The sequence below is a fragment of the Engystomops pustulosus genome, chromosome 6 (assembly GCF_040894005.1).
Source record: "Engystomops pustulosus chromosome 6, aEngPut4.maternal, whole genome shotgun sequence".
In the NCBI taxonomy this organism is placed as follows: Eukaryota; Metazoa; Chordata; class Amphibia; order Anura; family Leptodactylidae; genus Engystomops; species Engystomops pustulosus.
Genome location: NC_092416.1, coordinates 83,119,797 through 83,183,439, shown reverse-complemented (window position 1 = coordinate 83,183,439; position 63,643 = coordinate 83,119,797). Strand labels below are relative to the sequence as shown.

General features: G+C 41.6%; 1 protein-coding gene across 10 annotated transcripts; it reads right to left on the bottom strand.

Moving 5' to 3' along the window:
- Nucleotides 1-6,007: 6,007 nt before the first annotated feature.
- CNOT3 (CCR4-NOT transcription complex subunit 3) lies at nucleotides 6,008-56,771 on the bottom strand. 10 transcript variants are annotated; one of them, XM_072156816.1, is made up of 22 exons: nucleotides 56,451-56,771; nucleotides 47,270-47,332; nucleotides 41,776-41,806; nucleotides 41,600-41,666; nucleotides 41,336-41,410; nucleotides 38,410-38,477; nucleotides 35,885-35,959; nucleotides 35,569-35,658; nucleotides 32,825-32,953; nucleotides 31,636-31,731; nucleotides 31,193-31,415; nucleotides 28,658-28,791; nucleotides 28,514-28,573; nucleotides 25,201-25,480; nucleotides 23,008-23,113; nucleotides 21,005-21,185; nucleotides 19,178-19,277; nucleotides 17,852-17,914; nucleotides 16,480-16,678; nucleotides 16,145-16,277; nucleotides 9,128-9,253; nucleotides 6,008-6,848 (listed from the first exon to the last, which is right to left on the bottom strand). In XM_072156816.1, the coding sequence occupies exons 5-22, from the start codon at nucleotides 41,358-41,360 to the stop codon at nucleotides 6,750-6,752; spliced, it is 2,187 nt and encodes a 728-aa protein (XP_072012917.1). In that variant the 5' UTR covers nucleotides 41,361-41,410; nucleotides 41,600-41,666; nucleotides 41,776-41,806; nucleotides 47,270-47,332; nucleotides 56,451-56,771; the 3' UTR covers nucleotides 6,008-6,749. The 10 variants fall into 10 exon arrangements, with proteins under 10 accessions (XP_072012917.1, XP_072012916.1, XP_072012918.1 ...); XM_072156815.1 differs by having other exon boundaries at nucleotides 25,201-25,531; nucleotides 28,523-28,573; XM_072156817.1 differs by having other exon boundaries at nucleotides 28,523-28,573.
- Between the last annotated feature and the right edge of the window lie 6,872 nt (nucleotides 56,772-63,643).

Here is a 63,643-nt window from a genome sequence, read left to right as displayed (position 1 = left end):
TAAAGAACAACTCTTTTCGCTAAAAATAAGCCCTCAACCAGGTCTGACAACAGAAAAATACAGAAGTTATGGCCCTAAAAAGTTGTCAAAAGTAAAAACCATGCGATATTCTCCAATATTGGTTTTGCTCAGGAAAGATAAGAAAAACTATATAAATGAGGTATCACCGCAATCGTAGTGAACCAGAGAATAAAGATAAAATATTATTTTTATGTTACGGTGAGCGGGGGAAAAAAATGCTAAAAATCCAAAATAAAAATTGATGATTTTGTTTGTGTCCCCCTTGAAATAGTTAATAAAATCTCATGAATAAGCTATAGACTCCCAAAATGAATTATCTATACATTGTATCTCATCCCAGAAAAAATAAGCCCTCATATGTTTGCATTACCAAAAAAATAAAAATGTATAGGTTGTACAATGTGACAATACAAATCTGCTGTGATTGGCGCCTCCATTCATTCTATGCCCGGCCGTGCGCCCGTACAGCAGGACACCACCACATATGGGGTATCGCTACACTCGGGAGGAATTGGGCATCAAGCGTTGCAGTGCATTTCATCATTTAATTTATTCTGAAACTGTCAGTTTGGCCTAAATGAATGTATTTTCCCAAAAAATTCCATAGTTTCTAAATCGCAGGTCCATATTGTTTTAACCCATGTGAAACACTTAAAGGGTTAATGGACTTAATAGAAGTTGTTTTACATACGTTGAGTGGGGTAATTACATAAGTTTCTATAGTGGGGTAATTTATGGAGTTTTACTATTATTTAGGCCTTACAGCGGAGTTTTCCCTCAAAATGTGAGTTTTGACAATTTTCATGAAAATGAGAAAAATCGCACCTAAAGTTCTGCACCTCATAACATCCTAGAAAAATGACCGGAAGCATAAAATATCATCCCAACATAAAGCAGACATTCCGTAAATGTAATTTATCAAGCTTTTTGGGTAGTTTTACTTCCTGTCTGGAAACCAGAACATTTCAAACTTGGAAAATGAAGAATTTTTACAAACTTTTGCCAAATTTTCTCTTTTTTTCAGAACGAATCGCAAAACGTATCACTTAAATTTTATAACTAACATGAAGTACAATGTATCACGAGAAAACATTCTCAAAATCACCGGGATATGTTAAAGCGTTCCGAAGTTATAACCAATTATCGTGAGACTTGTCAGATTTGAAAAATCGAGTCTGGTCATTAGGCTGAAAACTAGTGTCGGTGATAAGGGGTTAAAAACTATAACCCAATACAATTAAAGAGACAGAAAAATAAAGTTGTAACTTGTGCAAGGCATTGACAAAAAAAAATAAAAACTAAGAAACCTGGTCATTGATGTGGAAAAGTTTAACTCTAATGCTCTGCATCGTACATTGTGAATGGTGTATATATTGCAGCAAATACCCACCACTAATACCACGGATCGCGGGCATTGACTCTTCCGATGCTGCTAGCTGAATTGGCGCACCGCCATCTTTGTCCCGAATTCGCTCCCTGGGACGTCATTGGGAAGTGGCGATCGGTTGCCATGAAACAAAGAACCTGGGCTGCATGGCATCTGCAGTTTCGTTACAATGAGCCAATGACACATTGTAATGAAAACGGTGTAAAATCGCCATATATACTGCAATACAGTAGTAGTGCAGTATATGGTAGGAACGATCAGGCCATTTACGGATAAAATACCCTAGAGGGTCTAAAATAGTAAAAATAAAAAAAAAAATTAAACTAAAAACTTTCCCTAGAATGAATAAAAAAAACTTAATAAATAGTAGAAATGACAAACATGTTAGATATCACGTCTCAAAATGCACGATCAAAATATAAAAATTGGTTATTGCCGGCAGTGTACCCCATAAAGCCCAAATGTCCAAAACGCAACTTTTACATCATATAAAAAATGGTAGCACTAAAACATTAGCTCATTTCACAAAAAAATGACACCTCACACAGCTCCGTACACCGAAGTATGAAAAAGTGATTAGCGCCAGAAGACGGCAAAACTTAGTATCCCTGTGATCGTACCGATCCAAAGAATAAAGCACAGGTGTTATTTGGAGCCCACAGCTAAAGTCGTAAAAATAGCCCACAAGAAAGTGATGCAAATGAATTTTGCATCCAATTTCAACACATTTGGAATTTTTTCCAATTTCCCTGTACACAGCATGGAATAATAAATGAGGTCACTGAAGTAAAATTTGTTACGCAGAAAATAAGCCTTCATGCAGCTCTGTACACGGAAAATTAAATAAGTTAAGATTTTTGAAGATGGAGAGCGAAAAATGAAAGAAAAAATCCTGCGTCCTTAAGGGTTTAAGCAGCTGTGAAAATGTTAATGTAGGATTCAAACCAGCCAAACACATGGTGAACATGCAAAAAGTGTGCAACAGAACCCTGAGGGGGTTTCCAAACGCAGCGCTAGGGTAGGGGGCGGGCCTCAGCCCATTCGTGTATGCATATCTATGGAAACTCAAGTGATTGGTATCAAGGCCCCACTGTTCTGGTTACCAATCACATGCATTTCCATATAAAACATATGCAATCAGGCTAAGGCCCACGCCCGTAGCTTTGCATTTGCAAACGCAGCGCTAGCTGTATGTGTGACCACGCCCTGAAGCTAAAGATTAACTCTTTCTATAGCTAAAGACTATACCCCTGGATAATTCAGCTCTGTATGATAAGTCATCAGAAACTTCATCCACTTTCCTTCCCTTTCATTCAGGCAAGTATAATACAAAGGTTACTACTATCTACACAATTCATTTATACAATTCAACTACAGGCAGTCCCCGGGTTACGTACAAGATAGGTTATGAAGGATTGTTCTTAAGTTGAATTTGTATGCAAGTCGGACCTGCATATTTTATTGTAACCGCAGTCAAAGTTTTTTTGGTCTCTGTGACAATTGGATTTTAACCGGTTCGGTTTCACGGCGGCGGTCGGGTCGCGCTGCATGGAGAGGGCTCACAGGCTGAGCCCTCTCCATAGCCGGTAAGTCTTTGCTGCATATTGCTAGCACCGATCGAGGGTGTTTTAGCAGCGATGGCTGCCGGCAAAGCCTCCATGGTAGCCTCGGGTCTTCCGAAGACCCGAGGCTATTTCGTTTTAACCCCTTCATTACAATGTGCTGATAGGACATAGATTACATATGTACATAGGCCCAATACGGTTGTGCATGCGTACGAAGGAATACCAGGCAACAGACATCTTGTATGAAAAGGGAAGCTGGGTCTAAGGTAATGTAGATACTATAAAAGTAGTGCTGATCAGAGGTGAGACAATCAAGGATCTGCCACTTCAGCATTACTAGTGTAAAGAAAATTACACAAACCTAAGGATCCAGATCACCACGTTTCCTTGAATGCACATACATGAAATCATATACATCAGTAAATAAAATCCAAACAAACGCTCAGGTAATTGATTAACCCCTTTGTAATCATATTGTATTCACTCTTTCTTGGTGGTGGTTAAAGAATTTACTCTTGATATTAGGTTTTTAGCATTTTTTTACGGTCGCTCACCATACCATAAAAATAATGTTATATTTATTCTGTGGGTCATCACGATTACAGCGATACCCCATTTATATGGCTTTTTTTTATGGTCAACTTGTTTTGCAGAATATAGAACTCATTTTGTGATAAATGTGCTTGTTTTTGCATTGCCATATAACAATGGGCATAACATTTATATATTTTTTGTTTACAGAGCTGTGTTAGAGCTTATTCTTTGCGAGACAAGCAGTACTTTTATTTGGTATCATGTCGGGTAAACGTTATTTTTTGAACACTTTTTTAAAGCATTCACCGTATGGGTTCAGTGACAATTTTATTTTATTGTACGGGTTGTTACAGACGTGGCGATTCCCTATATGGTTGTGTTGCTTTGGTGATTTTCACTTTGTTTTATTTGATTATTGCATGGGATGGGACTTCAGCGGACTTTTAATTTTTTTTAATAGCACTTTTTTTTTTTTTTTTTTTTTTTTTAACGGTTTTATTTTGTGCCAGGGTGGGACATGAACAAGTGATCTTTTGATCACTTGTTCATTGTAATATACTGCAATACTAATGTATGTTACTGCGGGTTCCCAGCTACCGGGTACCGCTGGGATCCCGCACCAATCACATGGGCTCAGCTTCAGAGCCCGGGCGATCGCCATGACGTGATACTACGTCAAGGTGCGGGAACGACCCGCATCCTAGGACGTAGAATCATGTCAAGGTGTGGAGAAGGGTTATAGTGACAATCTTTATTGCGACTAAATACATGTGACTTTTCGAATATATGCCTTTATGAAAGATGGTCACTGTAAGGAGAGATGAGAAAAGGACATGCCTCTCCTACCGCATCGCTTTCATGTACATTAAAGATTGTCAATTTGCATCAATTACCTTGGTGTGCTTGAAATTTTACTCGGCAGTATCCCTTTTCATAGAACCCACCACTAAAGAAGACTGCTACAAGGGCCAGATCCCAACTGCGTTTTGGCTTCTGGCTTAAGAAAAAAAAACGTTTTGCTGTTATTGTATCCAGCCAAAGTATCAGTTATTTTGCTTTGTTGGTGACCGTTTCCAGTTTTTATAGCCATCTTATTTTTTTATTCCAACTATCCACTCAAAATAACACAAGATGTAAAAACAGATATGAACGGACACCATTGCAGGTCTATTGAAATCAATTTGGAAACCACAAAACAGAAATCTGAGCGCAGATGGGAACTGGCCCCAAGATGATTTGCTTGAAATTATAGAAGTGTTCTGTATCACAAGATGTAAAAACAGCAGTGTATGAATATATTTTAGAGGTTTTGTTTTTTTTATAACAATCCTATGTGGTGAATGTCTTTATTGAAGAAAAAAAAAATTCTTAAAAAGTGATCAAAAAAGTTTGTAGTGTTATGAATATCATATGCAAAAGTCAGATTCTCTGAATGTTACACAGCTCTATGGGATCATATAATCTTGCATTTTTCAGAATTGTAATCTCTGTAAGGTTCCATGTGTTTCTCTAACAAATATCCACAACCCAGTAATCTCTTCAGCTCTACTGTATCCAACCTACATCATTATTGTACCCAAGATTCAAATTTTTACCACCTGTCCACTGCAGTGAAAGGATTAGCTCCAAGCTTTGTTATGTGAGGCAGAGAAATTGCACGGATAAGTCATAATGAAATGACCCACATCTGTCGTACGTTTTCAACAACTGCTGGTTCTGGGTCACAATAGATGATAAAATAAGTATGGCAGAGACCGTTTAGATCTCAGGGCTAAAATACACAACTATCCTCTGCATGCAAATCATGGACAGCATGGAGGACGGATTTGAAAAGATTGATCTTAAAGTAGCATAGTCATTTCCCTTTCTTCCCACAAAACAACTGCTCCAAAGTGTAATGATAACAGTATGGAGCTGGTGTCCAGAGGTTGGGTAGTGGCTCCTTGCATCATAAATAACCATGATGCTTGGAGCCCTGTCCTTAAAATACAGCCATCAGTGTTATATACATATTGCACAGTTGGAGAAAGGGCCAGGCTCCCCAGTTCTGGTGAGGGTCTAACTTCAGGCATCTCTAATTTAATATTTTTCACCTTGTTAAGAAAGGTTTCTAGATGGAGTACCCCTTTATTCCTGTATTAAAGTGCCACAAAGCCTCCGAGCATGAGCATCTAGGTTCAGAGTGAAGTTTCTACCATTGAAGCATTTTTCCACACATTAAGGATTAGATTAGAATTTCAGATTGGGTGCATTTTGGGTTTCTTTATCTAGCAGAATCTATCGTACACTTATGTATGGCATGGCATATTCAGTATTCTCAAATTTAGGGCAACCTTGCACACAACCTCCCCATTTTATTTGAGCGCAGCCCTAGATGTAACATGAGATATGGCAGAGAACACATTTACTTTTTTTGTGACCATGTTATAAACTCATTCCACATCAGTTTTGGTGCAGAACCTATATATTAAAAAGTACAGAAAGAACTGGAGCCATATAATTATTCTTGCATGAGAAGACATCATATAAAACTATTTATTCATAAATATTTTCCAAAATGAAAATAGGTTACGAAAAATATTTTAAACCAGCTTTCCATACCATTAATTCCATCGGTACAGATACGTGTATCGAGGATGGGAGGGGGAGGGGTATGTGGCAAAGGGGAGAGAGAAAAAAAATAAAAAATAAAACACTTTAAACTTTGATGCACTTGTTATCAAAACAAAAAGATCCAGTATCTGCCAAAAAGGACAAATGATAGAAAAACAAAAGAGTTTTTGTTTAAAGAGGAAAACAAAAACAAAATGGCAGCCAGTAGAGACCCGTCTGGGTAGAGAGACAAGTACTTCCCACCTGCAGCATTCTCCAGGAGGGGGTAGAATAGCTTTTCCTTCCTCTTGTAAAGACTTTTATGCACTTTGTTCATTTTGTTCAATTTTAACCAAATACATTAAAAACTGACTCTGCTTCGTGTCCTTGAATTCTTCCAAAAAGTCAAGAGGGTGTAGTGAGATGTTGGGTGTTGATCACGCTCTCATCCTCTCTCCACCACCACGCACAATCTAATTCCATGTTAACAGATTTTTTGTAACTGCATGCATTAAAGTGTTTGTCCGAATTTCCCCTCCTCCCAACTCTTCTTGGGAAGGAGACTGAAGTCATCTTCTGCCCCTCCCCTCTTTTTCCCCAGTTGCTGTTTGCCCATTTGAAACTGGAAGGCTGAACGTGTAGCAGAGAGGTCACTGTAGGTCACGATCCTCAAGATAACGGTATTCAAATGTGAAACCTTCCTTCTTCCTCTGGCCCCATTTTTCATAGTCAAAGTAAATATATGTCCCCTGCAAAAATATATAAAAATTTTTTAAAACCACATAATATTTCTGCCAAGAATTTGAGTCTGCATCACTTCTCTAATATTACACTCTTCTAAATTCAAGATTTCTTCACTTACAGGAAACTCATAGAAAATACAAACACAGACAAAACAAACCGAAAAATGGGACCGAGCTAGAAGAAACTGGTGCCAATGCCCTGTGATGTGAAAGAGGTGATTATTGGTCACCCAGAGAGGGTTTCATGTGGCCAACCTGCTAGACTGTTGCCGTGTGTCTGACGCAACCATCCTATGTTTACCCCTGATATACACGGTTGTGGAAATAACACTAACTGTTGATGTGTCACCTAAGGGAATGGGCAATATACCCTATAATGTTATGTGTTTTTGTCTTATCGGACTTATTGTTTGGAATTCCTCTGTTTCATTAATTATTTCATGACAATACAATTAAGCGTTGTTTTATGTATTAAAGATATTGATTTTTTTGTTTTACTAAAGAACGCTGTAACTCTGTTTTTTGTGGTAGTATATCCTTTTACATGCTGATGTGCACCGCCATGTTGGATGACCCCACCAAGATGTGGGGTAGGGGCTATGGCTTTAAAAAATTGGACAAGCCTTTTGAGGAAGTTCTCAAAATACAACGCGATACTTGAGAAGCACTGCCTTGAAACAGCTGCACACGATCAGATCCCACAGAGCAAACACTGCATCCTACAAAAATATGATGCATGAAGTCCCTGCCTGCCCGCTGAACCAAAGCACCAACACTTAGCAGTGTCAGCACTGTAACACACTGTTGTGTTTCTTGGGTGTGTTTATTGAAGACTTTTTTTGTGTGTGTAATTACTTTGTCCTGCAAGGGGACACCGACAGGTGATCACTTGTATAACACACTGCACTACTGGCAGTATTCTACTGACAGGCATTCTTTTAAAGGGAAATAACAAATCTTTGGTATATGCAACCGTGTGTAAATATTAGGAATGCATGGATTTGGAACCTCCCAATTCCAGAAAAATTAACCATGCAGACAAAAACTTTCTTATTCCTTAGTGAAAAATTACAAAATAAAAGAATCTTTACTTTATACATTTTCCATAGACTCATGGTCTTGCCTGGTGTAACATCTCCACCCGCTAGCCACTTTGAGCCATAATACAGAAGATGCAGGAGGACTGTGATATATTCAGAAAGTGAAAGGAAATGAAGGGATTTACCTATACAAACACAGTTGCAAAGCATTTTCCTCCAGAAGGTATGACTCAAAGAATAGTGGTCTGCTATTATACCATTTACTAAATACACTCAATATTATTAATTGAATATGAGATACAAATATGGAGAATTAATAAAATAAATAATCTTGTATTTTGTCATTTTTCACTAAAGAAGAAAAAGTTGCTTTGTCTGCATGGTTATTTTCTTTGGAATTCTTTTAAAGGGAGCCTGTCATCACAAAGGTCACCCTGCCTTTACCTCTCACCGCACATGACAGGGCTCATCTCACACGCATGAGATTTGCTTGCTGCAGTGAGCTGACACGAGAGACGAGGAGGGATAGTGCAGCAGATGGGCATTCACTTTTGAAAAGCTTTACCCCGAGACTCCGTACATAATTCTGGCAGTGAGCCAGATTATAAAGAAAAATAATTCAAAGACAAGACTAAGGCAACTTTTTAATGACTGCAGAATGGGATTTTGGAAGTGGTCATCATTGAAAAATGACCTTTGTGATGACAGGTTCCCTTTAAGCCTATGTGACCAAATAGAAATATGCTACATGCAGATCTGGAGTCATTCCGTGGCCTCAGAGTGATACCCCCATGATCAATGCTGCTGGGTGCCAATGGATACAGAGGAAACCTCTCCCCTCTGAAGACAAACACCATGGTCTGTGGAGGACCATGGTGTCTTTGGGGTTGAACACCCAGGATTGGAACCAATAATTCTTGGTGTTCTAGCTGGGTACTGGGCTGTGATACAGGTTGCAAACAGTTCCAAAGTCCTGCAAACTTCTGAGGAAAGGAAAAAGTGATGAGGGTCATTATGTGGTTCTGTGAATATGCAGAGTATAACCATCCAGAGGAATAGTGCTCTGTTAAGCGCTTCTGTACTTTAGCATCTCCGGACCATTCACTCAGCACCTCACCATGCAAAGTCAATAGTTATACTAACTGACAAACACATTTAAATGCCTGACCATACATTTCCCTTTAGTGGGTAGAGTAAGGAAACATGTAATAATAATTAAAAAAAAAAAAACTGAATTTCACAAACCTGCTCAAACTCATCTGTTATCGTCTTGGGCTCCTCGTGCCTCTGGAACCACATCATGTATTTGGTGTGAAACCTCCAAGACTGCTTTTTCAAAGCTTTAGCAGCTAAATACTGTGCTTTAGTGCCCTAGCAAACGGAAAATAAACATTAGAATCCAATCGTACATTTAGTTTAACCCCTCTGGGTCTAAGCCATTTTAGGGCTTTTGGACCAAGCCTGATTTTTTAGATCTGCCCTGTGTTAACATTATGAGGGGTTATAATTTTGTAACACTAACATATTTACGGTATATTGGGATTGTACCTCAAAGTAGTTTAAAAATTTGGATGATAATATATATATATATATATATATATATATATATATATATATATATATATATATATATATATATATATTTTTTTTTTTTATAAAAAACAAAAAAAAAAAATTACAAAATTTTTGCCAAATTTTTATGAAAACCTGCATTTAGAGGCACCTGCTCAGCTTTAAGTGACTGAGTGTTTTAAATAACAGTAAAACCCCGTAAATAATGGCACTTTAAAAAACGACAGCCCTCAATGTATGAATAAAATCAACTTCAAGAAGTTAGTTAACCCTTTAGGTGTTCCACAGGGGTTAAAACAAAATGGAGGTGTACAAGCTGTAATACAAGCTGTGATTTAAGTCATCAGTAGTGAACTTACTACATACTAAAGTAGCAGTGTGAATGACATTTATACAAACCTCATCCACATGCTGTAGTTACAGTTTTAAATGTATGGTTTTTGACCACTAGGTCCTCCACCAGCCAGGAGAATGAAGTCATGAAATCAATAGGACATGTTTATCTCCATTTGTCTCTGCATCAGGTGAATATTTTTTTTCAAACAGTAAATACATTTTTGAAAAGAAATAAAACTGCCATATACACAGATAAAGGATAAGCTTTTGGACAGATCGTCTGCTGTTAAATTATTCAGCCATAAAATAGAGGATCCATCACCAGGAATGTGACTTTTACTGGTGACAGATTGTGATAGTGTATGCTAAGCTCATTTTAAAAATGGCTGTTGGCATTCTGAATTATTTCAGAAGTTTATATAAGCTTAAGGAGGAACCTGTCACCACACTAACCCTCCCCCCCTTTTCCACCAAGGCCCACTAACAGTACCTCCTTCGGTAATGTGTCCATCCCATCAGAGGCGGACTGGCCATTAACTCCACCGGGAGAAATCCCGGTGGGCCGACCTGCCTGAGTGATCTGGGGCCGGTCCGTGCAGGAGAATGTGACAGACTTTCAGCCTGCACTGCACTATTAGAGAGAGAGCAGCCTCACCTACACTACAGGCCGCCCCTGCACTGTCCTAGGGTCAGCAGCAGAAAGTCCCATACACGCTGCTGCCCCTGTGTGACAGCTGATCAGCAACTACACAGAGCTCTGCAGGCTCCAGGACAGCACTGAGGTCAGGCACAGGGCACTGCTCCGGCCCCTCCTCCCATAACCAGGAAGCAAGAGGCTGCTAGACGGGACGGAGAAGGCTGGGGAGGAACACAAGTGCCATGTACATCTCAGCCCTGCCAGGCACCTGCTTCCCTGCTGATTGATTCTCCCCACAAAGAACCTAGTTCTCTCTCTCCATAAATAGTAAGTGCAGGAATGTGTAAAGTGCTTACATGTTATTGACATACATATATATGAGTTCATATATATGTGATGTATGTGTATCAGTATGTACTAGTATTTCTGCTGGGGTTGTATGGAGAAAGCTCCCAGCCTGAGATCTCTCCATACAATAGAGATCAGCTGTAAAAGTAGTTAAAATTGCCCCCCTTTTTCTAGACCATAAAAATAAATAAACAGCAAAAATCATAAACATGCTAGGTATTGCCACGTCCCAAAATGTCCAATCTATCAAAACAAAGAATGGAAAATAGCGCCCATATGTCCGAATCACCACTTTTTAACAATTTTTCCATCAATAAATATTTGAATATAGGTCCCATATTGATATAAATAAAAAGCTAAGCGCATCCCGGAAAAATGGCACATTACACAAGTGCTAATATGAAAAGTTATTGGCCTCAGAATGTGGCAAAATGCATTTCTTTTTTGTACAAAAGATTTACATTGTTTAAAATCTACTAAAACCTACCTTATATACTCGAGTATAAGCCTAGTTTTTCAGCACGAAAAATGTGCAGAAAAACCCAAACTCGGCTTATACTCGAGTCAAAAAAATAAATATATCTAAACTCACCTTTCCGGTGACCCCTGTATATCTTCTATGTGATCTGTCCGGCAGCGGCGGCAGGCTATATACACTGGGGCAGGGGCTGGCTGGCTATATACACTGGGGCAGGGGCTGGCTGGCTATATACACTGGGGCAGGGGCTGGCTGGCTATATACACTGGGGCAGGGGCTGGCTGGCTATATACACTGGGGCAGGGGCTGGCTGGCTATATACACTGGGGCAGGGGCTGGCTGGCTATATACACTGGGGCAGGGGCTGGCTGGCTATATACACTGGGGCAGGGGCTGGCTGGCTATATACACTGGGGCAGGGGCTGGCTGGCTATATACACTGGGGCAGGGGCTGGCTGGCTATATACACTGGGGCAGGGGCTGGCTGGCTATATACACTGGGGCAGGGGCTGGCTGGCTATATACACTGGGGCAGGGGCTGGCTGGCTATATACACTGGGGCAGGGGCTGGCTGGCTATATACACTGGGGCAGGGGCTGGCTGGCTATATACACTGGGGCAGGGGCTGGCTGGCTATATACACTGGGGCAGGGGCTGGCTGGCTATATACACTGGGGCAGGGGCTGGCTGGCTATATACACTGGGGCAGGGGCTGGCTGGCTATATACTGGGAGGCTGTGACCAATGCATTTCCCACCCTCGGCTTATACTCGAGTCAATAGGTTTTCCCAGTATTTTGTGGTAAAATTAGGGGCCTCGGCTTATACTCGGGTCGGCTTATACGGTAATAAAACCTATAAAAATGTATCCATTTCATCGTACCGACCCAAGAATAAAGGGCAAGTGTCATTCGGAGCACACAGTGAAGGACGTAAAAACAGAACCCACAGAAAAAGCCGCAACGGTGTTTTTTTGTCACTTTCACTGCACTTGAAATATTTTACCAGCTTTCTAGTAGATTGCATGGAATATTAAATTGTGCCACTAAAAAGTACAATTTGATCCACAGATAACTAGCCCATATACATGGGAATGTAATGTTAATGGAAAAATTTTTGGAAAAGCTTTTGGAATGAGGGGAGTAAAAACAGAATGCAAAAACGAACGGGTTTGTATACTGCTCCTGTGCACACTACTGTAGATTAATATTTTTCATGGACATATTTTGTACTTAGGGGCAGTATTATAGCAGTTATATTCTTGTACATAGGGGGCAGTATTATAGTATTTATATTCTTGTACATAGGGGCCAGTATTATAGTAGTTATATTCTTGTACAAAGGGGCAGTATTATAGTAGTTATATTCTTGTACATAGGGGGCAGTATTATAGTAGTTATATACTTGTACATAGGGGGCAGTATTATAGTAGTTATATACTTGTACATAGGGGGCAGTATTATAGTAGCTATATTCTTGTACATCGGGGGCAGTATTAAAGTAGTTATATACTTGTACATAGGGGGCAGTATTATAGTAGTTATATTCCTGTACATAATGGGCAGTATTACAGTAGTTATATTCCTGTACATAATGGGCAGTATTACAGTAGTTATATTCTTGTACCGTATTTTAGTAGAAAGCGCCTTATATATGGAAAAATGTATATACTTGTACATAATGGGCAGTATTATAGTAGTTATATTCTTGTACATAGGGGGCAGTATTATAGTAGTTATATTCTTGTACATAGGGGGCAGTATTATAGTAGTTATATTCTTGTACATAGGGGGCAGTATTATAGTAGTTATATTCTTGTACATAGGGGCAGTATTATAGTAGTTATATTCTTGTACATAGGGGGCAGTATTATAGTAGTTATATTCTTGTACATAGGGGGCAGTATTATAGTAGTTATATACTTGTACATAGGGGTCAGTATTATAGTAGTTATATACTTGTACATAGGGGTCAGTATTATAGTAGTTATATACTTGTACATAGGGGTCAGTATTATAGTAGTTATATTCTTGTACATAGGGGGCAGTATTATAGTAGTTATATTCTTGTACATAGGGGGCAGTATTATAGTAGTTATATACTTGTACATAGGGGGCAGTATTATAGTAGTTATATCCTTGTACATAGGGGGCAGTATTATAGTAGTTATATCCTTGTACATAGGGGGCAGTATTATAGTAGTTACATTCTTGTACATAGGGACCAGTATTATAGTAGTTACATTCTTGTACATAGGGACCAGTATTATAGTAGTTACATTCTTGTACATAGGGACCAGTATTATAGTAGTTATATTCTTGTACATAGGGGGCAGTATTAAAGTAGTTATATTCCTGTACATAATGGGCAGTATTACAGTAGTTATATTCTTTTACCGTATTTTAGTAGAAAGCGCCTTATATATGGAAAAATTCCATATATAAGGCGCACCGGACTATAAGGCGCAGGGTGGCTGGGGCCTGGCGGAGGTCCGGGGGCGTGGCAGAAAATGGAGCGGAGGTGAGAGTGGCAAGAGGTGAGCGGTCTCTGGGGAAGGGGTTCCGGTCCGTTCAGGTAGAGAAGGGCAGCTGACCCTACTTACATAGATCCCCGCTACCGGAGACAGCAGATCTCCAGCGGGAACTGCAGACCGACATGGCAGAAGTTGTTCGTGCCGCGTGGTCTGCAGTTCGCGCTGGAGATCTGCTGTCTACGGTCTACGGTAGCGGGGACCTATGTAAGTAGGGTCCACTGCCCTCCTCCATACATAGGGCGCACTGGACTATAAGGCGCACTTTGGATTTCTAAGGAAATCCTAGGCTTTTATGTGCGCCTTATAGTCCGGAAAATACGGTACATAGGGGCAGTATTATAGTAGTTATATTCTTGTACATAATGGGCAGTATTATAGTAGTTATATTCTTGTACATAGGGGGCAGTATTAAAGTAGTTATATTCTTGTACATAGGGACCAGTATTATAGTAGTTATATACTTGTACATAGGGGGCAGTATTATAGTAGTTATATTCTTGTACATAGGGGGCAGTATTATAGTAGTTATATTCTTGTACATAGGGGGCAGTATTATAGTAGTTATATTCTTGTACATAGGGGGCAGTATTATAGCAGTTATATTTGATGAAAGGGCATACTTTTAGAATATTCAATATTAAATTTTGTTCTTGTAATAGTGGTACAGTAGCTAGGAGTACATGGGAGACAGTATCCAACTCTGTTTTCTCTGTGTTAGGCTACATGCACACTGCGGTATGGCGGGCACACGGCACCGTACGGGGAGAGGAGGAGGAGGTGAGTGCTGCTCACCCCCGCCCCCTCTCCATAGGAGACATGTCCTATCTTTTCCCGGGCTACGGAGCGGTACGGTGCCGCAGGTGTGCATAGAAGTGCATGGGGGACGTATATCGCCCGTATATACGCGGCCATATATACGTCCTCCATACATGTGTGTGAATGCAGCCTTATACTTATATGAAACTGAAGAAAGGTAATTAAAACTTTCTTGTTATGTGGCTCTGAGTGACATTTTGCGAACTACACCCATATTACATGACCCCGCCTACTACATTTGACTCCACCCACAACAAAGGGCCACTCTTACAAATTTTTCCAGGGCCTCTTTAATTTCCCAGTCCGCCCCTGCATCCCATGGAGGTGTTTTTAGATTGCAGAATGAATTCAAAGTCATCTTTTATAAGAAAAAGTCATAGTCGGGTAACCCCACTTTCTGCAGTCAGTTTGTGGACTGCAGTACGCCCTCTCCATGCATCTGGCCCAGCCCTGCCTCCTAATTGTGATGTCGTTATCTGGAGATAAAGTATGTAGGGTTGGGCCAGATGCATTGAGTGGGCAGAACAAGCTGACTGCAGGGTGTTCTTCGACTTCAGGAGGTGGGGTTGCCCAAATGTGACCGCTTCCTACAAAAAAAAAAAAATAGATAAGATTTTTAATACATGCTACTACATAAAAAATATGCCAAAATGATAACCATGCGTCATACATACTACAGAAGGAGGTACATTTTGTAGGCTTAGGTGGGGGGCAGGTGTGGCGACAGAGTCATTTTAATTCACAGTACCTCGTTTTTTATCACCAGCGTGTGGAGAGTACCGGGGGAAGGGCAGCTGCGCGCGTGCCTGTGTCTCCTCATGCATTCTTGCTCCCCTTTTCCCATCATGCACACACAGTCTACAGTTGCCACTCTGGGACTTGCCAAATGCTGTTGGCAGGGAGCCAGGAAAAGTATTATAAACTACTGAAATGCTTCAAAATGCTGAGAAATTTTTTTTTTTTTAAATCAGCATTGTATCGGCCAGTGGTGGCGAACCTATGGCACGGGTGCCAGAGGCGGCACTCCAAGCTCTATCTGTGGGCACCCGGGTCATCTCCCCAGCACACCAGACAGGACTCAAAGAATTTTCCTGCAGTTCCTAGCAACTTAAAAGATGCTGCTTTTAGTGATAGTTACTTGGCTACTTGGGACTGTAGGAAGAGGGAGAATTTGTAGGCAGGGCCAAATTATCTTTGGAGGAACTGCTGCTGGCCCCATGATTCTCTGTGTACACTGGGAAAGAAGCTACAATAATGCAAATTTTCCCTCCTTTCTACTGTGTTGGTGTCCTGAGGAGGCCAATATGATTGAACTTTGTTGAAGAACAGGGATCAATAAGTTACTGCTTTAATTTTTGGTTGGCACCTCACGATAAATGAGGGGGGTTTGGGCACTCCGTCGCTAAAAGGTTCGCCATCACTGGTATAGGCTATTGGAACCTGCCACTAGCTAAAAGTCACATTCCTGGTTCCCTTTAATAATAAATACATGAAATAATCAACATGCAATAATGAAAGCAAGCAGACTGTAGCTGCATCATACCTCAAGATAGTAAAAGATAAAGAAGAGCGTTTCTGTTGAAAGCCGCTGGTAGAATTCTACTGTGTCCGAGTGAGGCGGGGGCATCTGGTGGTGATACTGGGGTGTTGGGCAAGGATTTCTTGGGAGGTATTGCCTTTTAGAGAATCGAATACACAAACAATTCAATACATGACAAAACAAGCAATGGAGTGGAATATATATGCACTGAGATCATAACTACAATCTACTTTGGAAAAAATGGTCACTAAACTCCCATACAAAAGAAAGCGTACAGAATACATGGGGCCGATGCTTACTGCTTAAAGAGAACACAAAAGTCCAACAGTAAGACGCACCGTATCCTCTCTGAATCTGACGGGTGAGGCATATGATGCCAAGCTGCATCTTCCATTGCTTGCTGGTAAAGCTGATCTGTTGTGAGAGGAACAGGACCCAAAGGACACACGCCCAGTGACAGAGGGATGTTCACTTCTGAGAGCTGAGTAGGGGGTTGAGTGGCAGGAGGCTGCGTTGTCGCCGTAGTGATGAGTATTTCTAAAAGCACATACATAGATACATATAAAAATCAAAAAGGGATGTTTCTGGTAACAACTCATATGCTGTAGAGAGTACAGATAAAATTCACTGGAAAGAGGTCCCGAATGTTGTGTAATAAATACAGGAATCATTGATTTCTTCTCATGGCAGAGACCACCAAGAATGATGACAATTGATGAAAATTGAAGACAGGTAACATTGTCCGAAAGCAGTCACATGCGTAAGACCAGACACCTAGCACAGGAGACTGCTAGATCTTATTCAATGCATCAAATAGCGGCAAAAAAGGAAGAAGCACATGAAAATTCTTCCACTGCGGCTAAGGCTGCATTTACACTGACGTATGCCCGCACAACATAGGTCAGCCGCGATGGAGAGGAGGAGTGGTGAGCCCACACTTCTCCATTGCAATGCATTACGTACAGCCTGTAACAAGGGAAGAGCTAGGACAAGTCCCATCTTTTTCCCTTTACCGTATCACTGTGTGTAGCCATTGCCGGTCTAAGTGGAACCTATGTACGGCTGCAAACGTGCTGAACTTTTTAAAAAATGTTTTTAAAGGGATATGGCGATTATGGTTGTCGCTGGACTTCTGAGACCATCAGAATATTATCAAAATAATAATATAAAAAATTTTTAATTTTTATAGCCCCATCAAATTCTGTAGCGCTTTTCAAATCATAGGGGACATTGTGTGGTTATTTTATATTTGTATGAGATCGTCCTTTGGGTTTATGCTCATAAATTTATCTAAATAACCTTTGGACTGTGGAAGTTCTGAAATAAAACATTTGCTGCCATCTCTTTCCCACTCACCAGATATGATTGGTGATACAATCAAGAACAGACCACTCCCAGCGCAGGGAGGCCTTATCCTCCCATTTCTCAGCATTGTAAGCGCTGGGAGATCGTGACCCCTAGTTACAAACGGACCTATGGATGTTTGTAATTTATTGTACTTTAGTTCTAGGTTACAATGAACACTTGTAACAGTTATCAAAAGGAGTCTGCATTTAAGAACCAGGATTATCAAAAAACTTATGACAACCCAAATTTCTTAAAATCCAGTTGTCACAGAGACCAAAAAGAATTTTGGCTGGGGTTCCGGCTCACATACAAATTCAACTTAAAGGAAATCAACCACTAACAAGAACTGCTACAAATACACACCTCCACTCATCTTCACCTTGATCCCAGCGATGTCCGTAGCTAGTCTTGACACAACAGGAACTCCTAGAAAAGAAAGTTATAATTAGCAGCACGGAGCGCGGGGACAAGGTGTACGGCGCTCCAGGCTGCCAATTATGCAAGCCGCCGCACCTCCCTTCAGGCCTCTCGCCTGAAGTCACATACCTCCCCCCCTGCTCCCAGCATGGCAAAGGGAGGTGGCAAGGGTGTGAATAATTAGCAGACCAGAGCGCTAGACATCTTGTCCCCGCACTCTGTGCTACTAATTATAAGTTTCTTTTCTAGGTGATCCCATAAAGACAGCGATGAACAGGGATCAAGGTGAAGAAGTGAGTGTTTGCAGCCATTTTTTTTTTTTTTTTTAATTGCTTGAATTCCATTAAAAACAATCCTACAGAACCCAGGGTCTTCCTATATTTGGGACTCTGGAAGCTTCTCATATAAAGGCAATGATTAGGGAATCCAGCAGCAGGGATAGGGATAAAAACCATGTTGGAGCACATATAGGAACTTTAGCTGCACAACCATTTTGATCAGATAAAATGGGTTGTCCCAGGGTTAAGAAATATGGCTTCTTTCTTCAATAGCTGCTCCTCTCCTGCCCATGGGTAGTGTGTGGTGTTGAACCAGGCTTCGTAAACCTGTACACAGTTGAACTGCAATACCAGCAAAAGCCATAGTTAAAAAAGTGCTGCTTTCTTAACATATTGGTAGTAGCTTATTAGGTCAATTTCTGCTGACAGATTCCCTTTAAATATGCCCTAGATTGCTTCATTTGAAAAAAGTATATTAGAGGCCTCTATCAAGTGAATGGCCTGCATATTGCCAAATTTCATACACCGTATGACACTGTCCAATCCCTGGACTTGGGTCCAGACTGAGCAAGCTATAGCAAATGCGTCTGTCCAGGGCATCCATGCCCACTCCACCTTAGCGCGAGGGTGGCGTAGGGGGGAATAAAAGTGTCGCTTGGACAGGAATTGCAACCTTTTCATGGCTTATATTCATCCAGCTAAGTGGCATACAAGCCATGATAAATTGCCCATACGGTGGCTGGGATGGAACTCCTTGCATTATTAGTCAGTGGTTGTTCTGTGAAATCTAGCCCCCAGGCTGGGCTGTGCATCCAGGTATTTACAGTATGTTCCTTTACTATAGCCAAAGACCACAAAATAAATAACTGCATTCTTAAAATAAAGCAAGTGACTTGGCAGAGAAATGACATGACAAAAGTTTGAAAAAACAAACAAAATGTTTTGTAAAAAAAAAAAAAAAAAAAAAAAGATTGATGAATCAATGAAGTAGTACCTCTCTCAGCCAGATGAATAGAAGGTACTGGATCTTCTAAGTTGGTTCCGATAGCTGCACGTTCTGCCATGGATTTCAGTGTACTCAAAGGCTCAGGTGCCTAAAGATAGGAGAAAAATTTTTCAGACAATCACACGTCACCCAATTTATGCTGACCTATTAAAAACAAAAAAGTAAATGATGTGCAGAGTTCATACATGCAACTTATGAACAAATCTCCAGACCTGAAGGCAATTTAGAGAAAGCTGTACAAGAGGAGAAAAGGTCTGTGATCTTTTCAGTCATTTGCTGCTGCCAGTTATCATCATTCTAACAGAAAGCAGATTACAAGTTATATTCTGCAATTTGTGTGTAAAGATTTTGAGTACGACACTGATGCTAGTAGCAGATGAACCTGCATGTTGAACACATGATGTTCCTTTTAAAATGCCAAACTATATAGCAAGATGTGTTTGGTCAGTTTAAAGAAGATTTTTACTTGTGCTGCCTCTTTACAAATACCAGGGCAGAAGTGCCAATTAGTGGCAGTGCTAGTGTTTAATATAAATTACTGTGGAAGTGCACTGTATATAAAAATTACAATGGTGCTGTATAACGATTAAGATCGATATACAAATGAATTATTGTCCCTCCTTATAAGATCACATACACCATTCCTCTACCCTGCCGGAAAACCGGTTATCACCAAGGTAGCTTTAAGAGGTGAGGCAAAGGGCTTCATTGCAATCACTTGTGGTATCAGGAGTAGAATATATTTAGAAGTGACTGCATCTTTGGGGGAAGGTGGGAGGGAGTAGTAATATAGAGAGGTATTATTTAAACAACGCTCAAATCAGATAACATAGGATTAAAGCTTTGATGAGGGGGATGTTATGGCCAGATACAAGAGATAAAAGGATAAAAATGTAAAGTTTAATATACTTGGATAAGGTATCCGCTTAGTGATATGTAAAAAGCCTGATATGGAAATACAATTAAACATTGTTTAGATTATTTAAATAAAGGAAAATTATTATATTAAAAAAAAAAAAAAAAAGAAGTGACTGCATCTTTAGGAACACAGTTCTAAAATGCTTTGAGTATTAGGCTGATCGTCTTACCACACAAATCTCCTTCCGAACCTGTGAATTCACCATCACATTCCTATATATGGGGATTAAGTTACTGAATTCCCCCAAGTAGATTCTGGACAAGAGGCCCACCGGTGTGAGGGCATCTCACACACTGATGACCATAAAAATGTCCAAGACACAAAACGTAAGATATAGGACCTTCTCGGAGTTTTCTGGCTTTTGGCAGTCAGCTCCAAAACACAGGACAGTAAAAAGTAGAGAAAAGTCGCAGCACTCACCGATAACAATATCTTCTTTATTTCGTCAGAGCCTAAAATAGGTCTGGCATGGTGGCCAAATCAGGGTAGCTCCTATCCCTGTTCCTAGCTCTGCCCTGATTTGGCTACCATGCCGGACCTATTTTACCCTGTGATGAAATAAAAATATTTTTATGGGTGAATGCCGCAATCTTTCTTTACTTTTTGCATGCTCACAGTACCTATTTCTATGAACGCTGAGCACCACCTGAATGTTCTTAAACAATGACAGGACAATTTAAAAAAAAAAAAAAAAAAGCCCGTGTGAAAGCCCACAGGAATACATAGACATGGAAACTATGCCTAATACTGTGGATGTCATCAAGCATAGGGACAGAAAGCTCTGTTGCATTAAGAAGGGCAGAATATTACAAGGAATCAAACATACTTTGCATCTTTCTAAACATTTAAAAAAAAAATCACTTTGAATATGAACCTGAAGCAGCAGATTTACTCACCTTGATCTCTGGTGTGGTGCTGAACTGAGGTGGTCCGTTTAGTAGTGGCTGGCTGGGTTTAGGGTCGCTGAAGCTGGGCGTTGGTGAACTAGGAGGATTTACATTTAAGGGTAATAGTAAGCTGGGCCCAGTGCTGGTACTACTGCTGCTGGCTGGCTGAGATACACTGTTTGTCTCTTTTCTACAACAAAAATGAATGTAAATATATGGGATAGTGAAAAACACTAAGATGCAAACAGCATAATTTTACATTTTCTCTGTGGCTAAAACTATATATGCAGTGTCAATGTGTGACAAGGTTAGATGAAACATGATTGAGGCTAGATGCAGGTTCTGACATACATCAACATATAGACATCCTTCATATTATTCTGCCACTTTTCTTGACAGCGAAACAAGAAAAAAAATAAAGTTACTGTAAACCACACTTGTGCAGGTAATTGGAAAAGAGGAGCTGAGCACACAAATGTTAAAACGAATTATACACATTTATTTCGTTTCTCAAGCTCAAATTTTTTGACCCTCCTTTTGACACTTAGAGGATTTAGAGGATGAGACCGAGCAGAAAAGCAGCCAAATAAAAATAAAATGTTATGTTTGTGGACTTCGTTCACATCTGCAAAATGGCCACAGTCAACAAGAAAAGCAGGACAGAAGGCCCTCAAGGGGATGGTGCAGGGAACCCGTCACCACAGACAACCCCCCCCCCCTCCCCATAAACCACAAACAGTACCTAGTGGAGTGTAAGAGTGTTCCTACCCAGTCCACCACATCAGCCCCCACTGTGGCTTGTTCCTGTGATGCACTGAAGTGGCGCATGCCCAGTACGTACATGCTGACTGAGCTCAACCGCAACTTTGTGCCAGTGCAAAACAGGAGCAAGTCAGAGAGAGGACACTCGGTCCCGTGATACACTGAAGTTGCACATGCTCAGTCGCATGTGTAGATGGCTAGTGCCAGTCTCACACATCCCGGGATGGCGCCATGTGCAGGATCTCCCAAGTAGATGATGGTGTGGCCAGAGTGGGATTGTATGCAGCCCAAGAGGAAGCAGGTTGACAGTATGGGGGACCACTCTCCACTTGGATGACTGTCTTCAGAATGCAATGAGATGGAATACATTTTTTTTCTTTTTTATGAATGATGGCAGCAATAGTATTCATAAATGCATCATTGGAACACCATTACACTGCACTTACAGGTAGTGGTTAAAGGGAACCTCAGATTTTCAGAAACCTTGGGGAGCCAGGGCAAGTAGGTGGTGTGTGTAACATGACCGATAAATATGAAATTGCCATAAAAACCTTGCAAGTGTATTCACCCAACATGCTACCATAGCTAGGAGATAAAACAATGATGTGCAAGTGCCTCTTTAACCCTTTCCCTGCCAAGGAAGTATCTGATTGGCTTAGCAGAAGCCACCCTATGATGTATGTGATAACTCCTAACTTCCGAGGTTTGTAACAACGGCTCTGTGGCACCTTAAAACACATTTTCCTATGAAAAAGGAGACTCTGTTTCAAATGAATCTAGAATTGGCTGATAAATAGTGTGACAAAATTTGCAGAAATGCCTGGCAGCGAGAGGGTTAAGCTGAGAAACAATGCACAGTATGAGGCGATAAGAGATAGTGAAACAGATAAACTATAAACCAAAATTCTCACTTTAAACTATAAAAACACACTATAGTTTTTGGTCATCAGTTGCTGCAAACAGATATCACTAAGCGTGTACTCCAGAAAACTAACACCTGGAAAGGCCCATTCATACCACATTTGTTTATACGTTGAAAATACTGTATAAAACTATTGTCAAGTCCAATATTTCTATTTATTCATTCAAGTTTTAGCACAAAGAAAGTTAGAAAATATACATATAAAAAATATGGATTGAATGTGGCCAAAGTGCACTCAAAATGTATCCACAGACTACACTTTACAATTTCACTTGGACCAGAATTAACCAGAGCTATAGACAAACAAATCCTGCAGTTTGGTACTCACGCAGTGCTGGTTGGTGGGTTGTGGATCACAGACTGGCTCAATTGTGATTGACTGCTGTTAATAAGTGCAGTATCGGTTGAATTTTCTGCTACTACAGAGCTATAACCTGGAGGAAAAACAAACAGGAAACCTATGAAGTGGCAAGATTGCATTCTCTTCCACTAGTTCACACAGAGGTTACATTTTGCCTCCTACTATCAGGAGAGCTGGGTGCCAAGACCATGAACACAATGACAAGCTCCCAGGAATCTCTGCTCATCAAGCTGACTAGATCAACCTGTGATTGAAGGGTGTGGTAACACATCACATGATCACATCTGACCCTCCTAAGCAGATATCAGATTGCATGTGTGGAACAAATTGTCTGGAGCTGGTTTTCAGACTAGCAGCAAATTTTGAGAGCGCGTTCACACGTTCTTCTAGCGCACAGGGGGCGGAGTTTGGGGCGATCGCATATGCGTTTCCCGAGAAACGCATGCGATCGGGTTATTAATCGCATGCGTTTCCCGGGAAACGCATATGCGATCGGCCCGAGCCCCGCCCACTGTGCGCTAGAGTCGCGTTATGAACGCGACGATAGCGGAACGTGTGAACGCGCCCTCACACGATGCGCTCAGTCACATTTTTTGATGCATTCAAAAAGCTTCAGCCTTGATCACATGCTGAGGTCACATTGCGTTTTAGCATATGCAGTGTAAACGCAATGTGACCTCAGCATGTTATAAAGGCTGAAGCCGCTGAATGCGTAAAAAAATGCATCAAAAACCATGAATCAATGCATCGTGTGAAAGTGCCCCCTGAGGCAGTGTTCAAATGTGGCATTCAGTTGCGTCCAAACACATGCGTTGTCAAATGTTCATATGCGTTTGGCTGCTTTGAAAGCTATTTTTTTTTTCATTGCTCTAAGTGGTCACACGTACCGCTAGGCGTCCGTTCCTAACGCAACGCTAGCGCACAGGGGAAAGTCCGCGGCCCGAACGTACATGCGTTTCCAGAGAAACGCATGCGATCGGCTTAACAATCGCATACGTTTCCCTGGAAACGCATGTGTGTTCGGCCCGAGGACCTCCCCCTGTGCGCTAGCGTCACGTTATGAACGAACGTCTAGCGGTACGTGTGACCGCGGCCTAAGCGGCTTTGAAAATGTTTACACAGCTGCATGCAATATGCAGCAAGGGCGCTGTCCCAAGTTGCGTTTTGGCTGCGTTCGCAAACACAAACCATACCCACCGGGGCGGGCCGCGCCCCAAACGCATCAGCGTTATAGCGAACGAGCTGCCAGTGTTTTGCGTTGCTTTAATGCAAAACACCGGCGTCTCTTTCCTGCTCACAGGCATTTCCATAGAAACACTGATGCGATCGGGCTGTGGCCCTACCCCGGTGGCGTTTTGAACCTGTTTTGGGCAGTTTTCAAGCAGTCCTTTAAAAAAAAAAAATTGCATGTGGTTTTGACCGGTGTTACCAATTATCTTAATTCGAACGGGTCAAAAACTGACTTCTTAAAAATGGCCCAAAAATGTGTTCAAACCGCCACGCGTGCCGCCAGCCTTGCCGGCTATGGAGATGGCTCAGCCCATTAGCCCTCTTCATGCACCGGGACCCGACAAGGCAGTCGAGCGTGAAACTGTTAACCTAAGGGTGAAGACACACATGGCGTTTTTGGGCCGTTTTTACTAAGTGCGTTTTCAGATCGTTAAAAACGCATGCGTTAAAAAATGCATCCGTTTTTTTAAAAACGCGTGCGTTTTTGTCCGTTTTTCATTGCGCAATTTCGGAAAAACTGACAAAAACGGATGCGTTTTTTAACGCATGCGTTTTTAACGATCTGAAAACAGCCCAAAAAAGCCATGTGTGTCTTCACCCTAAGGGGTTAAGATCAAAACGCATATGGTATCAGGATTAGCTGCTTTATTGCATTTGAACAAGGTTTCAAAATGCAATGTGTGAATGTGGCTTTACACAGCAGAGTATTCCCAAAGATCATCTTAGAATCCACAGCTTGTAAGTTACTGCTGCAAGTATGGAAGTACTTTTGTGTGGGAAGATTGTATGGCAAAGGCTACATCCAAGTGTGCATTAAATTTTTTGAAAAGAAAATAAGTATCCACGTAAAGCAATAATGTTCATTTTCGAATGTACCAAGGTATACCACAAATCGACATGGTAAAGAAATAAATGGAACTGTAGACGTACTTGTAGCTCCGTTTTGCTTGCTTGTATTTTGCTGGGCACTTGGGGGCCTTGGCTGCGATGTATTTGTACTAGATGGAGGAGGCGCCACTGCTTGTGCGTACGGCGTAGGTGTACCAGACGTGTGTCCACTGGACGGGTTGTTTTTGCTGTTGGTGCTGCTGTTGCTGCTTGTACTGCTGCTGTTCGATACTGCTCCATTGCTGTTTGTACCCGGCCCATTTCCGAGAGATGACGTGCTGGAACTGCTTCCTATTTGGTAACTGGGCGTCACTGCAGGGGACTGCGGATGATGGTTGTTATGGATACTTTTAGAACCGTTCTTTGCTGGTGACTAAAAAAGGAAAAATCCTGCTACACTTTAAGGAAACATACACATACGTTGCAATGCTAGGAGAAGGACAAATTTCCCTGCATGAACTGAAATGCAGTTCTGCAAAAGAAAAAAAAACACAGAATATAGGCTTAGTGGCACAATACACCTTACAGAGGATGTAAGGATCCTGGAAGCAACTTTGTATTAGTTTATATTCACAACAAACCAGCACATCAGTGCTCACCAAGTCCTGCCAGCACACATGACATTTGCCATCTTGGCTAAATATCTCAGCAGTGAGCTGCTACATTTTATACACATCACTACATACTTGGCTATTTCCATTGTTGTCTTTCATATTAAAAAGGATTTTTTTAAATTTACTGCATACGTATGGTATATACCATACAGGTCTAAATACACATATGGTATATACCATAAATATGCATTACATTTCCAATGGTAAATTATCAGTGTGTGGCTGCTGGAATTTTTGTCCATCCCCTATTGTGTTGAATTGAGAGAGTATGTATGGTTTTAGCTGCCTTCACGGGCAAGATGGGGGGGGGGGGGACTTATCTCTCACCTCGCCCTAATGTTTTAGCCAATTGGAATAAAGAATCTGTTTCTGCAAACGCAGACCAAACTGCACCCATCTATGGAAATGCCTGCGATCGGGAACAAGCCGCCAGTGTTTTGCATTACTTTACTGCAAAACACCAGCAGCTCAGTCTCGATCACAGGCGTTTCCATAGAAACACCGATGCGATCGTGCCGCGGCCCGCCCCGGTGGGTGCGTTTGGTCTGCGATTGCAAACGCAGCCATAACCGTTCCGTGTGACAGCTCCCTTACTGTTGAGTGCCACCTTATTTTTTCATAAGATACATTTAAACCACACCACACACAGAGGTTATGAAGGGCAGTTTTGGTGCAGCTTTTTATGCACCATTTTCTAGAAGAAAGTGGAAGCAGAGCTGCCTTCATGCAGCTGGGGTTCAGGGCCACAAGTGCTTTTACAATACCAGTGTCAGTGGCTGCCTTTCCAAGATTCCAGGAGGTGTGGTGATTTTAGTACACTTCGGACGCATGCGCACGGCGAAGCTGAGGTCAATTACACCCACTACACTGAGGACTGAGGTCGCACTAACTTTTTTTGTGACAGAGTAAAAATAGTCCTCTTAGCATTTCTGAGGAGTATTTTAGTCCAGGAAGAGTTTGGAATTTGTAGTAATATGGCGGCTGCACATATGTGGAAACACTGGTTGGATCCAAATGACTGAGCACAGAGACTTATGTTGCAGCAGCAGCGTTGCAGTTTGGCTGGCAGACAGGGAGTCCTCACATCATATTTATTCATAATGCAAGGACCCAAGCCTAGTATACTGTGCTTGTTCCATCCAGTCGCTGTAAATTATACAATTCCTATGTGGCTATCCTGCAGCCCAGCCTCTCCATGTGTCACCTGACTTACAACTTAGGGTGATATCAAACATGGCGTTTTTAGGGCGTTTTAAGTTAGTGCGTTTTCAGATGGTAAAAAACGCATGCATCAAAAACCGCATCAGTTTTTTAAAAACGCATGCATTTTTGTCCATTTTTAATTGCGCAAATTTGGAGGAAAACCGGACAAAAACGCATTCGTTTTTTACAATCTGAAAATGTACTAACTAAAAACTGCCTTATACCCACCTTCTCCGGTACTCCGTTGGAGTCTTGCCCAGTTTGCTTACAGGGAAAGGCACACTCCACCCGTCCCAGCACCTATACAGCATTAGTTTTAATGTTTATTAGGTGCTGGGAAGGGACGGGTGGGTGTGCCAGGCAAGTGGAAGTTGTTGGAGAGGAGCTGCTCCTGTAAACAAAGATGACAGGCGGCAGCATGAAACGGTGCAACAGAGAAGGTAAATATGTTGGTACACCTTAAGACGTACCTGGACAGGGGGTAGTTTTTCACAAATTTGTGTTAGGCTCCCTGGTTGATCCATGGCCAGGTTTTCCTCTGGTACAGCCCCAGCTTACCAGAGGAAAACCTACCCATCATATGTGCAACAATTGTAACACAAAAACATGTAAAGTGGGTGTTGCTTTTGCTAGGTCCGCCCACTTTCACCTGGCTACAGATCAACAGCATCAGGGAGGGGCTGTGTCTGCCTCCTCTCAGCATCGGCAGTGTGTGCTAAGCTGCCAGGAGCTGCTGCAGCAGCAGTTTTGCCATGACCTACAGTCCTCACTCAGCCCATATAAAGTGAGAAGTCAGTACGTGTTTAGACACACAAGGCATTTTTCAAAGAGTAACACTACATTTAGAAGTGTCTATAATGCTTATGGAGGGGCTCAGGTGACCTCTGACTGCGCATGCTCTGAACATCAGGCGCATGTACAGTGAAGTGAGGTGTAGTGACCCCTGGTTTACTATGGTCGTGTGGAAGGGGTTTGAAGCAGACGCTCACAGGTCCCAGGATGACAAGATGTGCAACATGAAATACCACGGAAGGGACACCGAGGCTGGTACCACGCATACCAATTCGTTTGCGTTTGAAAACGCAGACAGAGCTGCACCCACCGGGGCGGCCCGCGAACGGGAACGAGCGGCCGGAGTTTTGTATTAAATTGTTTCAATAGAAACACTGATGCAATCGGGCCGCCCCGATGGGTGCAGCTTTGTCTGCGTTTGCAAACGCAGACAAAACGGTACGTGTGGCACCAGCCTAACCGTAAACTAGAACTGAACACTTTCATTAAGATCTAGTTTTGACAACATCCGCACAAGTCTTACCATTTTGTTGCAAGCTAAAATCAGGAGTGATTATGGAAAACAGAAATGGTTAAAATATAAAAATTCCTTTACCTGGTCACCCCCGATTTTAGTTTACAACTTTTCCTGCAAAATAATGTGTATGAGCTCTTAATAAGAAAAGAGTGCACTGAACCGGAGAACGAGCGGTATGCAACGGTGGATAGGAGGGATGTCAAGCAAGAATTGAGAAAATCCAACTCACCTGACTTACTTCACTGTCTGTAGACCTGCCTCTGATTTTCTTGTCATCTTCAGAGTTTTCCTGCAAAATAACCATTCTAAATATGAAGTAGAAGCTTTACTAACAATGCTTAGCATTTCATGGCTAGAGGTTGAAGGAACTTACTGTGGTACAATTGGCAGGACTGGGTGGAATAGGAGAGCTTGATGTGGTGGAGGTGGGAGTGCTGCTAGACTGGTTGAAGATCTCATCCTCCATGTGACTGTGGGTTGGTGGGGAAGTAGCTGCCAGCGCCTGTGCTGGAAGATGGAAAAACAAAACAAACAAACAAAAAAAGCCATGTAAGAACAACTCAAACAGGTATGAAATAATAGAGAGATTAGCACAATCTGCATATGTTTCTATTGCACTGCAACCTGCCTGGAATCTCCAGCTTCATTGCGCAGCCCAAGCAGTATACTCAGGGTTGCACAAGAAACTTGCTGAATGAAGTCCACAATGCAGTGCAGCAGCTCAATCAGCTCCTGGCCAGCTTACATCCAGGTGGAGGTATTTATACAATTCTTGCTAGTTTTTGTTTCCATTTTTGTGAAGCGTGGTTGAGGTGCATTCACATGTAGTGTCCAGACACATGCGCTTTTATGTTACTTTGCGTTTTCCAACTTTGAAATAGTTTTTCTTCATTTCTAAAGTGTAAGTGTGCCAATACACTTCCAGCAATGAAGAAATACTCAAAGCTGGAAAATGCATGGTAACATAAAAATGCATGCAGCAAAATGGCATCCAAATACTGTGCGAGAAAAGAAAAAAAAAAAAAAGAGAAAAAAAAAAAAAAAAAAAACTTTTGGGCAATATGTTGGTGTATGAAACCTGAGGGCGCGTTCACACGTTGCGTTTTGGTTGCGTTTTCATTGCGTTTGAAACGCACATACAACAGCTGATGTGAGGTAATTTGCCTAATTACATTACCGTTTACGTTTGTAAACGCAATGTTAACGCATGCGTAAATAAAACGATGCATTTTGTAAACGGAAACGTTAACAGTGATGTAATTAGGCAAATCACATCTCCTCAGCTGTTGTATATGCGTTTCAAACGCAATGAAAACGCAGGTCAAAACGCAACGTGTGAACACGCCCTAAAAGTTCATATCACCCCCCTTTCCCTAGGACTGATATAAAACATAATAAACAGTAAAAGTCACAACCACAATAGGTATTGCCGCGTCTCAAAATGACCCATCTATCAAAATATAAAAACAGTTATTGCCGGCGGTGAGCCAGAAAATCGTGACCAAATGTCAAAAACGCTACTTTTACACCATTTTACATCTCATAAAAATGGAATAAAAAGTGATTAAAATGGAGCACAGACCTCTAAACGGTAGCAATGAAAACGTAGGCTCATTTTGTAAAAATTGACACCTAACACAGCTCCGTACACCATAGTATGAAAAAGTTATTAGCATCAGAAGATGGTGAAAACCTTTTCTATTTCATGCTCATTAGTTTAATTTTTGAAAATGTATTAAAACACAATCAAACCTTTATAAATTTGGTATATTGAGGTGTCCTTAACCCCTTAAGGACGCAGGGTTTTTCGGCTCATTTCTCGCTCTCCAACTTCAAAAATCCATAACTTTTTAATTTTTACGTGTACAGACCTGTGTGAGGGCTTATTTTGTGCGTAACAAATTTTACTTTCCCGTAATGTTATTTATTTTAACATGCCGTGTACTGCGAAGCTGAAAAAAAAATTCCAAATGTGGAAAAATTGAAAACATTTTTCTTGTGGGCTCAATTTTTACGACTTTCACTCTTCGCTCCAAATAACACGCCTACTTTATTCTTTGGTTCGGTGCGATCGCGGTGATATATATAGGTTTTATTGTGTTTTAATACATTTTCAAAAATTAAGCGAATGTGTACAAAAAAGAAAAAAAAAATTTTGCCATCTTCTGACGCTAATAACTTTTTCATACTTTGGCGACGTTTTCTTTGCTACCATTTTGAGGACTGTGCGACATTTTGATTATTTTTTATTTCATTTTTTTTGTTATGTAAAAAGGTGTAAAAGACGCATTTCGGACATTTGGCCGCCATTTCCCGCCTAGGAGGTCACCGCCGTCCGTAACCGTTTTTATATTTTGATAGATCGGGCATTTTGGGACGCGACGATACCTAATATGTTTGTGATTTTTACTGTTTATTATGTTTTATATCCGTTCTAGGGAAAGGGGGGTGATTTGAACTTTTAATATTTTAATTTTTTTTTTTAACTTTTATTTATTTTTTTTTTCACTATTTTTTAGACCATCTAGGGTACATTAACCCTAGATGGTCAGATCGCTCCTACCATATACTGCAATACTACAGTATTGCAATATATGGCATTTTGCACACTATACATTACAATGAGCCACAGGCTCATTGTAATGGATATGCAGAAGCCACGTATCCTCGGGTCAAACGAAGACCCGAGGCTACCATGGCAACCGATCGCCGCCCCCCGATGACATTCGGGGGCGCGGCGATCGTAACAAAGATGGCGATCGTAACAAAGATGGCACCACAGTATGGCAGTACATGAGGATTTTTACACCATCTATTACAATGTGCAAATCACACATTGTAATAAATGGGTTAAAAACCATAAAGAAAGGGGTTTAAAAAGAAAAAAAAAATGTATCAAGCTACTTACGAATGTCTTCTAAATCAAGGTCATCATACAGGAACTCATTCTCTTCAAAGTCTGGATCTTGTGAGGAGTCCACATAGTATTCTACATCATCTTTAATTTTCCTGATTGCGTCCACATTGATCGAGTCATTATCCAACATTCGCAGAATGGTTTCCAGCATTCGTATGTGGTACCGATGTTTTTCTATGTGCTTCTTCAGTCCCTCGATCCGGTCCTGCTTCTGCTAACACCAGACACAAAATAGTGCCGCAGGGAAAAAAAAAAAAAGCACAGAACAAAACGTAAATATCTTTCCCTATTGTTTCCAGTTAATATGGAAACACGTGAGCAGTATGCAAGGGTCATGAAAAGAAATATTTAGAATTTGTTGCTGGCTACATGCAAAGTACAGTAAGTAAACAAAATCACTGCAAAACAGCTTTCATTTCATGAAGTGAACTCACATCCTTGTCTCCTTTCTTCTTCCGCGTTTGTACCGACAAAGACTCCACTTCACTTTCAAACTGATCCACACCCATGTTTAAGCTGTCTATTGTGTTCTGTGAAGGTAAAAATGTAAAATATCTATATTAAACATTATATCTTCACTACAAAGGGGCTGATAATGCAAACGACTGTGCCAAGAACTGGCTTGTGCCATATTACTGTAATAGAGCACAATACATTTTGTGTCATGAGCGGCCATCTTGCCTGACCTGTTATTGTAACCGAAACATAACAGTTTAAAGATAAGCTCATACTAGCCAATGAGGGAGGCTGTCTGCTCCCACCGCTTACGGCCCGATAGTAGAGAGCTTAAAGGACACCTGTCAGGATGATTTGGAACACCAAAGCACCCATGTCTTAAAATGCCCTTTAGGTACCCTACATACTGGAGTATAAGCGAAGGTACTAAATTTTAACAAAACTACAGGGAAAACCTACTTGAGTATAAGCCTAGGGTGGTAAATACATTTGTCACAGCCTTCACCCAGTATCTGCCAGCCCCCCAGAATATAGCCTGTTAGTCCCCTGCCCCCCCAGTACATAGACAGCTGACGTCAGTGTGTGTGCAGTCGGTGCGAGGACCTGCGGGGAACGTCGAAAGGAGAGTATTAATTTTGTTTTTTTAATAGACTTGAGTATAAGTAGAGTTTAGATTTTCCAGCACATCTTTTGTGCTGAAAAACTCAGCTTATACATTAGTCGTTCTGGGCCCAATAGAAAAAGAAAAAAACCCTTTTATACTTACCATGGTCAAGCTTCCACGACTGCAGTGTCGCACAGTGAAGCGATGAACTACACCCTAGCTTCATTGAGCACCTTGTACACGGTATTTAACCAATAAAGCTGTGGTGTACTGCTCTGGCTTCATTGAATTACTGTACAGGGAACAACAGAGATGGCTCCAATGTGCCTCATTGGACCCATCTACAGGAAGGTATAAAGTGAATTTTTTTAATAGGAGGCATGGAAGAACTAGCTAAATGGCTATTAGGGTCATTAAACCACAGGTCAATAAGGAGAATTTAATTAAATAATTGCATGTTTGTTTAATGCAGTTTTGGTCCTGGTCCTTTATGAAGGCCCCAAGTGTAGCACATAAAGCTACTGCTAGTTTTCCTGTGGTACCAACAGGATAAAGAATCTTACCGTTAACCACTGTCCAACCTCTTCCTTCTCCTTTTGAGCTGGGTCAACCTTCTGAGCAAGACCAAGACCTTCCTTTGAATACGCTTTTGTCTTTGTTTCTCGTTCCACTACTTTAAACCTCTCCATTTGCTGTAAGCAAGAAAAAACAAACAAACCAGACAATACATTTTTAATAAACCAGAAAAGAAATCTAAACCCACAGCTATAAGAGAGGAGATTGTGTTTATAACTGATAACATTGCAGAAAATAATTCTAAAAGGAGGTTTTCTAGGCGCCAAGATTTGTTGGGCATCCATAGTAGAACGGATTCTGGTGTTAGGGATATACGCTCTTTGGATATTTTATATATAGTATTTTCCACTTCCCTCCAAAATGGCTTCAATAATGGGCAGGACCAATATATGTGTGTAAGTGAGGCTTTTGAGGATTGACATCTCCAACAAGTGTCTTGCTGTGAGAGCCCTTTTTCTTTCAGAGACTCTGGGGTGTTGTACCATCTAGTCACAATTTTATATGAATTTTCTTGAATCCTTACGCATCTAGAAAATCCATGCGAGTTATTATGAATAGCCTTGATCTGCTTTTCTGTAATGTTGATCCCTAGGTCTTTTTCCCAATGCCCTATGTAAGCTGGTTTAGCTTCAATACCTCTGGAGAGCAAGTAGTCATATATTATGGATATTGCTCCTTTCTGTAGTTTAGGTTTAAGTAGCCATTTTTCCAGCCATGAGGGATCATGCATGAGAGTGTGTTTTTTTATGGAGGGTTGATGTTACTTCTCTTATCTCCGCCTCATGTAAAAAGTTCTTAGCATTTTTATTGTGTGTATATGTGTGAATGAGTTCGGCTGTTGTAGTTCGGAAAAACTTTCGTAGAGGGATATGTGCAAATTTGTCCCAATTTGTGGGGGGTAATTTTAATTTTGGATTTAGAAGGTATGGGATCATGTCACTAGGCATGAGGGGGAGGGGGTTGGGTATCTTAGTATAATTAATGTTCCTTTATCCATCTCAGAACCTGTATTGTTCCTGCTGTTAGAGGGTTCTTGCAAGTCCATTGTGTGGGGATATTCCATAGTTGTGCCTTATGATTTTTGTCAAGGATTGTCATTTCTATGTCTATGCCTAGATTGGTGCATGATGCATTGAACATCACCTGCCAACCATCCTTATACAGGCAGCTAAATTAACAATACCTCCCAAATGGCTTCAGTCTAGCCCTCCCACAGTTAAAGGGGTATTCTCGCCTGGGCATTCACATTCAGTTTCACTAATCTTCCATTTATAAACATTTCTTCAATTGAATGTTATTAAAAAAAATGTTCCTGTGTGAAAATAATTTCTCATAAATGTAGTCATTCTGTCCCTTAGAAACGAGATGGCTTCCTCGGTTACGACCACGTCACACTCTGGCAGCGGTGGCCAGACATGGGCTATTGGGTCTTGTCTGACCTCCTGGATTCAGCAATCATTACCACAGGACGGCTGTGGGTCATGTAGTAAATCCCGGACATTTCATATACAAAAACAATTTGTTTCTTTGTGCAATCCCTCCAGCAGAGGTGGCCGTAACCGAGGAAGCCATCTCGTTTCTAAGGGACAAAATGACTGCATTTATGGGAAATTATCTTCACACAGGAACATTTTTTTTAATAACATCTAATTGAAGAAATGTTTATAGATGGCAGATTTATCAAACTGAATGTTAATGCCCAGGTGAGAATACCCCTTTAAGGAATGGCTCTCTAGGGTAGACAACATATATCGACTAGAGGAACTAGCACAAATCAAGGACCCACCATAAATTCTCCAGAATTTGGGAACCATGGTCCAAATATAGAGACAAACTCCGGGAAGAGAGGCATACACACTTTAGAATACAATCTAGCAATAAAAACTTTAGAGTACAGTCTATACATAAATAATCTCATACCTAATTCAAAAATAAAACAACAGGTGTTACATAGGTGAAATCTCCTAAAGGCAAAAATTGTTCTTTTGTTCTATTATTTGGTTGTTTATTGTTATTAACTCAAATGTTTGAAAAACATAATAAATACTCATTTGTATATAGATAAGATACACCCCCATCAACCCTCCCCTTCTCTCCTCCCTCCCCAGAACCAACTCACCCCACCACTCCCAATACCCAGTCCCAACCCATACCCCCCTTTACCCCTCCATCGAAGGAAACTTCTGGAGCAAAATGCTCTCTTTTGTTAACGGAATTATCATTGATATTTGAATGCTCATTGGTGTACTTATATTTGCAATGTAAAATATAAAATCAATAAACAAAGTTTAAAAAAAAAAAAAAGGTTGTCCAGAGGCTAAAAATCATGGTTGTTTATTTTTTTTCTCCAAAAGCAGCTCCTCTCCTGACCATGGAACTAAGCTTCATTCATTGCTATACAGACGTGATGTAGTAACACAATCCATGGTCAGCTGGGACGCAGTTTTTGGAAGAAAGCAGCATTGCTTTTAATTCCCCTTTATTAGGCTACCTGCACACGACATATGCAGGCCATACGTTTATTTGACATACATCCTCATAGTTGTTAACAAACTCATGTCCACTTTGTATACCTTCAGTGGCATTCACTGATGTCTAAACATCTGACTCTACTTGGAATAACTCCAGCTCCTAATGTGTCAATCCCAATACTACAGCAAGTCCTATGGTTTTTCAATAAAAACAAACCCTCAAAATGATAGAGGTTAAAAAGCAGCAATATTTTCTTTACCGTTTCTATTAGTTTTCTGTTTTCGATAAGCTGCCTCTTGTCTTTGATCTCATTGGATGCAACCCATGTTTTTATTTGGTCCCGCAATCTCTGCAATAGGTTGAGAAACGTTAGCACATTTTGCTTTACTCTCAGAAGATGACACTCACAATATTTAACTAGAAATGCTAGAATCATCCAAGTAGAAGATTAAGAAACAAAACATGTCATTGTCAGTGACAGTGGGAAAAAAAGTGTGGTAAATGGCGATGTCTGCAGATGGTTCATCAGTACATAAAGCATTATTGCGTCAATCTACGCAGCTGGCATAACCAACCTGTAGCTTCTTAATCTCCTTCTTCAAGTCTGCTTCATATTTTTCTTTCTGATTAGCATTCGCTGCATTATGTAGCTGCAATATGGGAGACAAAAATATAGAACCAACATCAGAAAAGTATAACCCCCAAATATGAAAAGTTTTATACATATGTGTTAAAGGGGGTTTTTTTTTAACCCCTTCCCGCCGATGCCCTTTTTCGTTTTTGCGTTTTCATTTTTCACTCCCCACCTTCAAAAATCTCTAACCTTTTTATTTTTCCATGTACAGAGCTGTGTGATGGCTGAGTAACAAATTACACTTTAAAATGGTGGTATTTAATATTCCATGCCGTGTACTGGGAAGCGGGAAAAAAAAATCTAAATGCCGTGAAATTGGTGAAAAAGCGATTTCGCATCATATTCTTGTGGGCTTGGATTTTACTATACGCCCCAAATGACAGGCCTACTTTATTCTTTGTGTCCGTACGATTACGGGGACACCAAATTTGTATAAGTTTTATAATGTTTTCATACATTTACAAAAATTAAAACATTTTTGGATTTTGCCATCTTCGACACTTTTTTATATTTTGTTGTATAAAGATTTGGGTGGTGTCATTTTTTGCGACTTTTGATTACGTTTTCAATGTTATCATTTTCAGGACTGTATGACCTTTTTATCACTTTTTATACATTTTAAAATGGCAAAAAAGTGCATTTTCGACTTTTGGGTGCTATTTTCCTTTATGGGGTTAAACGCAGAGAAAAACAGTTTATTATATTTTGATAGATCGGGCATTTTTGGACGCGGCGATACCTAATGTGTTTATGATTTTTACTGTTTATATTTATATCAATTCTAGGGAAAGGGGGGTGATTAGAATTTTTATGTTTTTTTAATTAAAATTTTTTTTTTACTTTTTTTTTTACTATTTTTCAGACTCCCTAGGGTACTTTAATCCTAGGCTGTCTGATCAATCTTACCATATACTGCCATACTGTAGTATGGGGATTTTCCTCCTCATTCATTACAATGTGCTGATAACAAAGGTGTTAAAACGAGACAGTCTCGGGTCTTCTGAAGACCCGAGGCTGTCACGGCAATGGATCGCCGCTCCACAATGACGTCACAGGGAGCGACGATCCTTGGCAAGATGGCGGCCCCCATCTTTTTGAAGCCGCCGGCAGCGATCGCAGGTATTACCGGTAAGTCTCTGCTGCAATATGCAGCAAAGACTTACCTGCTATGGAGAGGGCTCAGCCCATGAGCCCTCTCCCTGAACCCGGCGTGTGACGTAATACTATGTCACATGTCAGTAAGAGGTTAAATTAAGATTTTTGGCTATGAGGCAATGTAAATGGTTTTATCCAGTTCACTTAATAGATGTAGAGAATTTATATAAAAGTACCACCATATAAAGACCTGTGCCAAGAAATCCCGATACACCACAAACATTTCAAGCTTTGCAGCCAAGTTATTACAACTAGAGCTGATGATATAATGTCAATGTTATTATTTTTTTTATGTCAACAGCACCTCACCTAGCCTAACCAGTTCCTACACTGCACGATTGAGACGGAAATACATTGGAACAATGCTGTCTATATAGTCATACATTGATGAATAGGGAGCTGCCTTTCAAAGGTAGCACTGAGGCCTTTATTTTTTTTTTAATCCCACCTAAGAAAATATGTATTTGCATATTTCCTTCCCAGAATCCGCAGTGGTGTACGCATGGCCCCGAAGTCTTGCCTGCAAAGGCAAAATTTCCATAAGGAGTTTATCTTCCCCCTGTCCTGTGGCTTCATGGGAATGAAAACAAAACACAGGGTGTGACATCTAACATTCAAGATGGGAGGCTCCACTGCAGAGAAACAATGGTCTTAAACACTCTGCATTTCTATATGCTTAGCAATTAGAAAACTAAATTAGGAAGGAAAAACCATTTTTTTGCAGTTTGTATTTTGCATTTCTGGGTTACCGTATCCTAACATCCATAACGTTAACGCTTATTGGTAGTGAACCGTTAGATCAGACATACGACACACAGGCCAGGTTTCCCTTAGGCTGCATTCAAATGAACGTGTGATTTCTCCAGTTCTGTATTTCGGTGCCTTATGAGCTAATATATATGTGACGTTTTTCAGACGTATGCGCACATATTGCACCGTATAGCTCTTGGTTTTCGTAGATACAAAACGTGTATATACGGCACATTTTATACAGCTCACATACGTTACGGTATGGTACAGTGACAAATAAGGCCATTCAATGTATGACCGTAATGCCCATAGGAATGAATTCTGCCCGTATATACGGACGTTTTCATATGGTTGTGTGAATGCAGCCTTACTAAAGAGGCATATACCGTAAGTACACAACAAGTTTCTTGTATTACTTGAAATAATGAAGAAAAAAAAAAAAATACTTGAGAAAATGTTTATAATTGTGTTCTGTGTTAGCAATATTTTAAAGCTGCAGAAAATGTTTATTTTATCTGCAGAACTTGCTCATAAAGCAAAAAAACATATACAACATTTTACCTTTTGCCAAATGTCTTCAAACTGCTCCACCCCTTCTGACACCTTTTTCAAACACCGATCAATCTCACCTGAAAGAAACCAAATATAAGACACCATTTGGGTAGGAAGAGTAGACTTGTGATACCTGACTAATGCAAATAACTCCTAGGCATATATAGTGTTAAAAGATTTATGCAAGAAAAGAATTATAGATCATGTTTTTTGTGCTTAAAGAGAACCTGTCACAAGCAACTCCTTCCCACAAACCTCACACAATACCTTTTGGATGTCTTTATACATTAATCCACTGATGTCTGTATCCAAGGGATTAGAGCCACCATTCTTCATTCATGGAGGTGGGGAGCTGCAGTACACAGTCAAGCTTTCCCCTCCCCTTCAACGACACCGCTTACCCAGAACACCCCCCCCCCCCCATGATACAGCAGAGCCGTCGTCAATAAATGGTGACATCAATAAATGGTGGCTCTAATCCAGGGGTAGGGAACCTATGGCTCGGGAGCCACATATGGCTCTTTTGTTGGCTACATCTGGCTCTCAGACAGATCTTTAATAAATAGTGATGGCTGCTGATAGACTGATCACTGGACACAGGCAGCAATGTTACTGCTGCCTACTTCCTTAATAATAACAATTCTTTATTTATATAGCGCACACAGATTTGTACGACCCAGGCGCCATCGTCTAAGCCTGGGTCAAAGAGAGGAGCGTGGGAGCGATGAGAAACTGTCTGCAGGGAGCGCTAGTAAGTGAATATTCTTTTTTTTTTTTTTTTTTGCTGTGGCTACCTATATACTGGGAGCATGTGCTGTGGCTACCTATATACTGGGACGCATGTGCTGTGGTGGATTTGGAGTAGTGAACCCCCTGGACCACCGCGGACAATGATGTAAGCAGACACCTGGGACTGGAATCTAAGTAGCACCCAGTCTTCACCAGAGCCTGCCGCAAAGCAGGATGGTCTTGCTACAGTGTGGTACCACCATGTCATTCCACAGGCGTGACTTTTCCATGGTGCTTCCAAGGTCAAGCTACAGGATCACTAGGCAGTCTCGTGGTCAGGAACATGCAGACCCTCAAGGCAGGCGGCAATGATGCGTGGTCGGGGACGGAGCAAGAGATCAGGGCTGGCAGCGAAGGAGCAGAATCAGGAACAGGTCCGGGGTCACAATGGGAGGTCAACACTTGGGAAGGAAACACTGTGGAAAGCTTCCTCATAGGCATGAAGCACTAAGATCCGACGGGGAATGCTGGGAGCCGCCGGTCTTTATAGGAACCCAGGAAGTGGGCAGCGCCAATCAGTGGCGCACTGGCCCTTTAAATCCACAAGTGGCGGCGCGCGCTGGCCTGCCGATACAGGAACGTGGAGAGGCGAGTTCGGAAAGGGGCAACACCACGGGGCACGGGAGTGCCTGCAATCCGAGACACTGGGACTACCTATCTACTGGGGGATATGTGCATATGTTACGGCTCTTACGGAATAACATTTTAAAATATGTGGCGTTCATGGCTCTCTCAGCCAAAAAGGTTCCTGACCCCTGCTCTAATCCCATGGATACAGGCTCCAGTGGAACATGTATAAAGGCATCTAGATGGTCCTGTGTGTGCTTTGTGGGAGGGGTTTCCCTGATGACCGGCTCTTTTAAAAAAAATAGTCAAACTAGATATTTAATTTTACATCATTAGGGCTCTTTCACATTGACATTTTTTATCACATCAGTGATTTTTCTCTGAAGCCATCTTAGCTTATGGAAACATAGCATGTGGTCACATTACATTTAGGCCGCGGTCACACGTACCGCTAGGCGCCCGTTCATAATGCGCCGCTAGCGCACAGGGTGTGGTCTTTGGCCCGACGCACATGCCTTTCCAGAGAAACTCAATCGCATGCATTTCCCTGTGCGTTCAGGCCGAGGACCTCGCCCTGTGCGCCAGCGTCACGTTATGAATGGACGCCTAGCAGTACGTGTGACGGCGGCCTTACAGTTGCATTTACCAACGCCTCGGGCCAATTGCATATGCATTTCCTGTGCAATGTATGAGATCGGTAACTAGCACCTGGTGCGAGACTGGAGGCTGGTTACTGATCGCATATATTTAACAGGAAATGCATATGCGATTGAGCTGAGGCCCATCTACCTTGCACGCAACGCAAGCACAATGTGTCACCGCATCCATACAGATTGGTTCAGTAATGCATCAGTGAAAATTCGCTGAAGCAGGAAGAGAAAAACAATTCTTTAATGATTTTTCAAGTTTTTTTTTTTGTTTTTTTTTTTAACACTGATCCAATGTTGTCAGTAAACACAAAAATGACAAATATTTTTCCTCTGATCAATGAAAAAAAAAAAAAAGTTTACCGATGTTTACCGATTAATTAAGCCAGGAAGATTAAACAATTCAAAAACCGAAATGGCTTCAGTGATGGAAAAAAAAAACACCAATGCTACCAGCTTCCAAGTCTCATAAGTCAGGTCTTCAACATATCCCCAGTAAACATACATATAGGGGAAGCATGGTTTTTACCAAAAATACATTACTACATCTACCACTGAAATGTTATCTATTCATTGGCACAATGCTGAGTGTTGATCCAATGCCATTAGACCAAGATAGTCCCCTCACACAGACTTTGAACTGCATTTCAAAACGCAATTCATGAGCTACATGTATATCTGGTGAATGACTTACGCAGAGGGACAATTCTATGCCATGTCCCGTCTATAACCAGACCTGAATGTTTGCACGCCATAACTATAGTGCGCAGGCATGAATGTCCCGCGGCGACCCCCAGCGGCGGAGCCACTTGGCTTAAAAGGGGGAAATAATTATTTCAGGACTGATAGATCTCCCCCATAATTTCACTGTCCGGCTCTAGCCTAGCAACATATATTTCACAGCTAATGCATTACTAAAGTAAGGGACTTACCCTGTAATTTTCTCTTATCCGCCATGTTTTCTTCACTAGAGATAAGTTTTCTTCATACTTTATAAAGGCAGGATGCTGTAAAACAGAAGATAAGACTTTAAAGGCAAATAACTGGCATAAAGTTACATGTACTGCTAGTATGCGCTGCATTTTATGAAAAGAACTTCGGGGAACAGATGTTGTAACACTTAGTATTTAAAGCACCACCATAATTATTTAGTTTGTAAATCTATGACAGTCTCAGTCTTGGCTTCTCTGCTTTACCTTTCCACTTGCTCAGCAGAAGCCGAGTGACTTGATCACACAGACCTGAGAGATACCCGATGATAGCCTAACAAAAAAGAGAGAGACAAGGATCCTACTTAGATTTTCCTTTAATAATAACTGGAGACTCTTTATTCATGGAATGGGAGTAGGAACACCTGCTGAGTTATACCTACCTACTTAGCAGGCAGGATCCTACACTTGAAGCTGCAAGCAAGAAAAAATAGCTATCAGCCGTGATCAGTTCTGATAGGTAGGTTTGCAGCAAATAAAAGGGGTTCTCTGGTAATATCAAGTTAGGCCCTATCCACCATATATCACGAGAATGGAGGTCAATTGAACCCTTGTTGCACCCCAGATGACTGGAGCAGCCGGTGGCACATGTGCCGGATGCTCTGTTCAGCTCTATGGAGCAGACGGTGATCTTAGGTGTACGGGACACCCATTCTTGTGATATGTGGGGGTCCCAGGACAAAGACCCCCACGAATCAGCAAGTTAGGCCCTTATCCTGTGGATAGGGCCTTACTTGCTTTCACTGGAGAACCCGTTTAAGAGGAAACGAAAAATCTAAAATAATGGCTGTTACACCCTCTTATGATTGGGGGTGAGGTTGTGTGCAGAATTAGATAATCACATTATAAATAGTTGTACACAAGTGAGTTTGTTCTAATAAACACACTGTGCATGTCTAGGGATATGCTGAAGATGAAATTCACCATGCTTCAGGACAACAACCCAAACACCACCACAACTAAAGAATGGCTTCAATACAACAAGAATGAAGATTCGGATTGGGTCCAGCCAGAACCCTGAATCCAATGGAAAAATCTTTGGGTCTACCTGAAGATGCTTGTACAATCTGACAGATATGTTGGATTTTGCAAGGGTGTGTGGATAAAGAATGCCAAGCCTACATTTACCAGCCAATAAGATTACACTGAAAAGACTGATTATTATTTACATGCGAAACACGTTGTGCTTGCTCCCAATTACAAGTATTTCAACAGAAACGCATGTGTGCTGGAAACAAACCTCTCCTCCGCAGCTTTTCAATTGAGTTTTAAAACGCGCCATAAACGCTGCATGTAAACCCGGCCTCAAATATCTCAGTTTGATTTTTAACTGAACGTATATATATAATGCATGGAAACACTTTTTTTTTTTTACTTTCTAAAGGAAGTTGTGCCAGCAGACAATAACGAAAGCCATCAACCCCTTCATGCCAATAGCCTTTTCCTTTTTGCATCATTTTCTTGTGGGCTACTTTTTTATCGCTTTCCACTGTGTGCTTTGGGTCAGTTCTATTATGATGATCCAATTTTATACAAGTTTAATTATGTTTTAAAGGAAATCTACCATCAAAATCCATCATGATAAACCAGGGACACTAACCAATAGATCCAGGCACTGTCACTGTGATAATCTTCTTATATTTGTTATCCATGGCCTCCCTCCTTCTAAAATAAACCTTTAAAAATTACCTGCAGAAGCCTTTTAGGCTGATTAGCAGGTTACTAGTACCCCTCAGTGCTGTGGTTTAACAGGTTTTTACTGTGTCTCCCTTTGTCTGAAACTATTTCACGGCAGTAGAGGAAGTTTCAGAACACAGTGAGGAGGTGGTGGGAAAGAGCTATGCTGTGAAGCTTCAGCACAGAGGGGTTCTGGTAACGCCCCCAGAGCCCTTCAAGTTCAGTAGTATAATTTTAAACTTTGATTTCATAAGGAAGAGGGCCAGGAATAATACAAATATAAGATTACCACAGTCAGTGCCTGGATCTATGAGTAAGTTCCCTGGGTTATCATGTTTCATATTGATGGTAGATTTCTTTGAACACGTTTATTTAAAAAAAAAAAAAAACACCTTTAAATCTATTGTACTATTTTTTTTTAGCATAGTTTGGTGCCCATACCTTTTTCATAATTTGCTGTATGGAATGGTGTACCATTGTACAAGATTTTGTGGTACAGAAGCACTCTGGCTGCTCTCAAGCATTATCATGACCGTTAGATTTCTATTTCTCTACACTATAACTATCATTATTACACATGATGCATGAGGACTGTATCACATAGGCAGCTACATACTGTACCATCTCTTACTGCTGAGACCGTATAATAACCCTTCTCACTATATACAAGCAGTCCCCGGGTTATGTACAAGATAGGTTCTGTAGGTTTGTTCTTAAGTCTTGTATGCAAGTCGAAACTGTATGTTTTATAATTGTAACCCCACCCAAATTTTTGGTGGTCGCTGTGACAATTGGATTTTACAACTTTTGGGTTGTTATAAGAACCAGGATTAACAATAAATCTTAGTTGCAGACACCTTTGATAACTCTTAGGCTACATTCACAAGAACGCATGGGGGCATATATGCGGCGTATATACGTCCCCCATACATCGCAATGGCCTCACGGCACCGCACACGTGCAGCTCCGTACACTGTAGAAAGATCGGAAATGTCCCATCTTTCGACGGAATACGGCATCGAGCTCTATTAGGCTATAGAGAGGGGCGGGGGTGAGCGGCTCTCTCCCCTCCTCGGCACTGCCGTGTGCGCACCGTGCTACGGTACGGTGGGCAACGGTAGTGTGAATGTAGCTTTAGAGCTGATCATTGCAGTCTGGGACTAAAATAGAGTAAATTACTAACATCCAGAGGGCTGTCTGTAACTAAGGGTTGTCCGTAAGTTGGGTGTTCTTAAGTAGGGGACCATCTGTAAATAACCCTTCTACAAAATGTAAGAGACAACCAAGTATACAAACAGGAGGCTGTGCTGTGACCTCCATGATTATCACTCTAGGACGGAAGTGTGAAGGGGAATATTTGTATATGAGCTTAGTTTTATACTTTTATATAGCTGGCAAATACTAAAGTTTTTCCTCCTCAGCAATATGCTCAGATATATTACTTAAGATGGCGCCAGCATCCACACAGCCAACACCCTATATCCAGGAAGAGAACAACATTCCTGATTCCAAGAAGGCTTTATCCCTCATATCGAAACTCAACGCCCTGGACATTATCTGCCCAGATACTGGAACTGACCAACCAGGGCACATCAGATGCTAGACAAATTTGCTTAACCCTTGCCCACTATGATGCTATATGATGTATAACCACACCTTTTGTATAAAAGCTATGAACACGGAAATAAAGTCAATCTTGCTGTCATGAAAGCTGGAGTGCAGAGCTTGTTTAAGATTAAAACTGAATAATCTTATCTCAGATTTTATCTTGAAAACGTGCACACTTGCTCTATCTAATTTGAGGTGACTGACTGGACCGGTTAATTGTCGATTACGACCCTGACAGAAGCTTCTCTCATCACCAGCACCAGCTATGATAAGTGTAGTGCTCCTCTCAGTGGAAAGCGTGTGTGGTATAGCGAGCAATGTCTGGTCATAAATGCAAATCAAAGAGTTCATTAGGGATCTAATGAAAGGGGGAAAAAAAAAAAAAAAAAGATCTCTATAAAAGGTGATATTTTTTTTTACGTTTTTTTCTATACACTTACAATTATTACTCACATAATAAATGAGTGCAGTGCATGCTGGTTTTGGAGGATACTGTGACGGGAAACAAAGGGAATCCAAAGTAAAGGATGTAAACAATGAAGAGTGGCAACAGTGATGACAAATGAACCAAGAAAAAATAAAAACACACCACATAGTACTTAATGTGAAGAGTGGGTTTACAGTAAGAGACAGAAGTCAGTAGGGAGCCTCTTAAAAATGCATTTCAAACCCAGTAAGCCCTTTTTCTGTGAGTCTCATTATTACATATGTTTCCTACCCATTCTTTTTTGGCTTCTATTTGTATATATGACATTGTTTTGTGAGTCAATAGATCTATGCGTCTCCAATCACAGGCATAATCTTCCTGTGTGGTGGACTGTACCTCACTAGGTCTCCACAGGGAGACACACCACAGCTAAGCCTCCATGACTGTATACTTATGATATAGTCCATATAGATGGAGAGGATAATCAGAGTGGTCTTTCAGCCAGCAGACACATTTGTGTCTGTAAATGGTCATGGGATAATGATGTTCAATGGAACAGATAACAAAACAAAAAAGAAGTTTAAAGTAAAAGGCTACACTGCAAAAAAGTAAAGGAGTGAGCATGAAAGTGGCGCTTCTGCTGGTTAAAGAGGACCTTTCACTACCTCCATAGAAAACATTTACTTTTATAGTTGCCCCTCTGCCAAATCCAATGGAGTTGGAATTTTTTCTACATCCTTTTCCCACTGGTCTTATTTGCAGATCGCTACAGTCAGATTGTCTGCTCTAGTCCTGGACCACCCATCTGAACGCAGAGCTCTAGCCTCCCTTACCTCACCACCACCATCCCCTAGTAAGCTATATAGGACAACCCATCCGACAGTAGAGAGACAATTTAGCAAATTAGTGTCTGGAAAAAAAATGTTAAATAGACCATTGTTAGATGGGTGGCCTGGCCAAAAATATTGACACAGGTAACTTAGGAATGATTGGAGCCTGGAAAGAAAATTCCAACTATATTAGATAGTGTAACGAACACGGTCATACAACATGGTTTTGTAAATAGAGCCTTACACCAGTGGTCCTACACATTTTTTGTAACCAGGTACAAGCTGCATGAAAATTTTTTTTTGAGGAGCAATGGGAAAGGGAACTTAAAGGTTTTTGTGTGTCCTGACTCAACCCTGTGTTCGCCAACAAAGTATAGAAACCCTTTCCCCTTTACTGGCCCGCATGCTATATAATGCCTTCTTTGCTGTAGCAGCATCCGTCTCTTATAATGCCCCGCTTTCCTTCAGTAGCCACCCCATTCCTTTCTGCTGTGGAAAAAAAACGATCTTAGAACCATTCTAAGCAATCCTGCGGCAGTGTGCCCGTGTCAATGAAAAGGATGTGGGGAAAGGATAATTGGAAGTATCACATATATTCCCCAGGCCCACACTGTTTTTTTCGGCTACAGAGATGGGGTGGATGTATCATATACTGTCACATGCATATGATTCGTCAATATATGATGTTCAGCCGTCCCTCTGCACACACCGGATCTGTCACGAGGCTTCGGTGGGGCAGTTGAATTGCACTATAGTGCTGGTGCAAGTAGTGTGCAGGGCAGAATGCTAGGCAGGCCTCTCCACACCCACTTGGCATGGATGTGACACAATGGGGAAACTGGCATACAAGCCCTTATAAATCCACCCCTCCCCCCCAGGCAGCTGGATACCTTACACAACCTATGAGATTCCCAATTCCTGATTCACACAGGTTCTTCTTTAGATCTCATGTGTTTTCCCCACATAAAAAACTGCAAACATATATTACAGCAGACAAGTCACTATTACAATAACATTTTTGCAAACCAAGGGAGTACAACCTCATATGTTGGAAGAGTCACTGGTAGGAAAGATATTATACATACATAATGATGTACAAGAAACATTGTTGTGTGAAAAGCAAGGCAACCCTTGTACACACATTAAACCCTTGTATACTAGCTGTAATGAAACAGAGAGCAGTCAAAGCTACATGGTAAAAGGCCTCACAACTGTCTATGCAATCCATGGATTACTGGCATCTTCCTGTCACTATATTTTAAGTTCTTTTAAAGCGTAATAACACATTATACCTATAGTGTGAACATATCAAAAAGCCTTTGTTACCAGACTCACCTTGTGTTGTGACTTTAGGTTCACGGACAATAGTACTCCCAAGTGCATTGGTACACCACCTGCCTACAGAGAGAAAGGACATGAATATTAGATTACATTTAATACTCTAATGCTGTACAAAGAGGTTCAAACAAGCATTGCTGTAAACTTATAAGGAAAACAGAACTATAACACATATTTTCCAGTTTCATGGTTGCATCCACAAAGATATTTAATATACATTTTCATCCTGGTTGCCATGGGCACAACCAAGAACACACGCATCTATCATACACACCAGTAAATGCAAACCACTCAAATTCATTAAAATAAAAGAAATACTTGGGCAATCTGAAATTGTTCAAAATGACCCATGAAGAATGGACGCCATCAGCCATTTTTCACATTAGTCATCCTTACTGGAACCACCAGTCAAATAGAACCACCAGTCAAACAGATATGCAAAACTGATTTTTCAATCATTTAACTGGGTATCCAAGCAACTATAAGTTTTTAATGGACAGTGCATGGATGCCATATGCCTTCGATCCATTGACTTCTATCGGGCATATGGATCCATTAAAGCGTATCTGACTATGACATGCTCTATTTTTTTATGTAATGTAAATACAGTCTGATGAAGTAACGGATAATTGCCTGAATCTATGTAGAATTTACAACAAGAAACTGAAAACATACAACGCAAAACTTCTATTTTATGTCCAGAATTATTAGGCTTGCTAAGTTGCCGAAGCAGTAGTCTCTTGGCCATAGGCAGCAAAGGACAGGAGTTATTGATGTCTGGAATTTTCTAGGCAAGCTCTGAGCACATAGGAGGTGGGACATCTTCTATTCTCAGTAATGGATGCCATCAAGAGGTGTTATCTTCTATTGTAATGCCATGCTTTTCTGTGTTGTAAATGAGGCGATTGCTACACAGAAAACACCTATCATTAAAAAAGCCCTACCAAGTACGGTTGTTATCCTCCATCCACAGGATATTGTATTATGAGTGAGACTGCAGGGAACCCCACAATGACAAGATTGGGGGACTCGTTATTGCTAAAGATAGGGGTCAAGCATGCATCCCACCACTTGACCTGCCACTTCATAAATTTTCAAGAACAGGACCCCTATTCTCATGATCAGTGGGGATTTCAGCAATCAAACCCCAACCTTTAAATTGTTATCCCATGTCCGAAGGATCACAATAAAAAACCTGGTACAACCCTTTAAAGCCTACTGTAATAATTGCAGGATACAGTAATATCTTCAATATAGATAGAAACACAGAAACATAGTACTGTAATCCTTAAAGGAAACCTACCATTTCAAATGGTAGGTGTAAGCTGTAAACACCTGAGCTGGTGCCGGTGCTTAGTTTCGTTAGTGTTAAAACCGCGGTATCGCGGTTTTAACACTTTTTAAACTTTATAGCAAAAGCTGCTTCGGCGCTGCGTGCGACCGTGCGCGCGCAACGCCTGCGGCATTTCCTATGTAGGCGTGCACACGCAGCGCCGAAGCAGTTTCTGCTATAAAGTTTAAAAAGTGTTAAAACCGCGATACCGCGGTTTTAACACTAACGAAACTAAGCACCGGCACCAGCTCACCCTGAGCTGGTGCTCGGTGTTTACAGCTTACACCTACCATTTGAAATGGTAGGTTTCCTTTAAAAATTGCTTAAAATATAAAAAAAAAAAAAAAAAAAAATGGTAAACAAAATAGGTTATTTGGTGCCACATTCCTTTCCGCTATACAAGCTGGAGACTATCCACCTACATCTCTTTTAAATTACTCCTTTATCAACTTGGGGTATGTTCACAGGGCAGTATCTGTATCACTGTCAGAGCTTTCAGGTATGAAGTGTCACCTATATTTCAAATATATTCAGAAATATAGGCCATGATGCTTTTATTCTGGCAAGCAGACTGTGGTGCTCACGGAAAATGGACTTGATGGTTTCCCATCAAATTCAGTAATTTCCCCAATTGAAAATCTATGCAAAAATCCTCAATCTGCACTCCATAGGGTAGGTTCGGGTACAGAAAAAATTTTGAGGCTCCATTCATCAATGGTAGTTTCTTCACATAATCTACTTGGAAATATGGGATGTTGGAGTAACTGGGCATTTCTTAAAGTGTACACACCAGCTAGCAGAATAAACACTTGTTGGCCCCCCAAGTCAAAAGGATGGAAGGATGTTGGCACTGGTATTTGTGGTGTTAAATATGTGGGAACAATTCTCTGAGAAAAATACCCTTAGGCCAGCTGTCCATGGCCCTATAACTCATATATTTTCATGAATACAGTATTAATATTATTAGGCAATGATATAGGCCAGTGATGGCAAACCTTTTAGACACCGAGTGCCCAAACTACAACCAAAACCCACATATTTTTCGCAAAGTGCCAATGCGACACTTTAAGCAGTAACTTATTAATCCCTGCTATGTCACAGGTTTAAATTGTTTAGGCACCAGAGGACGCCAATACAGTAGAAAGAAGGAGAAGAAGTTTGGATTTTCATTGTAGCTTCCTTCTAGGGTCCTGGGCTGCCTGGGACTGCAAGAGGCCTTGAGTCCTATTTGGCAAACTCTGCCCTGGGGTGATGGCAAGGGTGCCCATTTAGAGGGCTCTGAGTGCCACCTCTGGCACCTGTGCCATAGGTTCGCCATCACTGATATAGGCTGCTTATTTTTTTACTTGTACATGCCATGCAGATGTTTTTATCAGCACCATATTAAATTTAGGGGGAAAATCTTTAAAGAGTTTTTACACAGAATACATCAGGTGCTGGGAGCACCAGGGATCAGTCCAGTGCACCTTATAGTACATCTCTTGGTAAAAACTTTTGGGGGGTTTTATAAAGGCCACAGAAAGAGATTACAGGGTGGTTTGGGACTCTAAACCAATTACATGTTCTTATGGACCATTGGTTTAGTGTCCCAAATAGCCCTGACAGATAAATGTGGACCAGGATACCCTGCCACCATTGCTGGAACAATAAATTCTGGCTTATAGCAGAAAATTTCAAGAGAAAGTGGGTTATGCAGCAAGACAAGCCCCAAGTACATAAGTAGTTCCAGCCAAGAATGGTTTAAGGAGAATGGCAAAGTCCTGTGGAAGGCCCTGCAGCAAGTTATTTATGTTTTCTATGGAGGAAGGCGCTAAGCTAACAGCAAGAGGATGGTACACAATTACAGGAACCGTTTAAATGCACCAGATACGGAAAGGTTCACATTTTTTTGCTACTTGACATGTGGATTATGTTGCTCTTCAAAGAGAAATATATTTGGCTCATCTATCTGCTTGATTTGGTTCTCTTTCTTTACTTTAGGACCGATCTCATTTTAGGGCAAGTAAATATAGGAAATTCTGAAGGATAAACAATCTTTCAAAAATCAACGTAACGCATGGATGGCTTGAGTCTACCAGGCAAACCCTCTCCTGATGTCTACACACACTATTAGGTCATACAACAATCTGTTATTCTTCACTGGGAGTAGAGTGCTAATTTCTATGTAGAAGACATTACCTAACTTGGTCTATCAAGTTTATAACAAAAACACTGAGGCTGCATTCACACTTTTCAAAATGCAATTCAAATGCCACCTGTGAATGCAGCCTGAGGTGCTTAATCTTACAAGAAGCCACAGCTGCAGGAGTAGCCGAGAGGAGAGCCGAAGGTGGTCACCCCATAATATAATCTCAGCTAGGAAGGGAATATTCAGTGGAACAGAAGGAGAACCAGTATATGGCCCAATTCACATCATGGTGGGCTCATTGCTCAAAACAGAAAACTGCTACTCTGCTAAGAGAAGTGGTTTTTCATTGTTTTTTTTCCTTTAAGGAACAGATAATGTTAGTTTTAGTACTACACACAGTATATGTATGGGGTAGCAAGACAAGTCTATGTAGCAGCTACAGTATACAATGGATGGGAGAATGGAAGTCAGGAAGGTCGTGAATGAAGTCTCAGGATGATCAAACACAGGTGATACACAAAGCTTTTCACAAACTACACAGGTCTCACATCTTATCTTGGCTTTTCTCAAGGAGAAGGTAAAAGTAAGCACAGAATGGTAGCATGCTGTAGTTAAAACATTACACAGTGGAACCAAATCAGGTCTTCCCGATTTTTATGCTGCAGCATACAAAAAAAAGTTAGGCCACTGGTAAAATTTTACATAAAAATTGGTAACCTGAAGGTCCAGTATGTTTTACAGTATTCTGTTGCTACAATGTAACGCAAGCGATAAGCTGCATCTTATGTATGAATAATTGTTATGTGTCAACCAACCAAAATTGTAAAATAATGTTTTCCTCTGAACACCAATGCATTTCTACAGAGACTACAGTAAAAGGTATGGATTACAAACAAAGATAGCAGCTGATTGAGAGAAGACCTCAAATATTAATATGAATACCGTATGTCAAAACTAGATTCACAATAGGGGGTCAAAAGCCATTCAGAACAAATACCTGGTTTCCACCCTAAGTAGGATGAAAATGGCTGTCCAGAACACTGCAGGACACATATACCTGGTGCTGGTATTGTGCCAAAATGTATCTGCCGATTTCTGCCTTTGCGTCCCTGTATGATAGTCTGCATTTCTAACACATGTGCTACATTTTCTTCAGCCATCTAGAACAATAGTGGCATTTCATTAGGAGGTTAAACACTTATACACAGGATATATGTGTGATCATGAGGGTCCAACCACTAAGATATCTGTGGATCAGCTGTACAGGTCTGTTAGCACACCATGTGAATAGAGTGGTGGTGCCAAATGCTCTGAATTCAGAAGCATCTAAGAATTCGAGGGAAAAGCATATTGTTTGTACAGAGACAACTACCCTTCTTCATACGTTTAAAGTGAACCTACCACCATGATTCTACCTATAAAGGTAGAACTGGTGGTAGATGGATGTATGGGACGTGAGGATTAGCTCTAAAAAGGGCTATTCTCACATCCCATACATCCACCCACCACCAGTTCTACCTTTATAGGTAGAATCGTGATAGTAGGTTCCCTTTAAAAGTTGTTGTCACTGCCACAGGAGAAGGAGCCCTAAACAGTGTAAGATACTGCTTAACCCTTTCACGACCCGTGACGTAATAGCACGTCACAGGTTGGCTGCGGGTGCATGGAGAGGGCTCACGGGCCTCAGCCCTCTCCATAGCCGGCAAGATCGCAGGTGTTAACTCGCACATCACCGCCAGCGGCTTAAAAAAAGATGGCAGCACATGGGTGCGGCCATCTTATTGGAGATCACCACTCCCCTTGACGTAATCAGGGAGCGGCGATCTTTTGCCATGACAGCGTCGGGTCTTCCGAAGACTCTGTCTCGTTTCAATCCATTGATTACAATGTGCGAATGAGGAGGAAAATCCCCATATATTGCCATTGTAGTATGGCTGTATATGGTAGGATCAATCAGACAACTTAGGGCTAAAGTACCCTAAGTAGTCTGAAAAATAGTAAAAGTAAATATTAAAAAAGCTTTTTTAAAAAAAATTATAATAAAAAACCCCTAAAAATTCAAATCAACCCCCCTTTCCCCTAAAACTGATATAAATCTAAACAGTAAAAATCAAACACATTAGGTATCCCCCGCATCCTAAAATGGCTGTTCTATCAAATTATAATAACCGGTTTTCACTGCATTTAACCCTGTAACGGAAAATAGCACCTAAAGTCGAAAATTGACATTTTTGCCATTTTGAAAATATATATATATGTATATTCAATAAAAAGTGATCAAAAGGTTGTACAGTCCTAAAAATGTTAGCATTGAAAACTTCCTCAAAGTTCCTCTACACAAGTTTTTAGTTTTTGTCAATGTATGAAAACATAAAACCTATACAAAATGTGGTATCCCCGTGATGGCACCGACCCAAAGAATAAAGTAGACATGTCACTTGTGGCGCACAGTGAAAGACGTAAATTCCAGGGCCACAAGAAAAACGCTGCAAATGCGTTCTTTTCACCAATTTCACTGCATTTTTAATTTTTTTCCCCCTTCCCAGTACACGGCATGGAATATTAAATACCGTCACCATAAAGTGCAATTTGTTACGCAGAAAACAAGCCCTCACACAGCTCTTTACGTGTAAAAAAAAAAAAGTTTTAGATTTTTGATTGTGGGGAGTGGAAAAACAAAAACAGGGAGAGGTCCTTAAAGGGTTCTAAATAAAGTACCGGTATATAAAAAGCAGAGTGTACATATTCCTTGGATACCCCTTTACCTGTGGTACATCCTAATTTCCCTCCAGAAGCATTCCAGATGTTTCACTAACACCACCAATGACAGGAGTACTGTACTCCGGTTGCAGAACTGCTCTAGTGCCCAGCACAGACTCTTAATGTTAGAGAACCCTTATGGATGAAAGTGATCAGCTGCAGCAGCCACGGCCCCCGAGAAACACTGTCACAGGGGAAACAAGCTTTTAATATGATTCCTATGGTTTGCATTGGGAAATCATCAACAGAATCCAAAAATTTCTATAGCCACTTTACTATGTGGAAACCTGCATTTAACCTGTAAGGTGTTTAACTGCAGAAGATACACGCTGCAAAGACAAATTGGGGTATTCCAATTTCACGGCATAATTTTCAAGATCTCTGTTTGCCGTCACACAGCAGTCGGCTTCATGAGTTGCATACAGTGGATACAGACCTAAACACAAAGGTCCGCAACATGTTACTGCTTACTGCAGTGTGCCAGCATATGACCAAGAAACACTTTTACTGGATGTAAAGCTTTCGAGTGAACGACAGAAAGCATAGATCTTGATGTCATTAGGAATGGTTACTGAAATTTTATGGGAAATTAACGTCTGACTAGTAAAATGTGCTTAATTTGCTGAAATTGCTATGTCCATCAACATTACACATTTGCCTTGTGGTTCCCAATGCTGTATACTATCCTGTTGCTTAAAACTTCCTGGTTTGGTAAAGGTGTCCTGAAACAGGGGGTTGTCATCACTGCAGCCAATCACAGACTGTTACACTCAGGAAGTGCACAGCAGCAGAGGGTGAGGGGTCAGAATTGGGTGTATGCCCACCTGTAAATATTGGAGTCGTCTGAGCTTCCATCTGTTTACTTGACCTATAAGCAATGTAGGACTGTATACTTATCTTTGCCTATATAAGCTGTACACAATGTCTATCCATATACAACAATACTTCTAAGTGACTGCAGTTTAGCACCTATGATATTATGTGCATCACAAAGCCAATGCTGCTATTGCATTATCATCAGCTACTGATGGATATTTGGGACAGATATGGGAACCATGGAGAACTAGTAACCTCTAGCATAAATGTATAGTTTTACTGTATTATCAGTAGTAATAATCAATTCATTTACCAAGTATTGTTGTAAACAAGCAAAGATACTAACAAGTGTTGCATATCATAGGGTTCTTACTAGACATGTGGCATAGCCAAAACCATAGATGTATGAAGACCACTATGGTACATGCTGCTGTGTTTAATCAATCCAATTAAACATCCAATAATAATGGCTTAGGAGGGGCCAGCCTTGTGGGTGGAGCTTGAAAGGTATAAAATGGGCTGCTATCAGTGAACCCACAGCTTTTCATCAGTCCCCTTAGTGATCCATCAAAAGGTGGAAATGGCAAAAGCTCTGCTGTCATTGGCAGAGTCAAGAACACCATCTTCTCAAGAAGAGAAACTCACAGATACAAGTTCTTCCCTTCACACCAAGCTGCTTGGGACACCAGAAGACCTTAGGATGTTAAGATGGTTATGGAAATGCCAAAACAATGCAGTGGGTCAGAAATGCAACTTCTGAATCACGGTCGAGCTTGCGTACGTATAATACTACTTACTTTTCCACATTTCTTCTCACGAATACACTCCTACCTATAGCCAAAAAAAACACGTAACTGGCCGCATATTATGGACCTCTATCCATGTGTCAAATCTTCTCCAATTGATGACAGCTAGATACTAAATTTGTAAAGAAATAGAGGTCCTTTTAAGAGCAGGTAACACACAAAGTGACAGGCACAGCAGCCCTATCTAGACTATTAAAGCACATCACAATAAAGCCAGGGTCCCAAGGGTAAACACTTTCCATTTGTTGCATCAACTTTACATCAACAAAACCCTTCTACCATAGTAGGATCAACAAAGCAACTTCAGCTGGTTTTTACATCTAAAAAGATATACCATGTATATTGTTACCACATCATGACAGTCCCAACAGCCTCCTCTACCTGGTTAGGCCTCTGTCCTACCTACCTCAAGTCTACAGTACTTGTGTCATCTCTTCCACTGAGACGGCAACTTTTTTGTTATTGGGTTAGCAAGAATTCTGGATATTCTACCCACATCTAAAATATATAAACTAACAATTCAATATCCTGTGGTTTTTCCAATACAACACACACATGTAGTGTAAAGCAACCCATACCCATTCATTAGGTCATACAGGGTATCCTGGGCAGTGCCAAATACTACAGATTGGTAGTAAAACAGCTCCCTGACTATGTTCCCAGAGGCAGGCTGGATCTATAACAAGGCTCAGTGCTAACCCCTATGTAACATAGGTGCCATGTGTTATTTGGAAGATGCACAATAAGACAAGTTATCCAGTACTCGATGCAGAAACATTACAAAGGGTTACACGTTAGCTGAAGTCCTCTGCTGCTAATACATTGAGTGCATTACTAACACAGAATACAGTGATCACACCACACACATATACACCACATTACTGCATTTTACATAGGACCAAGCACAGTTCAAGAGGAGAATCCTCATACATTAACATTACCAGAAAGTTTTTCCAATGGTATTTTTCATGGAAAGTTCTCTTGTAGGTGGCAATATTGTATCCACGTACACCTCAGCACTGACCTACATGGAGAATGTCCATCTGGCCAGTGATGATGGTGACCAGGGAAAACCTTGCAGAACATGATGTGTAGTCTTCCCCGGTCTCCTCACCACAGACACAATAGTGGCCACGTTCCTCCCATTCCCTGTGCATGGCACAGCTGGGTCACATTGGATCACACTGTACCCTCTCCATTACAGCTTGGGCCTATGTAGTGAGCAGCGCCCTGCCAACCTTACACAGCCACTCTCTCACAGCAAGCAAGGCAGGCAGGGGCCCGGGCAGCCCACCTGAGGAAACAAACACAAAGTGCTCAAGGAGAAGCTCTCACCGCCCCCAGAAGGATGCAGAAAGGTGGGGGAAGCCGCTTCCGGTTTGAGGGTTGTTTTGGGTCTATTTTTCCAACGTTACTGGTTTTGCACCAAGGCTATTCTAAAAACAAGGAGCTCGTCTCCCGTAGGCGGGGCCTGAACTCGGCTTATTTTCGTTGCATAGGCTTTGGGAGCTTATTTATTGCCTCTTTCGCTCTCCGTCCACAGCTCGGTGGGACCCAAAATGGCGGCGACGGACTCGGCCTCCCCCTTCTCTCGCTCGTTTGCTCTCTTTCGCTGTCTTTCACTCTCCTCCGCGGTGGAATCAAGGCACGCCCCCTCCACACGTGTTTTGAGACCCTATTGGACAAGTCGAACGTCAGTCGTTGAAATAGAGCAATTTCATTGAATGAGCGTATTGTCGCTCAAGAATGCCCTACCTATTCTTGGCTTCTATTGGATGAGACGGCGAGCGAAGGAGGAGGTGATAAATATTCTGTTGGACAATCGTCTGTCAATCACACTAATGCTTATAAAGAGCTGGCGGGTGGGCGGGGTTACACATGGGGAAAGCTGATTGGGCATTGGAAGAGAGCGATGTCAGTCTGTGCAGGAACCGACAGGAAGAGATGCTGGTTTGTTGACACGTATGTCAATCGTATACAGCGTGAAGAGGAAGAGGAGTGTGATTGGAGAGGGATGCAGCTGGCTGTACCGGGGACACCGGGACACCGGAGACATTGCGAGCAGCCTTATGAAACTGGAGGCGGGAATGCTCAGCGCTCGGATCGGCCTGGTGCTACCTCTGCGAGCTCCGTTACACCAATCAGAGCTTTCACTGTCTTTCTTTGGCTTTCCTGGAGGAGAGATTCACAATCCGAATATTATATTGTGGTCTGGCGGCAGATGGAGCCGCAGAGAATATTGTCACAGCCATTGCGGTAGAAGAATCTTTGGCCCAGTGCACACTTGTTTGGACCTCCGTTATCCTGCATCACTTAAATGATGATAATCGACATCTAACAGATTTATGTTGTTTTCCCACGAACAAAAGTTAGGCACTATCCACGGGAAAGGACATAACTTGCTGATCAGTGGGGGTCTTGTCATGAAACCCCCACAGATCACGAAAAAGAGGTATCCCATGTACCTCCATCGGACCCATCGTTTCTCCGTCAGAAGCGGACGTCCGCGCATGACCGCATGCAGCTATGAACTTTGTCTTGGGGTCCATGCACACAAACTTATGAGGGGGTGTATATATCCCCCGTAGTTGTCTGTGGTGCCCGGACACCATTGTGCTCACTGTGCGATGGCTGCAAAAAAGATAGAGCAGACTATCTTTTTTGCCGTCTGTACAGCTGTGCGCCACTATTCTCTACGCATGTCCAACATGTACCCGACCTTGGCCTTGTGGGCACACACTTGGGTGATGCCACACATCCCGTTTAAAAACACATCCGTTTTTAAAACACATCAGTTTTTTACCGTTTGGTTGCTTTGAATTTGTTTATCTTAATAGATAAACAGGTTCAAATCGGTCAAACACATGGTAAATGTTGAAAACGCTTGCTTTAAAGCAGTCCAAAAACGGGATGTATGGCATAACCCCAATGCTGAATTCAGACGAATGGGCACACATCGGTGCTTGAGAGAGGAGGAGGGGGTGAGTAGCGCCTCTCTCCATAGCGATGTATGGTGCGTATTCCAGGGAAAGATGGGACAAGTCCTACCTTTCTCCTGGGTAAGGAACGGTACATGGCCGAGCGCCCATTGCCGGTCTATGGGGACGTATATACATCCCCCCAACGTCTGAATGCAGTCTAAGGGTGGACTCGCATTGCTGAAGCCCTTTTCGTAGACACATACAGACTGGTTTTATCTTCCTGACTTCAGTAACTACACCCCCCCCCCCCCCCCCCCCCACTGATGCCTTACAGAACCATTCTTTTCAATGGGCTTTTCACACTTGAGTTTTTTTCCCTGCGACGAAACATTAGGGGAGATGTATGTACTTTGCACCCCCTATTAGTTGGGCGAGTTTGCTACTCCAGAATATTGAATTTTCTGTCTCTTCATGCCCCCTAGTTACTGAGGACATGCACCTTTTTTGGGGTAGTTGGGAAAACCGCTTAAAAATGGTCCAAGATGTTAAGTAAATGTCGCGCTGGGCATTTAAGGTGCAAATTACTCCAGTATCCGGGCCTAGAAGCATTAATACATCTCCTCCCAGGAGTCTGATTGTCATGAGGGGGGAAAAAAAAAAAACCTTTATCAAAGTGTACCTCCAAATCTACGGATATTGGTGGAGGATGTATCAGTCTGTCTACACCAGGAAACGGGAGAAATTTGCACCTGAAATTCTGTGACCACCAGAGGTCGCATTAACGCCTCACCACGCGTCATAGACGCGTGATGAGGCGCCATTACCCCCCAAAATAATTGCCATGCATAAAGTTACGCTTGGCAATTATTCCCTGTAGCGCGCAGGCACTGCAAAAGAGGTACATGTCAGTAGCGTGATCACAGCGCGCGCCGGGCCGCTCAGCGGGACACGTGACACAGTGATCTGTGTCAGCAGCGCTCCGGAGCAAGAGCACAGGCCCCGGGATACCTGTGGACAGCGGGGCTGCTGCTCCCTGTCCTGCTCCATCTCCCTACCTGCCCGCAGCTGCCTGCGTTTATGTTGGGACTTCAGAGCAAGGCCGGGTGAGTGTGTGCAGTGTTGTTCTGTGTGTGCTGTGTGAGTGTAGTGAAGTGTGTGAGTGGAGTGTGGTGGTAGCGTGCGCAGTGTGAGCGGCGTATTAACAAAATTTTCGAACTCCTCCTCGGGTAAAAATACTCCTCAAAAATGGTGAGAGGAGTATTTTTACCCTTCTGGAAAAATGTTAGTGCGACCTCTGGTGACCACATTAATACGTCTCCCCCAGTGTCTTTGGTGCTCCAATGTTTTAGGGTATGTTCACAAAGCAATATTAAAAATAAGATGCGTCAAGACCTGTGGCAGAAATCTAAAGTCTGCAGCAGTGACTGTGCTTTTTTTTTTTTTTTTTTTTTAATAAATCAAATCAATTTTTATTGAACATCTTAGATTTTATAAACAATACAAAATCACAAAGTCCCGTGACCGTGCTTTTTTAATGAAAAATAGATGAAGAAGCGCAGTGTTGGGGACGTAACTCCTTGTATTGTAATATTATGCAAAGAGTTCTTGCTTGCTGACGGTGAACTGCTATCATTGCTGCTGTGTTGTGGGGGAGCAGAGACTCTGCGTCATATTTCATTATGAGCCCCATTGGTCATTGAAATACGGCTGGACCACAATCTGTATTTCATAGGCGGAGTGCAGTCATGTGGCACCACGCTTAGAATAAGGGCCATACCCCCAAGCTTCCCAGATTTTTGGGTCTTTCCTGCTGTATTGGGAGTTGGGTTCCGAGCAGAAGACCAGAACCATTGTTGTCACTGCTGTGTGTGTCAATGTCATCACACCTGCTGACTCCAGAACATTGGACATTGACGACCGAAGAGCTGCTGCACGGAATCCAGGAGTGATGTATGTGTGCGTGTGTGATTATATATATATATCATTTTTTTTTCCAAAACTGAAAGGAAAGAAGTACTTGGGTAATAAAGGATGGCGGATAACTTCCTAATCAGGGTGGATTGGACAACTGAGACCCCTGCTGTTCATGAGAACAGGAATAAAACTGAATTGAGCAGCAGGGCACATACTCATCTGGTCCCTCCACCCATTTGCTAGAACAGGATTGTCCCCCCACCAATTTATCCCCTTTCCTGTAGATTGGTGATAATTTCTGAAGATGGGACAACCATTTAATGCTTCTTAAGTCCTTCGTTTTTTGGGTTTCTATTTTTCACACCACACTTTTAAAAATCCATAACGCTACAGAGAGTGTGGGTCCAGTTGAACTGTACGGCATCTAGAAGAGTGTGTATGTGTGGTTGTGGGCTCCTCGTAAGCCATAATTGTGAGTGTTGCCGTGTGACAATATCGGGGTATGGAGTGGCTATGTGCAGTAGCATTCCATAGGCATGGAAGTGGTACCGTAGGAGGGTACATAGTGTGGTTGTGAGCCCTCTGTGGTGTGTAGTGTCTGGGATTTGGTTGCGTTTGTGTTTCCCTGACTGGGTGTGCTAGGGGAGTCGGAATTAGCTTAAGGGTGGCATTTTGCATAAGTGGGCGGAGCTTAAAGGCTAATTAGAGAAGTTCCCTAGCGTAGGTACATTGCGTGCTTGGACTCTAGGGTGGGGGGTTCATGACCCATGATGAACAGGTATGTCACGTGTCGTTTGGCATTGGTAATACTGCCACAAGTACCAGACCAGAGACAATTTAGTGGATTAGGCAGAGATTTGAAGATTCCAGAGGCATAAGGATGCTTAACTTCAGTGCTGCACTGCACAGGACACGGGCCAAACGTAAAGGCCGGGGTCACATGTACCGCTAGGTGTCCGTCATAACACCACGCTAGCGCACAGTGGGAGGTCCTCGTCCCGAACGCGATTGTTAAGCCCATTGCATGCGTTTCTCTGGAAACGCATGTGAGTTCGGGCTGAGGACCTCCCCCTGTGCGCTAGCGTCGCGTTATGAACGGACGTCTATGATGTTAACAAATCACATTTTTGCGAATTGTTAAACACATGTTAACAGTAATATAATTATAATCACCTCTCCTCAGCTGTTGCATTGCAAAATGCAGTGTGTCACCGCGCCCGAAGACCCTGGCATAGTAGCAAAAATGCACCCAAAAAAAATCAAAAACTTTCAAATAGAGAAAAAAAAAGTCATAATAAAACCACATGTGTTTCACACAATAGTTGGTCCCCCATGTGTGACCGTGGCCTCAACTGGGTCTGGTATTCAATCACAATGTTTTTATTTCATTCTTTAATCAGTGTGTCACACAACCTAAGGGATGTGGCACACATGGCATTTTGAACCCGTTTTTTTGGGACGTTTCTAAGCAGTCCGTTAGAAACCGCATGCGTTGTTTGACAGTTTTTATCAGTTTTCCAATTATCTTAATAAAGATAACGTTCCCACGTTCCATTAGCGCACAGGGAGCGGGGCTCAGGCCAATCGCATATGCGTCTCTGGAAACACATGCGATCGCCCCGCCCTCTGTGAACGCAACACTTGCGGAATGTGTGAACACGCCCTAAGGGTGCGGTCACGTGTCGTTTACCGCATGTGTTTCAAAACGCAATACAGTAGATAAAGAGAGTTTTGGCTAATTTAAATAGCGGTTTACACTGCGTTTACAAAATGCAACAGTGAATGTGTTTGCAAACTGCAACTGTTAACATGTGTGAACATTAATCAACCTGTTGAGGGTGTTTTTTGCTTCTTTAGCCCCTTACTGATGCGCTATCAGTGTGTCAGTAGTATGGCAGTATATGATAGGATCGATTAGACAACCTAGGTTTAAAGTACCCTAGGGAGTCTGAAAAATAGTTAAAAAAAAAAAAAAATTATAATAAAACTAATAATTCTAATCACCCCCCTTTCCCTAGGACTGATATAAACAAACAGTAAAAATCATAAACACATTAGATATCGCCGTGTTCGGAAATGCCCAATCTATTATAATAATATTATATTATAAATATAATAACTGTTATTCCCTGTGTTTAACCCTGTAACAGAAAATAGTGCCCAATATCGAAAATGGCACTTTTTTGCCATTTTGAAAAATATAAAAAAATATATAAAAAGTGATCAAAACATCGCATAGTCCTAAAAATGATGTCATCAAAAGTTGCAAAAAATGACACCACCCACGGCTCCGTAAATTTTTGTACAGGAGGTTTTAATTTTTGTAAATGTATGAAAACGTTATAAAACCTATACAAATTTATTATCCCTGTGATTGCACCGACCCAAAGAATAAAGTAGACATTTGTGGTGCACAGTCAAACCCACAAGAAAACAGTGCAAATGCATTTTTTCAACATTTTTCACTGCATTTGGAATTTTTGCTGTCACAGCTCTTTACATGAAAAAATAAAAAAGTTATACATTTTTGAAGGGGAGTGAAGAATAGAAATGGGAAAAAAAAAGGCCAGGTGGCTAAGGGGTTAACTCATGACTACATCAGACCTCTCCTGAGGACGTGTTCACATGTTCCGCTAGTGTCGCTAACACAATGCTAGCGCACAGGGGGCAGGGCTTTGGCCAATCACCTATGCGTTTCCCGGGAAAGCATGCGATTGATAGCTGGATGGCATGCGTTTCTCTGGAAACGCATATGCGATTGGCCCCTGTGCACTAGCATCGCGTTCATAACGCGATGCTAGCAGAACGCGTGAACGTGCCCTTAGGATGAAACCTCAAGAAAACAACAAACAAACACAGGGGCAGGGGGACGTATATACGGGTGACATATATATTCCATATATACGTCCACAATGGGCGCACAGCGCGGTACAGGAGCTGTACGGTGCCGTACACATGCAGTACCGTTCCGTAGCCGCGAAAAGAAGGACATGGCGGAGTGAACCATACATTTCTGTGAAGAGGGGTGCGGGAGAGTAGCGCTCACTCCCTCCTTTCCGGGGGCCGCTGTGCTATGGTATGGTGGGCACATTGTCGTGTTAAAGTGTAGCTTAAAGCGAACTTGTCACCAGACCACTGTTTTTAGGTTCTGCCATATTTTTTTATCAGATTTCTGGCTTTTCTCTTTCAAACAATAACTCTTATAAAACTTTTCCTGGCTCCCTGCCTGCTCGTCCTTGCTCAAAGTAAGTGCCCCCTCCACAAACAGCTTGTCCTCCTCGATTTTGAATTAAAAAACACCTCCCTCCGCTACATTGCTCCTTGCCTCTGCCTCCCTGCATTTCTCTGCATTGTACCACAGACAGTCCAGGAGTGGACTGATGCTTTAATCTAGGTCTGGGAGGAGATCCCTCAGGAGAAGATCCACCACCTCATCAGGAGCATGCCAAGGTTTCTTAGGGAGGTCATACAGACTACTGAGCCTGAAGTTTGATTTTCTTTTTTGAGTAATTATTAATAATCATCTTTTTTTATTTAGCACCATCATATTGCATAGTGCTTAACAAATCATAAGGAACATACACAAATTAAAAAATACATTAGAGTACGAACACTTATATAGAACTCCAAATGCAGACCTCCATGGGATATTCATTTTTATGTTTTATTCTCAACGCATTGTAATATTTAATG

Excerpts from the sequence above, each read along its gene's own strand:
- CNOT3 (XM_072156813.1), bottom strand. The coding sequence starts at position 41,360 with ATGGCGGATAAGAGAAAATTACAGG. Across the intron at positions 35,659-35,884 it reads AGGAGATTAAGAAGCTACAG|AGATTGCGGGACCAAATAAA; the intron begins GTTGGTTATGCC and ends AACCTATTGCAG. Across the intron at positions 28,792-31,192 it reads CCTTGATTTAGAAGACATTC|CACAGGCGCTGGCAGCTACT; the intron begins GTAAGTAGCTTG and ends TCCATCTTCCAG.